This window comes from Euleptes europaea, chromosome 11 (genome assembly GCF_029931775.1).
Source record: "Euleptes europaea isolate rEulEur1 chromosome 11, rEulEur1.hap1, whole genome shotgun sequence".
Taxonomy (NCBI): Eukaryota; Metazoa; Chordata; class Lepidosauria; order Squamata; family Sphaerodactylidae; genus Euleptes; species Euleptes europaea.
This window is the reverse complement of record NC_079322.1, coordinates 62,339,362-62,411,300: the sequence shown is the minus strand read 5'-3', so window position 1 is coordinate 62,411,300 and position 71,939 is coordinate 62,339,362. Positions and strand designations below refer to the sequence as shown.

The 71,939-nt window shown below is 44.3% G+C and overlaps 1 protein-coding gene across 1 annotated transcript; it reads left to right on the top strand.

Moving 5' to 3' along the window:
- Positions 1-19,180: 19,180 nt before the first annotated feature.
- On the top strand, positions 19,181-66,762 carry ITGB1 (integrin subunit beta 1). Its single transcript, XM_056857233.1, has 16 exons — positions 19,181-19,186; positions 35,040-35,109; positions 36,181-36,266; positions 42,561-42,783; positions 46,000-46,170; positions 47,643-47,881; positions 49,723-49,881; positions 50,370-50,465; positions 52,413-52,502; positions 53,399-53,539; positions 54,230-54,426; positions 55,282-55,520; positions 59,853-60,075; positions 60,997-61,226; positions 62,768-62,934; positions 66,555-66,762. The coding sequence occupies exons 4-16, from the start codon at positions 42,672-42,674 to the stop codon at positions 66,618-66,620; spliced, it is 2,130 nt and encodes a 709-aa protein (XP_056713211.1). The 5' UTR covers positions 19,181-19,186; positions 35,040-35,109; positions 36,181-36,266; positions 42,561-42,671; the 3' UTR covers positions 66,621-66,762.
- The last annotated feature ends 5,177 nt before the right edge of the window (positions 66,763-71,939 follow it).

Sequence of the window (71,939 nt, the reverse complement as noted above, 5' to 3'; positions counted from 1 at the left end):
CCCCCCTTAGGATTGCTTGGTTAAGCAAGACATCTCTTATTATGAAACCACCTCACAAAGGGCATGGCATTTTATGCCTTCAGGAAAGGAAATGGTGTGTATAGCAGTACTTGCAGGGTTTCCTTCCATTTAAAAATCCACGGAAGAGCTGTGACAATACTTCACAGCTAAGAGTGGGTTAAATGAAAGGGGGAAATGTGCTATTTTAAACTCTAAGGTAAACAGTTTATGATCTTTTCCAGATGCTGCCAAACAACAGGCAGAATCTACCCCCAAAAGTGACTCAATATGAATCAGCATCTGATATATCACATATTAGGACAAATGCAACACAGAACTCTGGAACAGAAATGTAGAAAGCATGGAACGTACTCACTGGAAGTCTGCTTATTCAACTTCTTTCATGAAGATTGGCACTAACTGTTTTGCCAGCTTTATAGTTTATACTATATTGCTATGAAAAGGCATTCACAAACTGTGGCTGGGCTTTGAAGTCAAACTTTTATTTTCTATTAGCCAGCTGCAAAATCCAATCTCACCACAATATAATAAGATAAATGGACCTAATATTAACAGCACCATGCTAAACAGAGTTATACTCTTCTAAGACCATTGACTAAAGTGGAGTTAGAGGGGGGTAAATTAGTTTAGGATGGCACTCCATGTAAATAAAAGAAAAACAGGTCATTAATTTAAAAGAATTATACCTGTTATTTTCAAGGCCTGCAGTCTTCAATTGTATCTAAATTAAGGAACACATGGTATCTAACGTTAAGCTCTGACACTAACTTTAAACTGTAATTAATTTTGTAATTTTGACCAGTTTGCCGGTTTCAAATTGTAACTACCTTTATGTCAGCAAATGCATAACTTTTACACAACCAAGACAGCAAAACAGCATCAATATGTTACAACCACCAGAGAAGGAAATTAGGATTATGCTAATATTTTTCTTAGCTTAACAGCTAATGGGGCTTTTTAAATGGCATTAATATCTATCAGATGCTTCTTTAATGCATATCAATAACTGGTGACAACTAGCTACAGACATTTGTGAAATTTCCCAGCTGGGGGGAGAAGCTGTGGCTCAGTGGTAGAGCATCTGCTTGGCATGCAGAAGGTCCCAGGTTCAATCTCTGGCATCTCCAATTAAAGGGACTACGCAGGTAGGTGTAAGCATAGGGGTTGCCAATCTCCTGGACTGGTCATGGCAACCCCGGCAGATGCATGCAGCAGCCTTTCCAGACCAAGTGGCAAACCTGTGCCGCTGCGGAAAGGACTCCTCTTCATCCCGCAAAACCGGCAGTCAAAGAGCAGCAGCCAAGGCAGTCCCTCCAGCGAACCAGAGGGCATCCATGTTCCTGTGTATCCTGCTCCAGTGGAAGCCATATTGCAGGGAATACGTCCAGGCATGTAGCCTGCACCAACACCAACACCCCCTTGCATCATCGGACTTCTTAAGCAAAGCCATTCAGAGGCATTGAGATAACGATCCTCGGATGTTAGCAAGATCGCACCTATTGTTTCTGACCATTAAGCTCATCAGCAAGACTCCTGGTTTCTTCCTGGTTGCACAAGTCACTGGCATTAGAATAGATTTCCAAATTCCAACCTCCCCACCCAGGAAGCCGGCCATTAAGGGCTCTGCCACATTTTGTTTTAATCCAGACAGCCCCCACCCCCTGAAAGAGTATAACTGACTCGTGAAAATCCATACGATCCCTACCTTAAGACTGGCCATTTCATACAGACTGCCACTCTCTGCCAGAGTGAGCAGCCATGCTGGAGTACGCAGCGGGCTACCCCTGCCCTCTTTTTATCCCAGACCTCCCCGGCCCCCATTTTATTCATTTTTTGATCTTATGGAACTCTGGACTACAGGAAAGGTATCGTATATCCCGTGAAAATATTCCTGCCACCTGGCAAAAGTCTCTTCCTACTACCTTTTATTCCTAGATTCTCTGTATGTTTGTGTTACATCATTTGAATGAAAGAAAACATAAACACTATTTAATTTGGAATCCTTTTGCCTCTGTCTTGATTTCAAAGGTCACAGTTAATGGGCTCTGGTATACATAGGTTGATCTCACTACATAAAATATTAAAGTTACCGATCTGCTCAGCTAATTCCCCATTCAAAGAGCATTTTGGCTAACATAGGTGATGTGAAAGACCTCTACCTGAGACCCTGGAGAGCCACTGCTGGTCTGAGTAGACAATACTGACTTTGATGGAACAAGGGTCTGATTCAGTATAAGGCAGTTTCTTGTGTTCATGTGTGTGTTATGTGGGAGTTGGAGGGGGGAAGCGAGTATAAAGGTAAAACTGGCCTTATCCAGTGCTCACGAGCCCATATTTCTCACTTCAGAGGGAATATTAACGACACTGCAGTTTCTATCAATTTTTAAAATAATATTCTGGCCAACAAAGGACACTTCCATGGATCAGAAGTCCTGGAATTCATATTGCAGTTTCTTTGTGACTTGGTACCCAGCACAAAGGGAACATTTTTAGGGTATGGCAGAGAAGAGCTAACCCTATATTAAGCAGAGAAAAGAGCTTATTAAAGAGGCGGTTAACTGCTGAATCATCGTTCGGTATAGTTTGTGAAGTGTGTGTGGCGCTGCTTTCTCCTTGGAAGATGAAGCTGTAGAAGAACCCTAAATCCTATTAAAAAGGCTAGCTGTTTGCCTGGAGAAAACAGGTTTTGTTCTAAAGACTCCTCGTTTCTCAGCCTAAATACATGCAAATAAACAGATTGTAAAGACATATTCTTTGCAGAAGAGAATGGACTCTCTACCTGACATGTCTTCTTGGAAAAATTGAAAGCCTTCACATTTTAACACAAACTAGATAATTTTTCAGGGTCTCTGAACATGATTTCTGGTTATGTCATCAAAGGAGCATCCCCCTCTTGAAATCTGTGTAAAACCACTGCAAGTAGGGTTGCCAACCTCCAGGACCTGCTTTTACAACTGATTTCCAGCCAATAGAAATCAGTTCACCAGGAGAAAATGGCTGCTTTGGCAATTGGACTCTGTGGCATTGAAGTCCCTCCCCTCTCCAAACCCTGCCCTCCTCAGGATCCGCCCTCAAAGTCTCCAGGTATTTTCCAACCTGGAGCTGGCAACCCTAACCGCAAGTGAGACATACCATTCTGAAACCCTTGTTAAAGATTTTACATATCTTTAAAATAACAAGTTTTTTTTTCCAAAATAGCATGCAAAGCAGCAAGCTACAATTCCTACTATAAGGAATGCTTCCAGACATTCCCTTTACTCCCTCCCCTGCAGAGTGTATAACATTGTGGTGGAGATAGGCAGCATGTTTATACTAAAAACAAGATAAGAAGTAACAGTATCTCAGAGGTATTACTAATTAATCAACAGGAACATTACTAAGGAACAGTCTGGTGTTGCCTGACTAAGAATCTGATAATGCTTACTCATTGTAGTAAAAAGTGACATCATAAAACACTCCCTGAAACATCTTGAATCGGACATGCCCATTCTTAGATGGTGGTGAAATATGGACACTTATAAGCACATGTTGAGCACTAACCATAGGTATGCTTGCCTCTTTTATCATTTTTGCCCAAGCTTTAGGTGATTAGTAGTTTTTATCCATAATGAAAGTTTTTATCATGCTGATTGTCTAGTTTACTTCTTGTTACTGTCTCTGGGGTTTATTATTTTAATTGCTTTTCATTGGTTGATAGTTTCTGCTATTGTTTTTATTGGTGAGGTTGTTTGTGGTTTTGTATGCTGCCTTGACAGTTGTGTTTGGTAGAATAGACATTTTGGAAGGATAGACATTCCCCCCCCCCCCCCAATAACTAACTCAGATATTAAAAGTAAGACTTTTTTTAAAAGCAAGAGCTATACCGCATTAGAAAGACAAAAGGGGAGTAATAAAAATAAAATACTTTTTTTGAAACCTCATTGTCCCCTGGGGGAGAGGGAACAACTTTTTGCAAAACAGGGGGCACAAAAACATCAGGACAAACAACAAAAGGAAGATACAACTGCATATTTCCATAGAGCAATCCTACCCATTTTGCGAAAGCTCAATGGGGTGAAACAAGGGTTGCCAACCACCAGGTACTAGCTGGAGATCTCCTGCTATTACAACTGATCTCCAGCCGATCAGTTCACCTGGAGAAAATGGCCGCTTTGGCGATTGGACTCTATGGCACTCTAAGTCAGAGGCGGTTCTACTGTGAAACTAATGAAGCTTGAGTTTCAGGGCCCCTAATCCCAGAGGGGCCCCCTGAAGCAACTTTTTTTTAATGATTGAATTTCTCAACAAAATCGATGGAGTTTTTTAGTGATAGAAACATAAGCCAATGGGTTGAAGTACTTAATATTGACTTTAGAATATGCTCTAATACCCATTTTGTATGGTCTCAAAATGTCCCTGTAATTGGTCAAATTTCAAAATTTTCTTGGGGGCTTGCGGAGCCCGAACCCCCAGCTGTAAGGGCTCTCTGAGCTCGCCAGAAACTATTCGTAGCCTACATTTTGGCAGCTGGATCCTCAAATCCTTCGTTGGTGCACGGCTTAACAATCCTATAGTTTTATTTCATCACTGTATGGCCCATTTTCAAGGACTCCACCCCACCACCCTGTTCTCCACCATTTGGGCCTCAAGTTCCTTGCAATGGCAGCAAGTTCCTTTGGACCTTGTTAGATGTTGCCCTATTGTTGCTGGTTGCGAAGGGGCCCCATAACAGATCAAGGTTCAGGGCCCCAAAAATGTAGGTCCTCCACTGCTCTAAGTCCCTCCCCAAACCCCGCCCTCCTCAGGCTCCGCCCCAAAAACCTCTTGCTGGTGGCGAAGAGGGACCTGGCAACCCTAGGTGAAACACAGAGATAGGAAACCAGGGTAGCAGGAGGATGAGTTCTACCCTGGACAAAGGAAAAAATAAAACAAAACTTACCCCTTGGGTGCACTACGTTGGCCAGCAACGATCATGTCAGCTTTGAAACAGGAGATGAAGGCAAAATTAGAACCTGCACCTCACAGAGTAACTCTCTAACCACACAGCGATGGGGCCACATAGAACAAAGACTCATTATTTGGATTCTTCAGCGGCCCTGGTAATGAAACCAGCTATATGAATCTTCAGAAGTAATCACTCTGCAGACATAAAACAATAATCTGGCATATAGTGTTTCATTCATTGTCATGTTAGATAAAAAGACCTCTGAACAGATAGAGAAATGACAATGATGCATGTATTACCAATGGTTCGGTAAAGAAATGATTCCAACAGACAAGTGTTGGGGAAAACAAAGTATGCAGTTTTATTAAACAAAAAATACACCCTTTTACCCAAACTAAGTAATCTTTCAACAAAATTAACCTTTTATCCAGGCTGAGTCTGAAATAAGGATGGGAAGTTGTCTCCTGGGAAGCAAGCAAGCCACTTCTTCTCTGGCAGCCGTCCTGGTTCTCCAGACGCCCTCCTCCTGGCTGGCTCCTTATCTGAAGCCCTCCCCTTCTTTTAACAGAGAGTGAAAACTAACCTTTCCCCCCATACCAGGTGCTCATCATTTACAGTGCTGTGTGAAAGTTAACTCCCTAATGACCTGAGATTGCTCTCACATGGAGAAGGGCTGCATTGATCACCATCTACCTCTTCGTAATACAATGGTCTTCCTCAGTTTCCACTACAATGCAAAAGTTGTAATAGCAGGAGATCCCCAGCTAGTACATGGAGGCTGGCAACCCTACTCTCTATGCCCACCATTCCTGGCGTAGAAAGGCTAGAAAAGACCGCAAGCAAAATAATTATACAGTGGTAATGACAGAACTGAGATGAAGTCAAAAAGTGAAAATGTTAACACTTAACCAGGCTTTAATTATGAAAAACATTAATGAACTCACACGATTTACGCTGATAGGGAAACTTGGTAAGACGTTTAAAGGAGAGGCCAGAGAAGATGACTGTGAATCACTGGAAATCTAACACAATAATCTTTCCCCGTCAACATCAGCAGTTCTACTGGAATATCTTACATGATAATAAGGTGTTTGAAAAATGAGACAGATTAAAAACTTGTTTATAAATGGACATAGTTAATGATTAAAATCATTGAAGGATTGCAGCGTCATCCAGAGCGTAATTAACATAAAGACATCAAATGACAAATTCTGGATAAAGCAATAGCTTCAAAAACATGTTTCTAACCTTAGAAAGAAAGCACTTTTAGCCAGTTTCAGTGCTTGAAGGTATGGCAAGACATGGTTGTCATCGGTAATGAGGCAATCATAAAGTCAGTTATTCTGGATTAAGGTAAAGGTCCCCTGTGCAAGCACCAGGTCATTCCTGACCCACGGGGAGACATCACATCCCGACGTTCTCTAGGCAGACTATGTTTGCGGGGTGATTTGCCAGTGCCTTCCCCAGTCATCTTCCCTTTACCCCCAGCAAGCTGGGTACTTATTTGACCAACCTCGGAAGGATGGAAGGCTGAGTCAACCTCAAGCCGGCTCCCTGAAACCGACTGTCACGACTGGCCGCCCTCTCCAGAGCTCCAGTTGTGTTGTAACGTAACCGAGTCAGGTCAAATAACTCAAACCACCTTTTAAATGAAAAGGTTTATTAAGAGTTTAAAAGAAAATAATTAAAATGCGAGTACAGTAATCTTAAAGACACACTGGCAAAGAAAATAACAAAGTCTTGCTGGTTATACTTACAACTCTACTACATAGCTGAAGTTCCTTACTCTTAAGCTAAGCTGGTTCAGGCCTTAGTTTCTTGCATTGCGGCATTGCTGTATCTGAGCAGAGTAATGTGCCAAAGCAGTTCAGGTGATAATGATAGATAGTAGTTGTATAGCATAAGCATGGCTAAACTTATGGCAATCTGAATCCCAGTCAGATGACCCCTGACTTCCAATCAGGAACAGTAATTCTCCGAAACCTCTAGATGGTTCTGGCCGGTTCAAGCTGGATTGGGTTCAGGAGTGAAGAGTGAAGTCATTCCCCCCTCCCAATTTCTCACAGATGAAAACCATCTCCCAATTAGGCTGGTATGCTGGTTCGGCCTTGCACAGCCTTATCTGCTTGGCAACATCTTGCAGGTGCACCTTGTTTCTCATGGGCTCTGCTAGGCCTCTACAATTATAACAACGGTTTTCTAAGCATTCAAAATGGAAAATAGTGATGCTAAGCAAAAGTTGACACTAAATGGCTTTTCCTGCCTTCACACGCCCCCCTTTAAGAGTTAGGCTCATTAACCAATGTTAATGTGACAACTCCACAAAACAACATCATTGATACATTGCCATCCTGTAAAGCTACTACTGCAACTAGCAATCATACATGCTTGAGGTAGATACTGATAGCAGCACTTTGAAACAAATTAATAAGCAATGCAATAATACACAGAAAAAGCATCAGAAACTGGAGAACTGACAATTTACTCTCCACAACGACTTAGAGCATCTGCCACCACATTATTCTTCCCCTTAATGTGTGAGATGTCAAACTGAAAATCTTGTAGGCTTAAAGCCCATCTCAGGATTCTAGCATTGTTACCTTTCATCTTATTCAAAAAAGCAAGCAGATTATGATCTGTTTGAATGAAAAATTTGTTACCCATTAAGTATGGACGCAACTTACTGACTGCCCACACCACTGCAAGAGCTTCTTTTTCAGGAACTGAATAAGCCCGTTCCTGCTCTAGAAGTTTTCTGCTTAAATAGGCCACTGGGTGTAACTCATGGTTTTCATCCATCTGCGCCAAAATTGCACCCAGGCCTCTGTCACACGCATCTGTCTGCAGATAAAATGATTGACTGTAATCTGGTGCCCTGAGCACAGGAGCTTGCACCAGCTTCTGCTTGATTTGATCAAAAGCTAACTGACACTCAGGTGTCCATTGAACCTTAATAGGCGCTTTCTTTTTACACAGGTCAGTGAGAGGTGCAGCGAGTTCAGAGAACCCCTGGACAAATTTTCTGTAAAAATTAACCATGCCTAAGAACCTTTGAACACCCTTCTTAGTAATGGGTACAGGCCGTTCTGCAATACTGGCCACCTTAGCCTCCAAAGGTTTGATTTTATTTTCTCCCACACTATGCCTGAGAAAAGTAACCTCATTTTTTCCAAACTGACATTTTTCTGCTCTAACTGTTAGACCTGCATCATGCATTCTTTGCAAAACCTCCCTCAAATGCTGAAGGTGCTCTTCCCAAGTGGAAGACATGATAGAAATGTCATCTTGGTATGCACAGGCAAACGGCAGGCCCTCCAGGACTCGATCCATCAGTCTCTGGAAAGTCTTACTGGCTCCATTTAATCCAAACGGCATGCGTGTAAACTGGAAATGTCCTGCATGACAAACAAATGCGGTTTTCTCTGAAGCTTCAGGTGTCAAGGGAACTTGATAATAGCCACGCAAACAATCAAGGGTAGAGATGTACTTTGAATTGGCCAAACGTTGCACTAATTCATCAACTCTTGGAGTAGGATAAGGATCCAATTCAGTAATGTCATTGAGCTTTCTAAAATCAATGCACAGTCTATATTCAGGTGGATCATCCTCTGCCAATTTTTTCTTTTGCACAAGCACAATAGGAGCTCCCCATCTACTGGTAGATTTCTTTATAATTCCCCATTCTAACATTTGTTGAACTTCAGTCTCTATGACTTCTTTCATGGCTCCATTGACAGAATGAGGTCTGGTTTGAATTGGCTTACTATTGCCGGTGTCAATGTGATGAGAAATGACATGAGTCTTGCCTGGTACTTCAGAAAACAAAGGCTGAAAACACTCCAAAACTTCCTGCAACTCTTGCTGCTGTTTAACTGTCAGGTTTTCAGAAAATTGCACTTCCTGCAAGCTGTTTTGACCTTCTGGAGCAGTCTCAGGAATTTCACAATTCTCTTCTTGAACTGCTGTAAGGGGGAACACCACACTAGCTCTTTCTTTGTACAATTTCAAACGGTTCGCATGAAGCACAGTAGGTTTTTTATCAGAGTCCACTTCTTTGATAAGATAATTATCATGAGACATCACTTGTAAAACTTCAAAAGGACCTGACCAAGCCACTGCCAGCTTAGTAACATGCTCTGGGTTCAAAACAAGAACTTTATCTCCGACCACAAAAGATCTATGTCTAGCATGCTCATCATGATACACCTTTTGCTTTCTCTGAGCCTCCTCCAAGTTCAGACTAGCAGCTTCTCTGACTTTGTCCAAAGTGCTCCTTAAGTTGCTCAAGTACTCCACAACATTCTTTGGACACTTTTCAGACAGCACTCCTTCCCAATCTGCCTTGAGGATCTCCAAAGGCCCTCTGATATTTTTACCGAACAGGAGTTCATTTGGGCTGTATTGTAAAGACTCTTGGGGAACATCTCTGTATGCACACATCAAATAAGGAACAGCCACGTCCCAATCTTTGTGCTCCTGAGCAAAACATTTTAGCATCTTGCCCAAAGTCTGGATCATTCTTTCAGTTAGTCCATTAGCTGACTGATGGTAAGCTATCACAGGGACATGCTTTATATCTGCCATTTCACACACTTTTGCCATTAGCTTAGACATCAGGTTAGAACCACGGTCTGTAATTATAGTCTTAGGAAAACCAAATACTGAAGCAAAGTCCAGAATGCTTTTAGCCACTGACTGCGCAGTGATATTACTGAGTGGGTATGCGACAGGAAACCTTGTTGCATGATCTACAATGACAACAATATATTGTTTACCTGACCTTGACTTTGGAAGTGGTCCCAGCAAATCCAATCCGACAGTATGGAAAGCTTCTTTGATGACTGGGTAAGGATGTAACTCAGCCTTGGTCTTGTCTTGAGGAAAACCCACACGTTGACAAGTATCACACGTGCTCACATAGTCCTTCACTGATTTTGTAAGTCCATGCCAGTAGAAATTACGCTGAACCTTGGCTGTCGTCCTTTTAATTCCCAAGTGCCCTGCAAGTGGAATATCGTGTGCCACTCTCAGGATTTCTTCTCTGTACTTTCTGGGCACGACTAGAAGTTTCTCGGTGTCCCAGTCTTGAGAGCATCCTTTTGGAATTGTTTCTTTGTATAACAGTCCATTAAGCCACACAAAACGACTTGGGTTGTCAACTGACAAAGGTTGAGAAGTATTAGCTTGCTCTCTGCAACTCTGCAAAGTTTCACAGACCAATTGGGCCTCTCTAAAATCAGAAGCTGAACTTGAGAGAATAACTTGCTCTTCATTAAACTCAGCAGAAGGAAAGGTTTCAGGCTTTATAGCTGCAGGTTGCTGCTCAGGCTGTTCTAGCCCCCCCTCTGATGGCGAGAGAGAGAGTGCACTCCCCTTGCTACTCTCATCCTCCCCATCTCCAGGGCTGGAGATTGCATCTGCAGTTTCACTCTCCTGGATCCCCTCTAACTGTTTCTTTTGCTGCCTGGTTTGCACAGCGTTCATTTGGGCACATTGATAGAGCAAGTCAGACCCAATTATAAATGGTTGGTCTCCCTTACTATGGACAAGGCATAACTTTTCTCCAGACCAGCCTCCAAACTGTAAGTGAACTTTCACTAGAGGCATTTGCTTTACAGCACTCTCAAAAGCTTCAACCTTCAAAATACCACATGGAATAGAATCACAGTCATTGAGTAACTTACAATGCACGCTGGAGACATCAGCGCCCGTGTCCCGTGTTCCTTTTACTATGTGGCGGTGATTTATGACGACCTCCTCCTCTCTCATCTGTTTAACCCAGGCTCGCTGATGAGGTGAAATTAACTCCTTAGAGTCCAGAATCCTCAGCTTCCCCATAGTAGCTGTGAAGCCCATCTTAGCTGCTGTGTATTCACCTTCTTGAGTGTTAGCTGGTTGCTTTTGGGTTTCTTTTCGATTAGCCACAGCCCCTCTCGGCCAATCTTGTGGAACAGGGTGCCTTTGAACGATCTGCTCTGGATTTATTTCCGGAACATATTCAGCCTCCCAGTTCTCTGTAGTCTGTGGTTGTGCTTCAGTGTTAGAGACTTCTCCTCCAATACATTGGACTTTAGCTGAAGAAGCTTGCTTGTTCTTCCAAATAACACAGTCCTTTTTAATATGTCCTTGTTTTCCACAATGAAAGCATCCAGATGTAGCTGCTGGTGTAGAAGTGGCTTTGGGCTTGTCTATCCGCTGGGCAGGATCTTTGACTGGGGTGGCCCGGTTGCCAGAATTCGACTCCCGGTTCACCTCTGGTCTTCTTGTCCCTGCTTCTTTCCCACGGAATGGTGTAGCCCCATGCCTCTCATGTCCAAGCCGAAGGAGAGATTTATGAGCCTCCTTCCGCCCCGCAAGTATCTGGTCAGCAAAAGCAGCCATCTCCACAACATTTTTAGGATTCCTTGCTTGAATCAAAGCATGCAGCTCTTCAGTTATAGACTGCCCAAATTGCTCTCTTACCAAAAGGGCGATGACATCATCCACAGAACGAATATCAGCTGCTACAAACCACTGCTCAATATTCTGGAACAGCCGGTATATAAAGTCAGTAAGAGTCTCTTTACCTTTGGGTGCTGCCTTCCTCAGCCGCACTCGAAGTTGCTCTGCTGTCAGGGAGAAACGCTGGATTGCCCTTTCTTTAAAGAGTTCATAGTCTTGAACTTCATCAGGACTTAACTGGGTGAGTAACTTTGCCAACTCTCCCGAGGTGTTAGTCCACAAAACTTGCATGTAACATTCCTTTGGCACTTTGAGACTTGCACAGGCTCTCTCAAACAGTGTTAAATAAGTCACAACACAGTCATTTTCCTTGTAGCTCGGTAAATCCTTACACGACCACTTAGGTGCCTGCTGCTGGACCCTTTGAGAATTTGCACTCTGCGCTTGTAAATATCCAAACATGTTCTTCTGGTAATCCATAAAGCCTTTGATGAATTCAGAGAAACCTGCGGGCTGACCTTTAGGCTCTTCACCTTTGCTGTTAGGCTTGTCACCTCCGTTGTCCCCTGGGCTGCCTCCTTTGCCGTCTCTGTCCCAATTCCTGGAACTCGGCCCTCCGGCTGCTCCTTGGACATCTGGTAACGACCCCTGCAATGGCCTCTGGTCATCGTCATCCGCATAGTCTCCATCCGTTCCAGCATCGGAACCGCTAGAGGTATCTGCGCAACATTGCTCTGTAGTTGCCCGGTGCCTTGAGCGAAGCTTTCCTCCGACCCGAGGGTTCACGCTGCCCATAAATCCTTCCTCAAACTGCAGGAGATTAGGCTCTGTATCTCCAAGCACAGTCACTTCAATTTCTGCCTGCTGCCTCCGCGGTACGGCTCCAGCTGATTTGTGCCACGGCTTGGTGCCTAACTCAAAACTCGCAGTACTCCTGAACGACATCCTGACTGCACAAAATAACAAACTGCCAGTGTTTTAAGAATTACTTTTGAGTAACTGGACCTGATCCCTTAAAAGCTGCCACCATGTCACGACTGGCCGCCCTCTCCAGAGCTCCAGTTGTGTTGTAACGTAACCGAGTCAGGTCAAATAACTCAAACCACCTTTTAAATGAAAAGGTTTATTAAGAGTTTAAAAGAAAATAATTAAAATGCGAGTACAGTAATCTTAAAGACACACTGGCAAAGAAAATAACAAAGTCTTGCTGGTTATACTTACAACTCTACTACATAGCTGAAGTTCCTTACTCTTAAGCTAAGCTGGTTCAGGCCTTAGTTTCTTGCATTGCGGCATTGCTGTATCTGAGCAGAGTAATGTGCCAAAGCAGTTCAGGTGATAATGATAGATAGTAGTTGTATAGCATAAGCATGGCTAAACTTATGGCAATCTGAATCCCAGTCAGATGACCCCTGACTTCCAATCAGGAACAGTAATTCTCCGAAACCTCTAGATGGTTCTGGCCGGTTCAAGCTGGATTGGGTTCAGGAGTGAAGAGTGAAGTCATTCCCCCCTCCCAATTTCTCACAGATGAAAACCATCTCCCAATTAGGCTGGTATGCTGGTTCGGCCTTGCACAGCCTTATCTGCTTGGCAACATCTTGCAGGTGCACCTTGTTTCTCATGGGCTCTGCTAGGCCTCTACAATTATAACAACGGTTTTCTAAGCATTCAAAATGGAAAATAGTGATGCTAAGCAAAAGTTGACACTAAATGGCTTTTCCTGCCTTCACACCGACTTCCGTCAGGATTGAACTCAGGTCGTGAGCAGAGCTTTTGACTGCAGTACTGCAGCTTAACACTCTGCGCCACGGGGTTATTCTGGATTACTACAGTTTTAATAAAGTTTGGTTGGAGTAATTAAGAAATGGTAAAAAAATGGACTTTTTTCTATTGATTACCATTAAAAGTACAAAGCGGCAACTCTAATCCACAGTAAGGATTATTAAAGTAGTCTTTCTCTGCTTCCGACTCTACCGAAAAATACATTTTGCCTATTTATTTATTTTTTTACTTCAATAGCAAGTTTCCCTCTTCTGTATCTGTTTTGCAGCACTGGCTGTGTAATTATTGGTATGGATGTATAGTGTTCTTTCTTAGCATCTTTCAGCTTCTACCTGATTTACAATAGTCACTGCTAAAAAGGGAAATGTTATGGGCTTTCGGGAAACACATGAATGAACTGAATAAGGCCTGTCAGAAGAGTACTTCTTTTTCTGGAACTTAATTTTTCAAAAGTATGTGTTTTCATTCCTTTCTTGGAAATAGAACAGAAGGTTTGGCATTGGTGCATACTAAAATACCAAAGATATGAAATCACCATGCCTAAATAAACACAGAATAAATCTGCTATCATAATATAATTGACCAAAGAGGTTGAAAGCCTATCACCCTCAGTATTCATGACAAGTCAACTTTTCTCTTTTTGATTTTCCTAGTATTTGTAGCATTTGCTCAGCTCTGGTTGTTTGGAATTATCTTTTCCACCACAATATTTCAAAAATTTAACAGCTTTGAAGATCAATTGTAAATCAAATTCACAGTCTCCATTCACTCAAGAATCTTGGCGACAGGGGTTTTTAAAACAATGTTTTCGTTACAAAGTAAGGCTCTATCAGTATATGAAGAATTTTTGAAAAATGACTGTTTCCAATACAGCTAAAGTAACAAGAACTTCTGAATTCCAGCATTGGTCTTCCATTCCCTGCAGCCTCCCCAAACTTTCCACATTAAATAGTATAACTATGATTAGGTTCTGTCCTGTTTTTCAAAGGTATTAATGATGACTGGACTGGGAAGCAGCAAAAAATAGTACAGAGCTTCAACAATGCCAAGAGGCACTTGATGGTGATCCTTTATGCTATATTTTCTGAACTCTAGAAATTGTCAAGAGCCAGCATGGTGTTGTGGTTAAGAGCGGCAGACTCTAATCTTGAGAACCGGGTTCAATTCCCCACTCCTCCACATGCAGCCTGCTGGTTGACCTTGGGCCAGTAACAGTTCTCTCAGCCCACGCGGAGACAGGCAATGGCAAATCACCTCCGAACGTCTCTTGCCTTGAAAACCCTACAGGGTTGCCATAAGTCAACTTTCCTCCGCCACCAGAAATTGTCACATTTTCACTATGTTAGAGACCTTCCTACTCAATTACTGTGAGAAAGTCTTGAATTTGGAAGGAAGTAGTAGCAAACTCAATGTTTTAATCAGAACATCACAACAGGGAATTCCAGGCAGAAGGTTGGGTCCAAAAGTATGAGCTCATTTGACCTGGAAGCCCTGCCTCCCTATGATCATATTAGTGCGACTGTGCACACATTGAAGGCACAATCTTCTTTGAGCTTAATAGGCTTCATGTGTAGGAGTGGTGAAACCAACCCGGTTCTCCAGATTAGCATCTGCTGCTCTTAACCACGACACCCTGCTGGCTCTGGAACACCCATGTCCTGTCTACTAAGGGATAGTGTTCAGTCATGGGTTTACTGAGTGGCTTGGAAATGCACTGTATTTCAACTTAGCTATATCACAGGATAGTTGTGAGCACAAAATGATACCAGGATTTATTTTTTAAAAAAAGATTAGAGCTCTTGTAAGGGAAAAATGAAAAAAAAAGTAAAAATGAAGTGTGCTGGTGATCTTAGAATTGTAGATTATTCTTAATTTTTTAAAAAGTTGATAAATATTAAAGTTTCATAGAAAAAGTTTGCTGTTTCCAGTTCTTCTAGAACATGGGATCACTTTCACGACTTTTTCAGAAACAAATTCAGAATGTTCTCTAATCTAAAGCATGGTGTGAGGAATTGATCTCTGGAAACCATTTATTGTGGCTATTACTGTTCTGCAGGTTAATTGTCATAATGCACATCAGTCTTTTACAAAGCAGTCTCTAGAGCCCAAAGGCAACACCACACATTGTGACCACATTTGACACATGGCAAAACCTCTTTGCCACTTGGCAGGATGAGAAAGATGGCCAAGCTTCCTTGGAGTTAGATACTTCACCCTGTAGAATTTGGCATACCTATGGGCAGTATATGTGTTTTTCATCAGAAAAGTCCTGCACCAGGAAAGTACGCTGATCTCTACAGTAGGGAAGTAGGACACATTCAATAATATGAAGAAGAGTTGGTTTTTATATGCAGACTTTCTCTACCACTTAAGGGAGACTCAAACTGGCTTACAATAACCTTCCCTTCTCCTCCACACAACACCCTGTGAGGAAGGTGGGGCAGAGAGAGTGACTTGCCCAAGGTCACCCAGCTGGCTTCATGTGTAGGAGTGGGGAAACAAATCCAGTTCACCAGATTAGCCTCTGCTGCTCATGTGGAGGAGTGGGGAATCAAATCCGATTCTCCAAATCAGAGTCCATCGCTCCAAATCACTGCTCTTAACCACTACACCACACTGGCTCTCTAATATGGGTTACATACTATTCTGTGCCTTTTCTTTATGAAAGGAACATGTTTTTAAAAGACCTACCGGTATGTACATGGTTTCAGCTATTGTACTGGTGGGTAATTTTCTTCCGCCCCTGCTTTTGCCTGTGAATGGATTATTCAATCACTCTCTGTACAGAAATGAGCAAAAATGTTACCTCCTTCAGAGGAGGGGCTGTGGCTCAGTGATAGAGCATCTGCTTGGCATGCAGAAGGTCCCAGGTTCAATCCCCGGCATCTCTAGTAAAAGGGACCAGGCAGTTGGTGATGGGAAAGACCCTGGAGAGCCGCTGCTGGTCTGACTAGACAATACTGACTTTGATGGACCAAGGATCTGATTCAGTATACGGCAGCTTCATGTGTTCATGTGAAGCTGTTTATTGTATCTCATCCATGAGTCACTGTTCTGAGTTTTCTTGTGGGATGTACTAAAATGGAATGGCAGCCCCAAGGAGAAGCAGAAATGCTCTGGAATTGGAATGAAAGCCCCCAGAGTGGAATGATAGCCCCTGGGAGTAGCAGAAGAGTTCTGGGACTGGAATATCAGGTCAGAGAGTGGAATGACAGCCCCTAGGAGTAGGAGAAATGTTCTGGAACTGGAATGACAACCCCCAGCCCCGTCATTCCAGTCCCAGAGCACAGATTCTATTCCTAGGGACCATCATTCCATTCTGGAGGCTCGCATTCCAGTCTCAGAGTAGTCTATCTGGGCCCAGAGACCTCAATGGAAAATCCATTCAATTTTCTTTGGAACTTTTTTTGTGCTGTAATGTATTTCAATGGAGCCCATGCAAGTCAATTGGCATTCATGGCTCCCATTATCTCCAATGAGCCTTCCAAACTCTCCCATTGTTTCCAATGTCATTCCTTTTAGTACATCCCTTTGCTGGTTACTTTATGATGATAGAAGACTTATACAAACAAACAAGACAAAAAGCACGAGTAGGGAAGCTCCACCACAGTTTCTAACTCTTACACGGTTCAAAAGGAACTCTTTTTGGGGTAGAAAAGAGCAAGAGTCCAGTAGCACCTTAAAGACTTACAAAACTTCTGGCAGGGTATGAACTTTCGTGAGCCACAGCTCAGTTCTTCAGATACAGCTAGAATATGATTCCATCTATCCTTAAGAATAAGATGGACTCGCATACTAGCTGTATCTGAAGAACTGAGCTGTGGCTCACAAAAGCCAGAAGTTTTGTTAGTCTTAAAGGTGCTACTGCACTCTTGCTCTTTTCTACTGCTACTCCTCCTGATTTATCTTTTTGGGGCATAAGAGCCAAGCAACCCTCCAATTTTAATTCTGGAAAGGTGGGGAGGGGAGAACCCAGTGTTCCTCAGTTACTAGAAGTACGGTAGAGGAGTGCTGCTTTCTAAGACAGAGTTTCTACATGAACACACAAAGCTGCCTTATACTGAATCAGACCAGTGGTCCATTGAAGTCAGTATTGTCTATTCAGACTGGCAGAGGCTCTCCAGGGTATCAGGCTGAGGTCTTTCACATCACCTACTTGCCTGGTCCCTTTAACTGGAGATGCCGGGGATTGAACCTGGGACCTTCAGCATGCCAAGCAGATGTGTCCAGAGGAGGGCGACCAGAATGGTCAGAGGTCTGGAATCCATGCCCTATGAAGAGAGACTTAGGGAGCTGGGTTTGTTTAGTTTGGAGAAGAGAAGGTTGAGGGGAGACACGATAGCCATGTTTAAATATTTGAAGGGATGTCATGTTGATGAGGGAACTAGCTTGTTCTCTGTTGCTCCACAGACTAGGACACAGAGTAATGGATTTAAACTAAGAGAAAAGAGATTCCACCTAAATATTAGGAATAACTTTCTGACGGTGAGGGCTGTTCAACGGTGGAATGTGCTGCCTCGGAAGGTGGTAGAGTCCCCGTCTTTGGAGGTCTTTAAGCAGAGGCTAGATGGCCATCTGTCGGGAGTGCTTTGATTGTGGGATCCTGCATGGCAGGGGGAGGGTTGGGGTCACTGGGGATGTGGGGGGAGGTAGTTGTTAATTTCCTGCATTGAGCAGGGGGTTGGACTAGATGACCCTGGTGGTCCCTTCCAACTCTAAGATTCTACGCTAGATGGCCATCTGTCAGCAATGCTGATTCTATGACCTTAAGCAGATCATGAGAGGGAGGGCATCTTGGCCATCTTCTGGGCATGGAGTAGGGGGTCACTGGGGGTGTGTGGGGGTGAGGTAGTTGTGAATTTCCTGCGTTGTGCAGGGGGTTGGACTAGATGACCCTGGTGGTCCCTTCCAACTCTAAGATTCTAGGCTAGATGGCCATCTGTCAGCAATGCTGATTCTATGACCTTAAGCAGATGAGAGGGAGGGTATCTTGGCCATCTTCTGGGCATGGAGTGGGGGTCACTGGGGGTGTGTGGGGGTGAGGCCGTTGTGAATTTCCTGCATTGTGCAGGGGGTTGGACTAGATGACCCCGGTGGTCTCTTCCAACTCTTAAGATTCTAGGCTAGATGGCCATCTGTCAGCAATGCTGATTCTATGACCTCTTAGGCAGATCATGAGAGGGAGGACAGGAAGGTTTGCACCAGTGTGTAACTCTCGTGGCCCTTTCTTGCACGCTCAGGGAAATGCTGACTGCCACTTTGGGGTCAGGAAGCAATTTTCCTCCAGACCAGATTGGCCAGGGATCCTGGAGGTTTTGTGTGTGTGTGTGTGTGTTTTGCCATCTTCTGGGCATGGAGTAGGGGTCACTGGGGGGTGTGGGGGGTGTAGGGGGAGGTAGTCGTGAATGTCCTGCATTGTGCAGGGGGTTGGACTAGATGACCCAGGCGGTACCTTCCAACTCTAAGATTCTATTTATCTTTCCAATCCCTTCGTGGCGCGCTAGGTGGTTAGCGGAGCACCCGGTGCTCCAAGGTGCTCCTCGGAGCACCCAGTGCTCCTCGGAGCACCCAGACAAAGAGGGCTCCCCCAGGCAACCTCCGGGCCCCAGCTCGCCCTCACACGGAGAGGAAAGCGAGGCCGCTCCCCTGCGCGCCCCGAGGGCCCGACTCCCCGCCTTCCACGCTCCGCCCAGGCTGACGGCAGCCAAGAGGAATGCGCTTCCGGAGGCGCTGAGGGAGCGGCGGCGGCGCTTGCCGGGCCCGGCCCTTCCCTTGGGCCTGCGGATGGTGCGGCGGGGAGGAGCGGCCCTGCGAGGCGGGGGAGAAGGGGCGGCCCTCCGCTCCGCCGAGGCGTCGACGCCGAGCCAGGCCCGGGCCCAGCCCTCCTCGCCACGAGAGAAGACCGCGCTGAGGAGAGGCCGCGGCCTCCTGAGGAGAACTTCGCCGAGCCCTTGAGGGAGGCGGCGTGGGGCGAGGGGGGGGGGCCTTCGTAACAGAGCCGCGGCCATGGCACAGGTACGGGGGAGGGGTCCGCCCTGGGCTGCCCGTCGGCCCCCCTCCCCACCCGGGTCTCCTACCTCCGCGTCGGGTGTGTAAACGCGGTCCCGGGGTGGGGTGGGAGGCGGAGAAGGGCGCTTTGGGCGACCTTTTCGAAACGCTTAACGGCGGAAGCTTTCCTTATAAGGGTGTGTTCGTGGGGAGAGTTGGGGGGGGGTTGAAGTTGTCCTCGTGGAGGAGAACGGCAGCGGCTGAAAACAACCCACCCCCCCACCACCCAAATTTGAAACAAAACCGTTTTTGCGGGAGATCTTCCCTCCTCCCCTCGGTCTCCTAGCTGGCAAAGGTTTTTTTTAAAATAATATTTTTTTTTAATTTTTCTTCATTTAATATATCCATAAAGACAATATAATAATAATAGTAAAGAGAAAGACCAATAGTATTTCTGATTTAACCATCAAATGACTTCCCCCTCTCCCTCTCCCGTCTAATATTGTGTAATCTTTCGCTAACGGAACTAATCCCGATATTATTTTAATTAATCGATTCTTGTCGTAAATACAAAAATGTGAATAAGGGATTAGATCCACGAGTATCCTTTAAATGGTCCCGTTAAAAAATAATTTTCACAGTACGTTCTCCAAGCCTCCCATTCCCCCCAAAATTGTTCATTATCATTCTGGTGTATCAAAGCTGTAAGCTTCGCCATCTCGGTCAGTTCCAGCATCTTTTTTTAATCCAGCCTTTTTTGTCTGGTATCTCAACTGTCTTCCATTTAGCTGCATATATCAATCGAGCCGCCGTGGTGGCACCTAGCTGGCAAAGTTGACGTGCAGGGATGAAATTGGAATAGGACGCGAGAAGAGCGATGGCCCTTGAGTAATGCGTTTGGGGAGAGTCCAAGGGGTGGCGGAGCTGGGTGAGCACAAGGGCTCCTGCTGCTGCCACGCCTGGCCAGATGAGCCCGGGTGGGCTGGGGGATGGATGTTCAGGCCTACTGGATGGGATGTTTCATGGCTTCCTACTTTCTTGGTGGGAAGGGAGGAAGGCAGGCATCCCCCCCCCCCAACACACACACACACAAAGTCATCTCTAGGAAAGGGCGAAAACGCATGGGAGGTTTTGCCTTGGGTTTGCCGCTCTCTGCCTGCACATTTCCCCCAGCCAAATGCTCAAAACTCAAAAATAAGCCCTGAGACAGAGTTCTGAGAATTCAGGTGGGGAAAATGTGCATCAAGAGAGCGGCAAATCCAAGGCAAAACCTCCCATGCGTTTTCACATGGGACTTTCATTTAAAACACGATATTAATCTGCAGAGATTGATGGTTCATTGTCTGTGATTCTTGAGGTTGTGCTAGTCTGGTGTGGGGGTGACAGAAGGAGTGAGCCGCCCTTCTCTGTTAACATTCCCCTCCAGCAAAAGAAGAATGGGAAAACCAAGTGTACTAGTAAGGAGAAAAGCAGCAGGAAATAGCAGCTGTGTCACTTCTAGAAAGGCTGTTACCATTATTCAGTGTGGGGCTTGTGTGTTTGCAAGGAAGTTTTGTGAACTTCAGTGGAACTTATTTCCAACTGTGTATAGTGACTGTTGTTTAATATCAGGGAGCCTAATCTTAAAAGCTGTTTCCATTGAGTTTCACGGATTTTGCTTCATATGAATATGTTCTGGATCACAAACATAGCCTAATCATATTTATGCTTGCTTGAAGTAAGGTTAGTTGCTTTTTCCTGTTGTTGTAGCGGTAGGAGATGCATTTGTGTTTTCGCTCTTTTACTGGGTTTCATTTCCATGACACCTTCTGTGGTCATGGTTTCTCTTTACTTGCATATGTGTTTTTGATACAATTAATTGCAGTTTGCATTAGTATGAGGGCCATGTATGCTGCCTTTGCATGTACTGTAACATGACCATATAGGGTCTTTGGTTGCATACTATTTTTCTTCTTTCTCACCTTCTGGCTCCCTCTCAATCTGAGCAACACTTAATCATTGTTATGTGATTTCTTTGTCACCTTAAGTTACTCACTGTATCTGTATGTTTATAGCAATAGTACAAAAACCTTTCTTGGATCTCAGGTGTATTTTACCCTCAGAACAACTCTGAAGTAGGTTAGGCTGAGAAATGGTGAGTCAACCATGGCCATGCAAGGAGCTTTGTGACTAAACCAGGATTTGAGCAGGGATTCCCAACACTATGGCTTCTGAATCAGTGGTGGGTCAGAATGGATGGTTGGGCAAGTCCCTATAGACCTGCCATTTTCTGCTGCTTTTTAGATGGGCTTGCTGCTAGTGTGCATGTGTACAAAGCAAGGTTACGATGCCCCCTGGTTATTTTTGCATTCATGCTGAGAGGAAGAGCAGTAGAGCAAGACAAAATCACTGGCGAAGAGAATTCCTTTTTAGAATAGGCAGGTCAAGGGACTTTGGCTCCTCCTTTTTCTGTCACGTGACTAGGTCACATGATCGATGACTTCCATGTGCTGCCACTTGAGGATTAAAGTTGGACCCTGGGTCTGGGTAGATTTGAAAACCACAGAGCTGCACCATTCTGTTATTGTTCCTTGTGAATTAGTGATCCAAACTTCATTCTTGATATATCCAGCTTTCCACCATTTGGTGTTAAACTTATTAATGTCGGAATCCTCTGGTGCTTATCCCCAAGCAAGTATGTGCAGAATTTGGTGATTGACTTCTGAGTAATGCTGAAATTTAGAACAGCAGCTTCTATCCTCTTAGACATAAGTAGTTGACTGTAGTACCCCTTACCCACTGCTGCATCGTTCCTACTCCTTGTCTTGTGAGTGTGTAAAGTGCCGTCAAGTCGCAGCCGATTTATAGCGACCCCTTTTGGGGTTTTCATGGCAAGAGACTAACAGAGGTGGTTTGCCAGTGCCTTCCTCTGCTCAGCAACCCTGGTATTCCTTGGTGGTCTCCCAGGGTCATTTAGTCCAACCCCCTGCACAATGCAGGAAATTAACAACTACCTCCCCCCACATCCCCAGTGACCCCAACCCGCCACCCGCCATGCAGGATCCCACAATCAAAGCACTCCCGACAGATGGCCATCCAGCCTCTGCTTAAAGACCTCCAAAGAAGGGGACTCCACCACCCTCCAGGTGGTGGTTGGAGACTTGGCAATCCTTAGCCTCTCCCCCCCCCCCACCAGGAGATCTACACCTGGTATGGCCCCTGAATGATGTTATAAATGGGCAAATGGCCCTTGGCCGGAAAAAGGTTACTCACCCCTGATGTGGTGGATAGCGGAAAGTGCTGTCAAGTTGCAGCTGATTTATGGCAGCCCTGTAGGTTTTTCAATGCAATAGACGTTCAGAGGTAGTTTGCCATTGCCTGCCTCTGTATTGCAACCCTGAACTCCCTTGGTGGTCTCCCATCCAAATACAAACCAGGGCCGGCCCTGTTTAGCTTCTGAGATCAGGTTAGTCAGGTCAGGGCGTTTGCTCTCAGGTTACCACTTCCTATGAACACAATGTTAAAATACCCATGTAAAAGAGAAGCAAAATAGCCACAGAAAGAGTCCTTTTCAGACATTACAAACACACATACTGGGAATCCACCAATAGAAGCCTGCACTGCTTTCAGTGTTCCCAGTGTGTATGGTGTACCAAAGCAGTTAAGGTAGCCCCTTTGCAAGCACCGGGTCATTACTGACCCATGGGGTGATGTCACATCCTGACATTTACTAGGCAGACTATGTTTACAGGGTGGTTTGCCATTGCCTTCCCCAGCAAGCTGAGTACTCATTTTACCAACCTCGGAAGGATGGAAGACTGAGTCAACCTTGAGCCCGCTACCTGAAACAAACTTCCGTCGGGATCGAACTCAGGTCGTAAGCGGAGTTTTTGACTGCAGTACTGCAGCATACCACTCTGCGCCATGGTATATGCAGTAGGCATATAAAAAATCTCTGTGTTGTCCAGTTCACATGAAAGGTGACCATGTGGATGAGGAGCATCATACGTTGCATGTGTTCCCATTGGTGGACTCCTTGTGCGTGTGTTTCTGTTATAGAAATTGGGTGGGAATTATGGGGGAAATTATTTATTTTATGAAAATAAATTTTTACTTAGGATCTGATAATATTGAATTAGATCCAGTGACGGAACACTTTGACTTGTTCTTTGGTGTAGAAATAGTGTGTATTTTTTTCTTTTTCTGGTGTTTATCTTAGTTTGCACTAACTCTGAATACAGTTGTATGGATTAAAGCTGTAACCTCTGTGTGTAAGGGTGAATAGTTGACTGTTCTTTCATACTGTTTAAGTAAATTCAAAGATGCTTGACCTTGAACATGTTAAAAAAAACCGCTTCCTGATACAGGCGGAAGCCATAAGCATCCACCCTACTTATGATAGACTAGATGACTCATTCTTGCATCTCAAAAAAAAGTAAGGAAATGATTAAGCAGACTTCTCCAAGACAGCATTCAGTGATTAAGAATGAGCAGTCAGCAATAAGATCATTAAAGGACAAGTTAAACATTTTGAATTTTAATATAACAAAATGGACTAAGCCCTGTGAAGCCCTTAATGGTTTGGGACCAATATACCTGAAGGACTGCCTAGGCCAGTCATGTCCAAAGTCCGGCCCGGGGGCCAATTGCGGCCCCTGGGCTGGTTTAATACGGCCCCCCAGTCTGTTTTGCAGAGAGAGAAAAGGGGGTTTCGTGGGGGCTGCTCCTGTGCTTTGCATCCCCAACTGAGGGGGCGACGCTTGGGCGGAGGGTCGCCTCGATTTGCTGTCTCAGCCCCACCTCCCGGAATGAAGGCCAGCGAGTCTGAAACCCTAGAGAGGCCACTTCCTTATTACCCAGATCCCGCGCATGGGGAGGCGGCCTTTGTTGTTCTGACGCGTGGAAAAGCAGCAGCAGCTCCTCCCGAGTGAGTCAAGGGGGATCCTGAGGATGGGTTGGGGGGGACTTGAGGGTGGGAAAGGTGGCGGGGGGGGGAAGGGAAATGCAAAGGAGGTCAGAGGCTGGCCCCAATCTGGGAGAGGAAAGACACCCCCCCACACACAAACACTGAAAAGCCTGGGAGTGGGGGGGCTGCTCCGTCTGGCTCTCCTCTTTCCTCTTTCCTCTCTGCAGAAGGCTGGGGTGGGGGTGATGCAGCCCCTTCCCTGCAATGCAGAGGTCTCGCGAGGGATCCAGAATTGCAGGGTGGGTGGGATGGAGGAGGGGAGAGACTGGATTTGTCTTGGGTGGGGGGATTGTGAGTCAAGGAAAAGCAGGGGGGAGAGGGGGCTGGATTTGGGGGCAGGGAGTGTTTGGAGTTAGACCCCCCAGCAGGTTCTCTCCAAGGCAAGTGGCTGCTTCGAAAGAAGGGATGGGGTGGGGGAAATAAATGACTCCTGGCATGTATCGTGTTTGGAAACGAGGTGTGTTCAAACAGGGCCGAGTCTGCAGAGGACACCAGTAGGTCAAAGCTCCGAGCAGAGAGCAAAGAGGTCAGAAGGAAAGAAGAAGAGAAGAGTTGGTTTTTATATGCCCACTTTCTCTACCACTTAAGGGTGGCTTACAATCGCCCTCCCCTTCCTCTCCCCACAACAGATACCCTGTGAGGTAGGTAAGGCTGAGAGAGCTGTGACTAGCCCAAGGTCACCCAGCTGGCTTCGTGTGTAGGAGCGGGAGAAACAAATCCAGCTCACCAGATTAACCTCCACCACTCGTGTGGAGGAGTGGGGGAATCAGACCCCGTTCTCCAGATCAGACTCCACCGCTCTTAACCACTACACCACGCTGGCTCTCATGGGGAGAAAAACTCCACATTCCTCCCTGCACGGGAGATGTCAGAGTGTTTGAATCTTGGACTCCATGAGAATGAAAACCAGTTTATTTCCTGGCTCAGATGAGGAAAGGACAGAATACCCCCGGCATGGTTAAAGGGAGAGAGTCGACAGTCCCAGAGAGGCACATGGTGGGGGGGAGGAAGAGTTCCTGCTCCCTCCCTACAGAAGGAAGGTTGGAGATTTAGAAGCTGGGGGGTGTCCGGTGAGCTGAAAGGGGCTTTAGGGAAAGTAAGGAATGTAGCCATGGTTTTTGTGGTGCAGTCTGTGGTTATGGGCATAATAAGTATGCCATTTGCAATGAACTTTGCATAAAATAGTTAATTTGCATTTAATTAATTTAAGAATGCCAGGCAAAATGGTCAGCCCTCACGCATGTTCACTTCATCAAATCTGGCTCTCTTTGAAAAAAGTTTGGACACCCCTGGCCTAGGCCTTTGTGAACTTACCCGACAACTGTAATCATCTTCTGAGGCCCAGCTTTGGGTTCCCCTACCTTTGGAGTTCAGGCAGGTGGCATCTTGAGACAGGGCCTTCTCGATCATGATACCAAAACTCTGGAGCTCTCTCCCCAGGCAGACTTATTTGTCTCCTTCAGTGGCCTTCTGCCCACGGGTGAAGACTGTTTTTTGTTTCATTTGGCATTCCCTCAGTGATCCCTCCTTCCTGCCCTATATTTTCATTTTTTTATGTTGTTGTATGTATGTGTTAGACCTGGTTTTAATTGTCTTAATATGTGTGTTTTGCTGGTTTTAATGGTTTGTAAGATGTTATTTTAATATGCATGTTTTTAATTTGATAGCCACTTTGGTGGCCCTTACGAGGACAGAAGCGAATATAAATTTTGTAAAATAAATCAAACATAAAGTAATGAGTCTGAAGTCAGTCTTTTCATGAAAAGTATTTTTTCCCTTTACTTTGCTGCATTTTGAATGGGCACATTGTGACATCTTTGTGCTGATCTGCTCTAGAGAGAGATCTTATCTAAGGGATTTTACCTTTTCCTGTGAAAGTTCCTGAATAGGTTGATTGCTTTACAGTACTACTATAAATCATTTATTTTGTTTAAAGTATATGTACCCAGGCTTAAAGTTTTTTAAAAATATATATTTATTTATTTTATGGAACACAAAAACAAAATAAAAGACATATAGAATACATTATAATACTTATATCTAGATTAATAAAACATAACATTAAACAAAACTAGTTTTTACTGGGAGGGCGTTAAATTTACTACCGTCATTCCGTCTTCTCTATGATCTATTAATATAACAATCTTATCATAAGTCTTATTGCTTTTTACTAATAGATTATTATTTACTATTATTCACTAATAGATTATTATTATTATTTCTTTTGCTCATTCTATCTCATAATATGACATAGTTGCTTTAAACTAACATAAGACTAGTCATTCTTAATTCAAGCTGATTAACATGTAATCGTATATAATTTTTTTATGATTTACGCAACATATGCATATTATAGTTTCCAGTTTTTCTTGAACTCTTCACTGGGTCTTTTGATTGACATAATTAGTCAGCTTCACCATCACTGCATACTCTGCTAGTTTAAAAGCTTAAAGTTTTGTTAATGGTTTCTCTGCAAAAGTTTTCAACCCTTGGACTGCATTTTAAGCCTCGGCAAAGCTACCAGTGCCACAGGAGCTACAGTCCCTTGTGAGGAGAACTGGCCCTGTGTGCCAAGCAAACTGGCCTGACATGGCACTGTTTGGCATGCATGCTTTGCACGCTGTACATCAAGGTACCCCATTGTCTTCTGATGAATGTAACAACCAAGAAGCTTGTAGCACCTTGTCAGATATTTGTTCGAGCATGGTCTGTGATTAGCTAACCATTTCTAAAGATAGGCAGTTCAGTTTCTGTTCTAGAAAGAAAAGCTTTTCTCATTGTATGAATTACTACAAGCAGATAGTCTTGGTGCTTGGCATTCCTATGTGCTTCAAGATTGCAATATGCAATAAGTCTTTATTCAAGTTTTATGTAAAACCTCTCTTGGACCAAATTGAAAAATTAAACTTTTATGTTTAAACTACTGGTTTCTTCTGCTACAAACGAAGCTGGGCATGTGAATTGATATACTTACACTACAGTGCAGTCCTGTCTAAGTCCTCTGGAGTAACTATGTACATGATTGGTTAAGTGGTGTAGTGGTTAAGAGCGTTGGTTTGGAGCAGTGGACTCTGATCTGGAGAACCGGGTTTGATCCCCACTCCTCCACATGAGCGGAGGATGCTAATCTGGTGAACTGGATTTGTTTCCCAACTCCTACACATGAGCTAGCTGGGTGACCATGGGCTAGTCACAGCTCTCTCAGCCCCACCTACCTCACAGGGTGTCTGTTGTGGAAAGGGGAAGGTGATTGTAAGCCGGTCTGATTCTGCCTTAAGTGGTAGAGAAAGTCGGCATATAAAAACCAACTCTTCTTCATTTTCTACTGTGAAGTTGTACAGCAATTCAAAAAGTATGTGATTATGTTAGGTTTGTTATAAGGCTAGCAAAAAACAGCTGGCTGCCATTTGCACCTCTTGTATCTGTCACAGCTCTACCGTTCCTCCTTTGGAAGTGGATTGTGATCAGGGTGGATAAAAATCAATGATTTAAAAAAAATAAATTGGTTTTTTTAAATAAAATGCTTTTTGAAGAAAAATCTATTTAAGATATATTATAGTCCAAAGGTTATTCATCATGAAATAACGATTATTTTGTAATTATGTAGCATGTGGCTGTATATGGATGCAATGTTTACATTTTTTTCTTAAATGAATTCCGTTAATCCATACACAAATGTCATGCTCTTCCAGAGGTTTCTGTAAGATTATTTTGGACAATTTTTCTATATAGATTATCATACATGCTTGGTTTTGCAGTTCTCAAAACTGAATTTGAGTCTGCAGAGATAACATGCCTCTTCTTCACAGCAAAAATGTTATAAAATAAACATACAGAGTTGAGAAAAAGACCTTAATCCTATTGCTCCTTTGCAAACCTATGTACGCAGAATCAACCCCTTACTTCTTAAGTGCAAAGTTTCAAGAAGTTCAATGAATAGAAGTTGATTGGAGTGAAATAGATCTGCACAAGGAGCTAGGTGTGAGAAGGCAGGGGCAAGCCATTAAAATCATGAAACCTTTTGAGCAGAATTCTCCACAAATCTTGGGATCTTTGTATGTATAGCCTGAGGCTTATCATATTATTCTCTCTCTGGAGGAGAAAACCTATAATGGCAGCAGGCTGTAAAAGGGATCCAGTTTGGGAATATGTTAATGAAGTTCCTCTATGTATGGGTAAGGCAGGTATGTACCGTATATACTCGCGTATAAGCCGAGTTTTTCAGCCCCAAAAATGGGCTGAAAAAGCCGGCCTCGGCTTATACGCGGGTCAATACGGGAGGGAGGAGGGAGAGGGGAAACTTACCGCCGCTTCCTGCCGCCTGGAGCGGCCTGGGGCAGCCTCCTGCAGCCGCAGGAAGGCTGCCCAAGGCCCCCCCCGCCCCCGCCGACATTTTTCCCGGGCGGGAGGGGCCTTGGGCAGCCATCCTGCGGCTGCAGGAGGCTGCCCAAGGCCCCACCCCCGCCGCCATTTTTCCTGGGCGGGAGGGGCCTTGGGCAGCCATCCTGCGGCTGCAGGAGGCTGCCCAAGGCCCCCCCCCGCCCCGCCGCCATTTTTCCCGGGCGGGAGGGGCCTTGGGCAGCCATCCTGCGACTGCAGGAGGCTGCCCAAGGCCCCCCCCGCCCCCGCCGCCATTTTTTTTCGGGCGGGAGGGGCCTTGGGCAGCCATCCTGCGGCTGCAGGATGGCTGCCCCGGCCCTTCCCGCCCCCCGCCGCCATTTTTCCCGGGCGGGAGGGGCCTGGGGCAGCCTCCTGGAGCCGCAGGAAGGCTGCTCCGGGTCCCCCTGGGCCTCGCCGCCGCTTCCTCCCGCCGGGTCGGCTTATACATGGGTATATACGGTATGCAAAATGCAACACTACAAGGAATAAATGCAAGGCCTGGTGGCCCAAATGAAACAACATAATGAGAAGTTGCTGTTCATGTAGAAAACCATGATTTAAATCTTGTCTTACTGACTAGTGATTTAAATTGTGAAAATCTAGTCTTACTGACTAGTGATTTAAGTAGTCACTTAAATTGTTTCGATTTAAATCAAATCTACCCTGATTGTGGTGCTGTCTCTGCTATGTCTCTGGTTTCTGCATAGTCCATACAGTGAAAAAAGCAGCACCTTTTGACCTTTAAAAGGACAAAATAAATAGCATCGTGATGATGAGTCAGAGAAAACTCCTTCAACTCTACAGCGTGTTTCTATTAGTTATGAGGTGAAAAACCTGTGCTTGTTCCATGGGGCTTTCTTCTTTTAATTTTTTTAAAATCTCTTGATGGAATTTGTATTAGTTGGAAAGGCAGAGAAGGTAAGCGAGGGTGCCTTGCTTGCCCAGGGACAGTCCCTTGTTATACTCAGCAAACAATTTAAACCAAGGCCGTGTTTACTGTACATTAAGAAAATTATGATTTTGTGCAGAGCTCATCCAAATTCTGCAATGACAGCTGAATTCTGTGCCTTTCATAAATTATACAAACTCGGGCAATATGCCTTGTTTCTTGTTTCTGAGAGCGGTGGTTAAGAGCGGTGGTTTGGAGTAGTGGAGTCTGATCTGGTGAACTGGATTTGTTTCCCCACTCTTCCACATGAAGCCAGCAGGATGACCTTGGGCTAGTCACAGCTCTCTTAGAGCTCTCTCAGCCCCACCTACCTCACAGGGTGTCTGTTGTGGGGAGGGGAAGGGAAGGTGACTGTAAGCCAGTTTGATTCTTCCTTAAGTGGTAGAGAAAGTCGGCATAAAAAAACCCAACTTTTCTTCTATTAAAATGTATTTCTGTTAAGTTGTGGGGAAGGGCAAGAAGTAATAACGGGCTGAAAACATGTCCTCTAGCTACTAGAAATGTTGTTTAGTAAGTTCTTTGGTCTCCCACACTCTTTCAAGTTATTTTTGCAACCGTTAGGGCACTGGTTCCCAACCGGGGGTCCGTGGACCCCCAGGGGTCCGCGAGAACTAAATTAAGGTCCGTGAAACAAAGTTATAAACCCATAAAACATTAATATTTTCAATAAAACATTCTCTGTTATAAAAATATATATTCAAATATTATTCTAAGTTTAATGTTTAACTAACAGTTATGATTAAAGTTTATTTTCAAATTCTCGGAATTTTTATTTTGAACCTTGGGGTCCCTGCACCGAACAAAAAAGTCCTAGTGGTCCCTGGTCAAAAAAAGGTTGGGAACCACTGCGTTAGGGGCTAGAAACTTGATTGTATAATAGCCCTAGGCAAATTTTCTTTTTTTTAGGGGCCACCAGGAAATAAAATCAGCAGGAAATAGTCATCAGGAAATAAAGCAAGGACTTTCAAAATTGGCTAGCAGCTTCAAGATGCCAAAAAAAATAAAAAAAAAATGGAAGGGAATTGGAACATCCTGGCTGAGGTTGTCTCCAGAATATCCCCCGTTTCACTGGTGTTAAATAGTTTTACGATGGTTTGAAAAGGAAGCCTCCATTGGGCTGTGCGTTCAGAAGATGACAGCTATTTAAACGATAAGAATGTGAAAATGGTTTTTAAAATGTGTATTGCTGACATGGCATCTTTGAACTCTTTTGATACTCAGTGGCAGAGAACACCTAGTAATTTAGTGATATATTTGGGTGGGGACATCAGAAGCCAGAGAGCTAAAGGAAATGGCAAACTTCCTTTTTCCGCAGAGAGACATGGCACTGCCTATAATGGGCAAATATTTCTTTTTTTCCACCTTTACCTCGAGTGGATATGCTTCTTTAGAACAATTCCATAGTGAGCCATCCCAAGTAAAATCTAGTCTGTCCCTGAAACAATTTACCTATCATTTATATGGCTTAAATTGCACTGTTGTCTTCTATCAATATTACGTTTTCACAGGATAATCTGAGTACTGTTTCCAGATTAGTTTGTAAGAACAAAGTAGCTAAGGTAGTTTGTTTAAATTCCTCTTTATTTTCCCCACAGTAAGAGTGTAATTGATTTTCTCTGTGGTATGGCTTCTTTTCATGATCGCTGGCATGTTTTTTTCCTAAGAAAAAGCACATCCACCTTTCGTGAGGGCTAAACTGTTCTGTAGCAGCAGTGCTGTGTAACAAATACACATAAACTGGAAAAGAAACACTTACATACTAAACAAAATTGATTTTTTTTGTGGCTAAACATGGGTTTAAAATTACACACTCCTGAATACCTCTTCTAGGACGGGATGTTGATAGAAATAGCAGTGGCGCACAGATTACTGTAAGCAACCAAATTTTTTGATAGAAACTGTAATAGCAGTTTTCGCTGCTGAATTAGTGTAATGCAGGGGTCCCCAACATGGTGCCTGTGGGCACCATGGCACCTTCCAACAACTTTCATGGCACCCACCAAATGTTTTTAGAAAGTGCGTGGTTCTGATTGGCTGGGCAGTTAAAAATAACATTCTGTCAGTGGCAGCTGTGAACAGTGTTGGTTTTATTCTCTCTTTCCTAGTTTATTATATAAATTACCCCCATTCTTCCATGCATTTGGGTTTTGTCTGAGTGTGTGGCTGTGCCTCCTGAGGCAGCCATTTAGTGATGGGTACCACCTCCCAAGGTAGCCATTTTGTGATTGTGCCTGCCTCCTTCTGTCAGAATTCGAAAGATTTAAAAGGCTGTAAAAGGTTGGGGACCCCTGCTATAATGTGATTGTTTGAGAGGAGGTGATGCTCATTAGAAGTGGAGAAGTTAGATTCTTGAATAACCCAGATTATCTAAGCAGATAATTATAATAGCCCTATTAGAATTATATAGAAACATGGAGCTGGAAGGGACCTCAAGGGTCATCTATCCCAATCTCCTGCACAACGCAGGAAATTCATAACTACCTCCCCACTTCCCCCAGTGACCCCTGCTCTATGCCCAAAGTAAGGAAAAAACTCGAGGATCCCTAGCCAGACTGGTCTAGAGGAAAATTCTTTCCTGATCCCAGAGTGGCAATCAGCATTAACCCTGTAAGAAAGGGCCACAAGAGCCGAGCACTGACTCATCCCTTCCTGCCCTCCCTCTCATGATCTCCCTAAGTTCACAGAATCATAATTGCTGTCAGATGGCCATCTACCCTTTGCTTAAAACCCTCCAAAGAAGGACAGCCCACTACCTGTAGAGGAAGCCTTCCCACTGAGGAACCACGTTTAGCCAAAAACGCTTTTGATTTAATTTCAACCCGTTGGTTCTGGTCCAACCTTCTGGGGCAACAGAAAACCACTCCACTCCACTCCCTTTATGACAGTCCTTCAGATACTTGCGTATGGCTATCATGTCCCCTCTCAGTCATCTCCAGGCTAAACATACTAAGTTTCTTCAACCTTTCCTCATAGGACTTGGTCTCCAGACCACTCACCATCTTTGTTGGCCTCCTCTGGACACATTCCAGCTTGTCTACATCCTTCTTAAACAGCGATGCCTGAAAATGAACACAGTACTCCAAGTGAGGTCTAACCAGAACAGAGTAAAGTGACACCATCGCTTTTCGTGATCTGGACACTACTGTTGATGCAGCCCAAAATTGCATTTACCTTTTTAGCTACTGCATCACACTGATGACTCATGTTCCGTATATGGTCTACTAAGATTCCTAGATCCTTTTCACATGTACTACTGCCAAGACAAGTCTCCCCCATTCTATAATTATGCATTTGATTTTTTCCTACCTAAGTGCAGAACTTTACATTTATCTCTGTTGAAATTCGTTTTGTTAGTTTTAGCCCAGTTTTCTAGCCTGTATCTTGACTCCACCTTCTACTGTATTTGCTACCCCTCCCAATTTAGTTTCATCTGCAAATTTAATGAGCATCCCCTCTATTCCTTCATCCAAGTTCATTCACTCATTCATATCACCATCCAATGCTGCAGTAAGCGTTTGTGAACCTACTTGGAAAAGAAGCAGAACTAAGTGAGCTGGTCATAAATTCAGGCGTAATACTTCGAGAATCAGGGGAAAGCCTGCATCAATCCAAGGTGATTGTACATATGTTGTTAAAACTTTGATAATGGCTTTGTTTCTTGGTTTGTTTGTTTTTCAAGGGAGAGGGAGAAGTGTGTATGCCTTTCTGTGATTTTGAAAGGTCAGGATAAAAACATATTAGATGTATAAGGTTGGTACTCATGACCTTGGTTGTGATTTGATTTATTTTTCTGGCTCCACCTATGCATATAGAATGGAAGCCCTCGTAGTTCATCAAATAGTGATTGCTTTCTGTTGTCAGTGACCCTGCATTAGTCCAAAACCCAAGGGACATGGTGGGGCATATTATCTTTGCTCGAGTCGACCTCTATAAGAAAGGTGAGGAACTATTCAAGTACAGTAACACTCTTTTTTTCTTTAAAAAAAAAACAACTCTTTCCACAAGTGGCTTGTGAATGTGATCTAGGGAGCCGTGCTTGTATGGGAATCGATGTTCATATGGCTGGTGGTATGAAGCTTTATAGAGGTCTTTCAGATGCCACAGTAATCCTGCAAGGCAGATGAGTGTTATCCCTGTACTTCAGTGAGTGTGAGAAAGGAGAATAGCTTGTCTGCTAGGCCACCTGGTGAGTTCCTAGAAGTGGTGAGATTCAATCTGTGGCTGTTGTGATTGTACTTCTAGATTGTACCACTTCCCTAGATCACGTGCATACGCAGTTAGTATGGAAGTAGTGAGTCAGAATTATGTGGTACAGGTGTGCTGTAGTGATTAGAGTGTTATGGCACTCTATGGCTTTCGTTTCTGAGGAGTTCTGCATGCCATGGACAGACAGACATCTCACTTTATTGTTCTAGATCAAAGTTTCTTAAACTGTTGTCAGTGACCCTGCATTAGTCCAAAACCCAAGGGACATGGTGGGGCATATTATCTTTGCTCGAGTCGACCTCTATAAGAAACGTGAGGAAAGGTGACTGAATATGGGGGTTGCGAAAAATTTGGCAATAGTAAAAGGTTCTTAACGCGCAACAACCAGTAAATGTTTGATTTGTATACCTATTTTCTATACCTATATACCTGGGGCCGCATAAAAATTTCTCGGTCGAAAAGGGGTCATGAGTGGAAAAAGTTTAAGAAGTCCTGTTCTAGATTACAGCTGCCAAAATTGGTTTGCAAGTGCCATACGCTGGATTAAAGCATCATTCCAGTTTGACACAGGCTCAGGTTTTCTGCCATTTCCCTCCCACACACACACACACATACACTGTATAATCTCATCTTGAAGGTGAGAGCATGAAGAAGTAATTGCAAAAATGGCTGTTTCAAATAAGCAACAGAAGGAAGAGCCTGGCTTGCTGTTCTCTTTATGCTTCTGGCTCTTGTCTGAAGGGAGGGTAAAGATTTATCCTCGGAGAGATGCATGTTTCTCCAAGTATGAACAGAACACTTGTAGGGAGTGTGAATTTCCCTGTTCTGGATGAGAGCTATGGAACTGTGAGGAGAAACGTAAATTGCTCATGTTTTTCCTCTCCCTCTTTACAGTATTCCAAGTGTGTCTCTGTTTTCTAAAAGCATGCTTGACTGAGAGAAAGTGAGATCTCTTGAGTCAAGTGGAAGCCCACCCTGGTATCAGCTCAGTGTACATCATTCAAAATACATTCAAAGTTGTATTCATATACACAGTCATCCAAATCAAGCTGCTAGACACATTGTGTAAACAGGTCACTGTGTGTGTATACGATGTCATGCCCTGTTTCCTATGTCAATTACAGATTTTGCTTTCAAGAGAATCCTAAAAACAAACAAACAGAATGAGCACTGAGTTTATAAGGTACTCCAAAAGTTGTTCTGTTCATACTGTCAGTTTTTAAAAGTCCATTATAAAAACAATCACATGATTTTTACAGCACATTTGGGAGAGCTGTGTGGTCAGAGTGTTGTCTGAAGTGCATCTGGGAGCCCATATTGACTATATCACTGGTACTTATGAGAAAACAAGAGGTGGTATAACCAACTGGTTCAATTAATTTTGCCTTTTTTTCCCCCAGGCAAAGTTCAAGTTGTTCATCTGGGCTGGATTATTACATTGCTTGATAGTCTGTGGATTTGCCCAACAAGGTAAATTGAAGAGTTCTTGTTGCTATGGGTTTGTGGAGTGTTGGTACTGTGCAGTGCTGGTACAGATAATATCTGTATGAACACATGAAGCTGCCTTATACTGAATCAGACCCTTGGTCCATCAAAGTCCGTATTGTCTAATCAGACCGGCAGCGGCTCTCCAGGGTCACAGGTAGAGGTCTTTCACATCACCTACTTGCCTAGTCCCTTTAACTAGAGATGCCAGGGATTGAACCTGGGACCTTCTGCATGCCAAGCAGATGCTCTACTGTTGAGCCACAGCCCCTCCCCTAGGGTTGCTGTGCTGGTGTTGAATGACTCATGAACAAAGATGGGGGGGCTACGCTGATCTGCATTGTTCTTGAAGCCAGCATGGTGTAGTCGTTAAGAGCGGTGGTTTGGAGCTGTAGACTCTGATCTGGAGAACCAGATTTGATTCCCCACTCCTCCACTTGAGAAAGTCAGCTTATAAAAACCAACTCTTCTAGGGGAGTGGACATGTTCATGGAGAAGAGGGGTATTCATGGCTACTAGTTAAAATGGATACTAGTCATGATGCATACCTATTCTCTCCATGGAGCATGCCAAATATATTAGGTGCTGTGGAACACAGGCAGGATGGTGCTGCTGCAGTTGTCTTGTTTGTGGGCTTCCTAGAGGCATGTGATTGGCCACTGTGTGAACAGACTGCTGGACTTGATGGACCTTGGTCTGATCCAGCATGGCTTTTCTTATGTTCTTCTTGTTGTTGCCCTTCCCTGCCCTAGCACTGACATTGGTGCGGGAGCCTTTTAAACAGAAGAGGGTAAGAGGAGGAGTTAGTGCCCAGAAGGGTTTGAGCTGAACCGTGTGCGATAACGCTAGTTTTCCTAACATGGTAGCCAGCTTGAACCTGTAGTTCTCTTCTGTGTGGAGTGACCTTAGCTCAGTTGTGAATTTGCAACTGAACTGGATTTTGCAAGCACTCCCAGTGATTAGTTTACCTAGACAGGATGTTTACTAAACTCAAATAAGCTATGCATTACTATGTATTGTTGCTATTAAAGTTAACTTTTATGTACTGTCTTACAGGTGGCAACAATTGTATAAAAGTTAATGCAAAATCATGTGCTGACTGCATACAAGCTGGACCAAATTGTGGATGGTGCAAAAATATAGTATGTATTTACTTCTAAATGTTTTATGTTGCTATTTTCTGTTACATTATGTATGTACCCATGCTTATGTAGGCAAAATGTACCGTATTTTCCGGCGTATAAGACGACTGGGCGTATAAGATGACCCCCAACTTTTCAAGCTAAAATATAGAGTTTGGGATATACTCGCCGTATAAGACTACCCTCTCCCATAATACTAGAAGGCGGGGACATCTACTCAAGCTGGAGGGGGAAGAGATTCAAAACAGAAGTTTTTTTTTTTCACACAACGCACAGTTAAATGGTGGCCGGGTTCTGAGCCGAGAGCAAGGCGAGTGGGTAGAAGTGCCCGAAGAGAAACTGAGGCACGCTGGGAAGTGTAGTTCGCACTCTGCCCCGGCCGGGTTCTGAGCCCAGAGCGAGGCGAGTGGGTAGAAGCGCCCGTAGAGAAACCGCCTCTAACAGTCGCAGCCGGGCAGATGATCACCCGTGCAAATCTCCTGCCCCAAAGAGTTTCTCTGACCCCATAGGGGAGGGGCCATGGCTCAATGGCAGAGCACCCGCTCAGCGAGCAGAAGGTCCCACCCCTATGGTGTCAGAGAAACTCTTTGCGGCAGGAGATTTGCACGGGTGATCATCCGCCCGGCTGCGACTGCTAGAGGCGGTTTCTCTACGGCAGGGGTGGGGAACCTTTTTTCTGCCAAGGGCCATTTGCATATTTATCACATCATTCGGGGGCCATACCAATGCCATACCGGTTGTAGATCTCCCAGCGGGGGGTGGGGGGTCGGGGGGGGGTCGACACTAGGGAGGTTTTTGGGAAGAAAGAAAGAAAGAAAGAAAGAAAGAAAGAAAGAAAGAAAGAAAGAAAGAAAGAAAGAAAGAAAGGCCATTTATGCATGGGAGGTTTTGCCTTGGATTTGCTGCTCTCTAGATGCACATTTTTCCCATTTGAATTCTCAAAACTCTGCATGGGATTTATTGTTGAGTTTTGAGAATTCAGATCGGGAAAATGTGCATCTAGTCTATAGAGTGGCAAATCCAAGGCAAAACCTCCCATGCATAAATGGCAGAAGGAAGGAAGGAGAGAGGGAGGGAGAAAGAGAGGGAAAGAAAGAAAGAGAGAGAGAGAGAGAGAGAGAGAGAGAGAGATGGATGGGGGAGAAAGAAAAGGACAGAGTGTGACAGACCAAGAAAAAGAGGGAGAAAGAAAGGGAGAGAAAGGAGTGACAGAAAAAGGAAGAAAAGAGAGAAAAGCCTTCACACACACACACACACACACACACCTGGCGGCGCGCGCAACCCCGCGCAACTGAACTTCAACTTTCCCGCCTCCCCACCCCACCCCCAGAGTGATTAATCAGCTCCCGGGAGCGGCTGGCTTCTTCTTCTACCCCCCCCTCGCCGCCTGTCAGCTGTTGAGTGGCAAAAGGGAGGGGGGAAGAAGGGAAGAAGCCAAGCAGCTCCCGGCGGCGGAGCATCCGCACGGGAGGCGATTAGTCAACTCTGGGGGCGGGGTAGGGAGGCGGGAAGGGTGAAGCCCGGTTGCGCACGCCGCCACGGCGTGCAGGAACAGCTGAGGCAGTGAAAGGGTTTTTTGAAGTGTGCCGCGATGTTCCTGCACACTGCGGCTGTAGGGGCAGCCTTGGGGGAAGCGTCTTTCTCCCTCCCCCCACCACTCGGAAGGAACCTGGGACCTTCTGCAAGCGGGTGCGTGCATGTGTGTGTGCGCGTGCAGGGGAGGAGCCGAGAAGGAACATGGAATCCTTCCCGGTTCCCCCCCTCCCCTGCGCGCGCGCGCACACACACACACACACAGACACGCACCTGCTTGCAAAAGGTCCTAGGTTCCTTCCCGGTCCCCCCTCCCCGCAAACACAGAGGCACGCACCGGCTTACAAAAGGTCCCAGGTTAGTTCCCGGTTCATGCCCCTCCCCCGTACACACACAAAGGCACCCACCCGCTTGCAGAAGGTCCCAGGTTCCTTCCTGCATGAACCCGGCCACGCACACAGGGGCCCACTAAGCCGGCGGCGCAGCCAGCATGCAGGCTGGCGAGGCCCCGGAGGCCCGAGTCTCAACCCCGCCTCAGCATTCTCCAGTCCGGCTCGGAATTCAGCACCCGCCCTCATACATCCGGCGTATAAGACGACCCCCGACTTTTGAGAGGATTTTCCGGGGTTAAAAAGTCGTCTTATACGCCGGAAAATACGGTAGTTTAGCACCTTTCCTTACGCTGATAAATTAGCTGTAACTGAAAAATGGAAGCTGTAGGGGCTGTTTGACATGAAGTGTTGAGGTGGATCTGAGCTGTGATTTTGACAAGGTGGTTTAAAATCAGTCAAGGTGGATTTCAAATCCAATTTTTACTACAGTCTTTTCTGTTGCCAGACTGTGGAAGATCCCCCACCCTGTGGGTTAGAACCTAAATTAATTTATTAGGGAGTTTGCGTAGGGAAAGAAAGAAGCTAAAGCTCATAGGCAGCCCTTTTGCTAGGTTGCTCCTTGGTGCCTGTGGTGGTATGTTTTGTATTGCTATTGAAATAGTCCTTCCCTCATGTCCCCAGACTGCAATTAAGATTAAAAGTAGTGGTGAGCAAGATCAAAATCTAAAAGCAGTTTCCCATCTGCTGCTTGCCAGTGTGGTATAGTGGTTAGGAGCAATGGACTCTAATCCGGTGAACTGGGTTTGTTTCCCCACTCCTACACATGAAGCCTGCTGGGTGACCTTGGGATAGTCACACACTCTCAGCCCCACCTACCTCACAGGGTGTCTGTTGTGGGGAGGGAAGGTGATTGTAAGCTGTAAGCTGGTTTGATACTTCCTGAAGTGGTAGAGAAAGTTGGCATATAAAAACCAACTCTTCTTGCATTGCAAACAAGATCAGCTGTGAAAAAAAGCTCATGGAGCAGAAATGAGATAAGAATAAGAACCAGGATGGTGGTGGTGTTGTTTTTGTACAGTAACTGGGGATTGGTTAGGGGGATCTGATAAGCGAGAAGGGATCCTTAAATTTCACCTGACCATTATTTGTGCGATCCACCTGTTCTCTCACAGTAAGCAGAGAAGTGGCTTCATGTGCAGGAGTAGGGAAACAAATCCAGTTCACCAGGTTAGCCTCCGCCACTCATGTGGAGAAGTGGGGAATCAAACCTGGTTCTCCAGATCATAGTCCAAACCACCGCTCTTAACCACTACACCATGCTGGCTCTCCAAGTGAGTTGAGGTACAGTCTGGGACTTTTTCTTTTGCCCAGGCCAATGAGAGCCCTCTCCTCAGAATTTGAGGAGGACAATCTCTTGGTTTAGTTCTCATCTACGAAAGGAGGTTGCTAACCTCCTCAGCCTAGAAGACTAGAGAGCAAACTTGTGAATAAGGCATTTTAAAGAATGGTGCAAGCCACCTTGATTGTACACGGCCCACTTGGGAGCTACTTAAGTCTCTGATATATGTATAAATGGCTACTAAGACCTACATTCACCAAGCAAGTTTAACTTGAGAGGTGAAACGTTCCCTCACCCTCTGGTTGTTAAGCTCATTTGCAAACGGAAATTCATGTCTTCCTTCCATGGAGTCCGCCATCATTTCTTTCCTCTAACTCATCTGAAGAAGCGCTCTCTACATTCTCGCTAGGCTATTAAAGAGTGTGCTGGCACGGTGCTTCAGTTACTCTCTTGCTTCCCCTCCCTTTTACTTTTTCCAGCTGGAAACAATTGGAAGTGTCTGTTGGCTGTTGCAGGCTGTATCCATATATAGCCTGATTCACACTGTGGTTCTTCATGCGATTCCATATTTGGGGGGACACACACATGTTAATGCAACAAGTAGCCAGTTTGCACGTGTAAAATGGCCCACAGTCACTGCGAGTGACATACATGGGCTATGAGGATAATTCACAGTGGGTAGCCGTGTTAGTCTGTCTGCATATGGGCTATGAGGACTGTTCTCTCTATGACATTATAAGAATCATGAGCCAGATATTAGAAGCAGCTACCCCAAGCTACCCAGAAGCAACTGTTAGCCGTAATCAGTAAAGTAGATCAATAGCTAAATATCATATTAAAAATCAGGGCTTATTTAAGAGGATGATGAATTACCTATACAATTAAATTCTTTAGAATTAGCTCACTTCCTCTGCCAATTATCAAGGCTATTAGGATTGTGTGTCTCTTATTCTCTCTCACCCTATATTCTGTCATAGTTATTTAAAAACCATTCCACTCTGGAGTCTGTCTGGATTTAATTATATTCTCCGGTGACATTAGTAACTTTAGATGCAGACAGAGCAGGTGGGCGGGGAAGCAGTGGAGTTTATGTGCATTTTAAATCCAATTTAAAAGTCTTAATTTCAGTGTTTAGTTCTTGGGTCTAGTTTTCACTAAGGTGGTTAACCGGCATCTAGGCTGTACCATTTCAAGCTGCAGGTGGGGTCGCACATGACTGAATATTCTTTCAAAAAAAAAAAAAAAAACCCCAAGTAAAACACTAGAATTTTGAGTGGTAGCTTCAAAACTTGTTCCTGACAATTAGACTTCTATATGGAGGAGAATTCGACCATGTAAACACCACCAGGCATGGGTTTACACCTCATCAAGAGCTAGATCATAGACTGAGATCATAAGAACATAAGAAAGGCCATGCTGGATCAGACCAAGGCCCTTCAAGTCCAGCAGTCTGTCACACAGTGGCCAACCACATGCCTCTAGGAAGCCTACAAACAAGACAACTGCAGCACCATTGTCCTGCCTGTGTTCCAAAGCACCTAATATAATAGGCATGCTCCTCTGATTCTGGAGAGAATAGGTATGCATCATGACTAGTAGCCATGAATACCCCTCTCCTCCATGAACATGTCCACTCCCCTCTTGAAGCCTTCCAAGTTGGCAATCATCACCACATCCTAGGGCAGGGATTTCCACAATGTAACTATGCATTGTGTGAAGATCATTCTTACCTTTGCACCAGTAAGACGTCACAGTGGGAGGAGGAGAAACCCAAAGCTTTGCTTTGTCATATAATTGTTGTTTCTTATTAATATCAACTGCTCCTTTCCCCTTGTTGTTGCAAAGAAAGCAAGAGAACTGGTTTGCATGGGGTGTATCCGAACTGACAAACTATGGTTTATTTTCCCTGCAAACATATATATCCATAGTGGAAATAAACTACTTGTTGGAATCTTAGGTTGCAGAGAAGGTGCAAACCATCGTTTGCTTGTCTGGGCATAACGGCAGTTGCATGTGGGTCAGATATAATTGGGGGATGTACAATCCTGAGTATCCCCTGGCCTCATTCACACAGCTGCAAACCGTGGCTTGTTATTTCTGAACCGATGAATGTGTGAACCAGCCCACGAACAGCTCTCATTGTCACTGTTGCATTGTTTTCAGCAATTTACAGCCATCTCTATTAGTATGAAAGAAATTAGGTATGACGGTTTTGACGCTATGGCTGTTTTTTGGACTTTATACACACAGCACCAAATACGGACTATGATACTGTGGTCATTAAAACCAGCCTGACTTCTTGTTCCCTCCAAAATCAAGATTTTAAAAACATTTATTATATTGTTCTTCTCTCCCTGAAATTGTAAATATGTACATTCTTTAGTATCTCCCAAGCCTGACAAATGTTTGTAAAATCTTAAGAACAGAATTCCAAGGTCATGGGCTTAGCCGGTGCTTGTTAGAGAAGACTGTTTTCAACTTACTTTCTGTTTTACAATATTTTTTATTTATTTTTCGCTTATATGCTGCTTTTTAGTTGTGTGTGTGTGTGTGTAAAGTGCCTTCAAGTCGCAGCCGACTTATGGCGACCCCTTTTGAGGTTTTCATGGCAAGAGACTAACAGAGGTGGTTTGCCAGTGCCTTCCTCTGCACAGCAACCCTGGTATTCCTTGGTGGTCTCCCATACAAATACTAACCAGGGCCGACCCTGCTTAGCTTCTGAGATCTGACGAGATCAGGCTAGCCTGGGCCATCCAGGTCAGGGCTTTTTAGTTAGCAGTCATCAAAGTGTTATAGATATTGTAAGGTTGTCATTTCTAATTATTAAACAGTGAAATAGTTCAATGGTCACTAATATACAGCAGGACATTAAAAAATGTTGCTTCACTGGTGAAAATATCAATATACTAAACTAAGTTTTTTTCAATTCAGCATTAAATCCAGCAGTACATGCATTTTAAATGCTAAAATAGTTGTTGTTTTTAAAAATAGGGCAGGTCTGGCTTTTTAGGCTATCATACTGCTTTTTATGGTAAATGATGTCTGCTGTGAGTATACAACCTTGAACCTATCCTTCTTCATTTTTATTAGACCTTCCTTCAAGAAGGGGAATCTACTTCAGCGCGATGTGATGACTTAGACGTTTTAAAAAGTAAGGGCTGCCCTCCAGAGGAAATAGAAAATCCCAGAGGCTCTCAGCAGATGCTCAAAAACAAGGAAGTAACAAATCGTGTCAAAGGAACTGCTGAGACGCTCAAGGTGGAAAACATTACTCAGATACAACCTCAGCAAGTGTCATTAAAGCTACGGATAGGTAAGGATGGAAGTTATAATGGTGGGGGTCATTACCTTGGGGGGTTGTTTTCTCTTTTGCTTCCACTGATAAAAAGTAACTGCTTTCAAGATCTCTTAAAAATAAAGCATAGGCAGGGAAAGTGAAGACTCTGTAAGGCAAGTTAAGTTTCTGTGATTGCTAGGACTTCTCTGCCATTTTGATGCTGTGCCTTGTGGTTTTCAGCTTGCGTTTTGATCTCTTTGGTACATTGCCTTTTAGAAAGGCAACTCAATTGGTTTGTAAATAAATAGGCTTACTGGCATGTGAATACTTAAAACACAAAAGACCCAGCTTCATAAAATATGCTATGAGATAATTCCTGGAATGTTAGGACTTAATTGAAAAAAATAGTATAAGTTTCAAACTAATGGTTAATGAGGGGTGGAAGAGGCTATAAAATTTCTACTGCAAATATTTTGCTACCGCTGAAAAGAAACGAGGGAATGTATCTGCGTTGTGTATTATTAACTTCCATACATCAAAAGTGAGATCTGGTCTGCCCCGTCTTTGGCCATGGAGAAGGGTGAGGGGTTTTCAAACTTTCAGGGAGGCTTTAATGTGGAGCAGTGTTCATAAATCCGATTCATATGCTTTTGTCTATAAGTTGTGTAGAACTTTCCCTTGAGTTTTGGCAGTCTCAGTGCTACAAAATAAAGGGCAACAAAGCAGAGCTGAACCAGGACTTTGCAATTGAAGCTAGTAAAGGGGAAACCGCTTGGGAGTGAGTGTGGAAAGGCAGAAAAGGCACGCTGACTAAAATTAGCCTTTTTGTTGCTTCCGTAGTTTCAACTCTAAGCCAAGAGTTTAAATCCATTTTCCAGTCTGTCTGTGCCGGAGCTTCCTTACAAGAAAAGAAAAGGAGGCAGAAACAGAGGGGTAAAGCCCCAGAAATGTTGTACAATGTTGTTAGGAAGGCAAAATGAGAGTGTGGGAAATTGACTCTCAACAGAATTTAAATATTCTCAGTGAATGATCTGATCCTCTGTACACACATTCTTTTAAAGAAATGTGCTGTTTTCGCAGCATGTTTTGTGGTGGCGGCTTTCTTTTTTTGCCATAATTAACTTGCAAGAGAAAAAGTGAGTGTTCATGAGGCTTCGTTTAGCATTGCATTATCTGCTTGTAGATTTTTCATGTGTGCAGCTGTGCCTTAAGATTACTGGAATTTGAAGCTATGAAAAATTAGCAAGTAAAGGCTATCTCGGATGAAGATAGTGAAATAGGAGATGGAAACAGAGGGTTGTTCAAAAATTGTAGAGCCTGAGGCAGGCTTGGAGTTTAACTACTGAAAGCAATAAGCGCTGAGAGATGTCTGACTCTGACTTAGAATAGTTAAGCAACACTGCTAAATTTTGTTAAGAGTCATGGGTGCTAAAGTCATTTTTCAAATGAAAAGCAGGGAAATGTAACTTTATTCCTCAAGTGATCACTGTTGTTCATTTCAGCGCAGCTTGTGGGTGGTACAGTTTACTGGAATGTGACAGTATAACCACTGCCAGCCTTGAATTCTTTCAGTGTGGTTCTTCACCTGTACTTAACTTGTTGCATCTAACTGTAACTTTTAAAAGTACCGTATATACTCGCGTATAAGCCGAGTTTTTCAGCCCAAAAAAAGGGCTGAAAAAAGCCAACTCGGCTTATACGCGGGTCAATACGGTAGGCAAGGGGAGGGGGGAGGAGGGATAGAGGGAGGGGGAACTTACTGCCGCTGCCGCCGCCATCCCGCACGCCTTCTCTGCGGCCTGGGAGAGGCCTGCAGGACCTGCCTGAGTGCAGGCAGGCCCCGCCGCCCCCCCGCTGCCCCCCCCGCGCCTTCTCTGCGTCCTGGGAGAGGCCTGCAGGGCCTGCCTGCACGCTGGCAGGCCCCCCCGCCCCCCCCGCCGCTCCCCCCCCCGCGCCTTCTCTGCGGCCTGGGAGAGGCCTGCAGGGCCTGCCTGCGTGCAGACAGGCCCCGCCGCCCCCCCCCCGCCGCCTTCCCCGCCGCCCCCCCCCCCCCCGCGCCTTCTCTGCGGCCTGGGAGAGGCCTGCAGGGCCTGCCTGAGTGCAGGCAGGCCCCGCCGCCCCCCCCCCCGCCGCCCCCCCCCCCGCGCCTTCTCTGCGTCCTGGGAGAGGCCTGCAGGGCCTGCCTGCGCTCAGGCAGGGCCCCGCTGCCGCCTCCGGCCTGCATGCCTTCCCTGCCGCCACCTCCAGCTGATCAGCAGGCCTCGTCCTCCCGGTGAGTAAGGGGTTCAGGGGCTCTTCTCCCTCCCCCCTAGGGTGGCACTGGGGTCAGGGTGGGTGTGGAGGGCCCGGGAGGGGGTGGCACTGGGGTCGGGGTGGGTCTGGAGGGCCCGGGAGGCCGGGTGGGAGGGCGACCTGGGGCAGGGGCATTGTGTAAGCCGTCCCTCGGCTTATACACGGGTGCCTAATTTTTCCCCATTTTTGGTGTAAAATTAAGCACCTCGGCTTATACGCGGGTCGGCTTATACGTGAGTATATACGGTATAGATATGGTTGTCTGAAAGCTCATTTTTCTGTTCTGCACAGGCTTTGCCTTTAGGGAGTTTAGATTATGGGATATGGAAGCAAACCCTCAATTAAACAATTTTGCGGGCTACCAAGATAATCAGCATAAGAGCATATACAAGTCTAATCCATGATATGAAACTTGTAAAGAACAAAATTGGAAATGTCAATTACTCATTTGTGCTTTTTGTGCCATTTCTAGGTACTACCGAGAGGATTCAGTCAGGCAAAAAACAGGGGAGGAGAGAAGTCTAAGAAAAGAGCAGAAGGGAGGAGGGAAATCTAAGAAAAGAATGGAAGAGATTTTAAAAAAAATTTTTTAGAGTTTGTCTTATTGTTGAAGTCAAAACAAAGTAACGCTAGTATTGAGTGAATCGGATCAATGAACATCCTACATTCTATATTTGAAGAATATAGTTATGTTTAATTAAAATTTTACCCCAGTTTATCAATAGCTTGAGTTTGTGCGCTTTTGTCTCTGTGACTGATGTCACTGCTGGTCAGCCTTCCAGTAGTACAATTTTAATGGAAATCTGAGACTCATTCTAGTGGCTGTTTGGTTTTTTACTTCACACTGTTGTTTTATTCCTAATTTATGGGTGGAGGAGTCCGTCACATTAAGCCCATGTATAGTTTTAGCTTCTTTACTGTTTACCAAATGAATGTTTAAAATCTTTTTTTTTTAATTAGGGGAACCACAGACCTTTTCATTAAAATTTAAGAGGGCTGAAGATTACCCTATAGATCTGTATTACCTTATGGATCTCTCCTACTCCATGAAAGATGACTTGGAGAACGTAAAAAGTCTTGGAACTGCTCTGATGAGTAAAATGAAGAATATTACTTCAGATTTTCAGATTGGTAAGGATCTTATTTGTGCACATGAGAAAGCGGGAGAACTTGCTTTTCTACCCACGTGGTTCACCTGTTACATCAGTAAAAGAATAAAGAGAATATGCAGTGTGCTCACAAATACAATGTGTGCTTATAAATGGACAGAACAATGTTCTGTATATGAAAGAGAACCCATACTTTTTATGGCAAACATTTGTCCTTAAAATATTCTAGTTGGAAAATAGAATAGGACATTATAAACATTTGATTGTTGAAGCTGTTATATCAGTAAGTGAATTTTGAGCAAGGATTATCATAGGTCTTTGTTGAGAGCCATATATGGGTTCTGCGCAGAAGCATCTGCAGAATGTTCTAGAGCAGGGCTGTCAAGCATAAGGCCCGAGGGCCAGATCCAGCCCCTTGAGAGCTCTTATCCGGCCCGCAAGCCAGCTGAGGCAGCCACCACCCCAGATCTGGGCTGGCGAGGCATGGCCCGGCCAAGTGACATTTCTGTCATGTCCAGCCCTTGTAACAATTGAATTTGACACACCTGTTCTAGAGTCTTAACCAAGGAACTGAAATTCTTTCCATCGAGAGAAAAGTTGCCACTTTTGTGCGTGCCTCAGACAGAGGACCAAACAACTTGCTATGGAATCTTTCAGTTCAGAATTCTAGTGAGTACCTTGTGGGCTGAGATTCTGTATTTATGTTGTGAAGGTGCAGAATTCTGAGGGTCTCATGTTCAGTGCACGAGCCCTGTGGCGCAGAGTGTTAAGCTGCAGTACTGCAGTGAAAAGCTCTGCTCACAACCTGAGTTTGATCCCGATGGAAGTTGGTTTCAGGTAGCCGGCTCAAGGTTGACTCAGCCTTCCATCCTTCCGAGGTCGGTAAAATGAGTACCCAGCTTGCTGGGGGTAAAGGGAAGATGACTGGGGAAGGCACTGGCAAACCACCCCATAAATATAGTCTGCCTAGGAAACGTCGGGATGTGACGTCAACCCATGGGTCAGGAATGACCCGGTGCTTGCACAGGGGACCTTTACCTTTTACCTTGTTCAGTGCAAGGGGGAAAGCAAATGTATAAAGGTGGCAAAACTTGGATAACATTTTTTGAGCAGAACTTTTTTTAAAAAATTTTTTGACTGTGCACTTCTTTGGCTTACAGCATTTCCTTTTCACCTAACATTTCAGTCCTTGCTTAGGGATAAGGAAAACAGACACCTTCACAGTTGCTGAAGTAAAGTGTCTGATCTTTCAAAAAAATAGGTGGCAGAGTTCTGCAGCAGCCCTTTTTTGAGATGGCCTCCTATATTTTATGAAATTTCTCCTTTCTCCCAATGTCCCACTTCTTACCAGTTTGTGAAAATCCTCCTATATTTTCTAGGTAAAGGGAAAAAATATCTCTGGGAAGAATTCCCCAGGAACCATAGGGCTTCCTGGTGCTTTGAGTAACATGTAACACGATAGTTGTCTACACCATTTCCTTTTCTTTCTCTTAGGTTTTGGTTCTTTTGTGGAAAAAACTGTAATGCCTTACATTAGTACCACACCAGCCAAACTCAAGAACCCATGCACGGGTGATCTTAACTGCACAAGTCCTTTTAGCTACAAAAATGTGCTCAACCTTACTGGCAATGGAACCGAATTCAATAAACTTGTAGGCAAACAACACATTTCTGGCAATTTGGATTCTCCTGAAGGTGGATTTGATGCGATAATGCAAGTCGCTGTTTGTGGTGTAAGTACACTTCAATTTCTTTTGCATATTACTGTAAGTATGTCTGGCATGTGTCCCTGTATTTTGTCGTTCAATTTATACGTGTATAACATATCGTATTGCCATAGAAAAAGTATTAATTTGACACCAAGAGGATAAATTCTGAGGGGGGAAATGTCTGGGGAGAGGTGTGTATCTAAGGCATTCCCTATACATCACACTTAAATCTTGACCCTGAAAGGGAAAAGGTTAACTTTTACATCAAAACAAAGATTTGGAAAGTGGGGAAATTCACTACCCTATACATTTGTTTTCATTGTTTTTGCTGATGTGAGCAAGACTTGATTAAATTTACCTTTTTGTAATATACATGTATATAAGTCTGACTCAGCTTTCTTATCCCAAAGAAAAATGTGTAAGGGCTGCCAAGCATCGAGATATACCTTTCTGGGGGGTTTTCTATTTAGTTCCACGTTGCTTTTGGTCTGGGTGCTGATTTTCTGTTTAGTTCTCATTAGCTTTAGAAAAACCCACCTTTTTATGAGTCATTTCAAGTTCTGCTAGCAGTATACTCCCTGAGTATCTGGCTCATGTTTCCTTATGTTCCAGACACAACACATTTTGATAAAGGTAGAGTGTGCAACACTCTAGAGAGCGTCTGATCTTAATATCATGGTGGCTAATGCCAGAATAAAATCTGCAGATAACATTGGACAGTCAAGTAGAAGAGGATCCCTACCTCACCATCTTATTTTAACATATTTTTTGTTGAAATTTCCAACTGCAGAAGTCCAAAAGCCATGTCTGTATGTTCCTTAACCTCATTCAGTCATGCTGGTAACACCTGCCTCCTAGTACAATAAGAAGCCTCAGCACAGAATGCTTGTACACCAGCTTTTGGAACTGCTTCCCACATTAACATTTTAAGCCTTAAAAAATACTGTTTCAAGACTCCACCATCTCTGTATCACCAAGAGGTGGTGATGAGAGAAGAGCATCTGTGTGTGACAGAAAGAAAAATTATATTTAATTCTGAATGTGGCCCTAGAATGCAGATGAAAATATCCACAGTATAGGGCCATGAACAGAGAAGGGACGTCTTGAAAATTTGGGGGGGGGGGGACTTTTAAAAATTCTTAACTTATGGGGGGGAACTGAGATTGTATGCTGCTGTGTTATGACATTGTTGCTTATCAACCACATAAATAGGTGATTGGGTATAGGAAATGGAGGAGGAGGTGTTGCTAGATTAGCAAGCCAGGCAGGCAAGTAAGGAAGGAAATAGATGGCATGGCGAGCAAGAGGGGTGGGGAGGGTGAGAGAAATGTGCTGCTGGGTGAGTGGCTGCCAAGGCAGTGAGGAAGGATGCAGCATAAGCAAATAAGTCAGACAGCAGTGGTGGTAGGCAGAAGGGAAGGGCAGCAGGAGGAGTAGGAGTAGGTGGCAGAACAAGGTTATAGGAGGGAGTAGCGACCAATGAGGAGCCAGTGTGGTGTAGTGGTTAAGAGTGGTGGACTCTAATCTAGAGAACCGGGTTCGATTCCCCACTCTTCCACAAGCAGCCTGCTGGGTGACCTTGGGCCAGTCACAGTTCTCTCAGAACTCTCTCAGCCCACACGGAAGCAGGCAATGGCAAACCACCTCCAAACGTCTCTTGCCTTGAAAACTGTATGGGGTCGCCATAAGTCAGCTGTGACTTAACAGCACACACACACAGGAACCAGTGGGAATTCCCCTCCCTTGCTGGTCCCTGCATGTGTGGGGATATGAACGTTTACTGATCCGGTCATTTTCGATTTGTCTTGCTGCCTTGAGCTTGTCTGTACTGCACCTTTAAAAACTTTACAAAAATTCTTCCTAAGGAAAAAATTGGATGGCGAAAGGACGTCACTCGATTGTTGGTGTTTTCCACGGATGCTGGATTCCATTTTGCTGGAGATGGGAAGCTTGGAGGAATTGTTCTACCCAATGATGGACAATGCCATTTAGATAACAATATGTACACAATGAGCCATTATTATGTAAGCATGTTCAGTGGTGCTTTTGTGAGTTGGCTTATACAAATATAAAGCCTAAAAGTATATAATAAACAAAGATGGGGTTAGGTGAAACCGAAGTAGCTGTTGAGGCCAACTCCAGCATAACTCTTTCCATCTAGGGAAGAATGCTGAGAGAGGAAGAAGCAAACTTACTTAGTATCTTTGAAGGTTTTTAAATGAAGGTTGGTGAATTACAAGACCTAGCTAGTTAGCAAAGCTGGAATTTGATCTGGGGATATTGAAAGTCACTAGTTAGCCATTAAGTTCACTTTTCTTAAGAGTATACTGATCTTAAGTCTAAGGTAGGGGTAGCAGAAGAATAACTGGGGTGCTTATTTTTAAGTCACTTTGGGATTTATTTCTATATAGTAAGTTAAGGGGAAAACATTGCAAGAGATTTTTAGTATGTAATAAAACCTAGCATAATAATACAGTTGTTTGCTTAATATCATCTAATCCTCCTTCTACAGGATTATCCCTCCATTGCTCATCTTGTTCAGAAACTAAGTGACAATAATATACAGATAATTTTTGCTGTAACCCAAGAATTTCAGCCAGTTTACAAGGTAAAGATCAATTTATTTATTTATTTATATAATACACACACACACACACACACACACACACACGTGTTTTCATTTATACCCTGCATTTCTCTGGCATGGGAACTCAAAGTAGCTGACATTGTTTTCCTCACCTCCATTTTATTTATTTACAGAATGTATACCCCACCTTAATGTCCTCATCAGGGCCACCAAGAGGGGTAACATTAAAAAAAACACATTTTAAAGACCATTAAAAGCAAACAAAAATACATCATTAAAACTATTGAAACCAAGACTAAAATACACATACAAAAATATAAAAATAACAATTAAAACATTGGGCGGGGGAATCACTGAGGGAAAGCCAGATGAAACAAAAAAGTCTTCTCCCGCTGGTGGAAGACACCAACAGAAGAGAACAGACAAGTCTACCAGGGGAGAGAGTCCCAGAGTTTTGGCGTCACAACTGAGAAGGCCCTCCCCCAGGTTTCAGTCTGCCTAGTTCGAAGGCAGGGGCACCCAAGCAAGGCCTCAGAAGATGACCGTAGTGGTTGGGTAGGTTTCTAAGGGCATAGGTGGTCCTTCAGGTATGCTGATCCTGAGCCTTATAGGGCCTTAAAGGTCAACCACAGCACCTTGAATTATGCCTGGAAACAAATTCAGAGCCAGTGTAGGTTAGCGAAGATTGCAGTGATGTGGTCCCTACAACCCATTTCAGTCAACTTCCTGGCTGCAGCATTCTGCACCAGCTGAAGTTTCTGTACGCTTTTTGACGGCCCCCAAATTGAATATATTGCAGTAATCGCATCTAGATGTAACCAGGGCATGCACCACCATGGCCTTTTCTGCTCGGGAAAGGCTGCAGCTGGCTAACCAGTCAAAGCTGATAAAAGGCACTCCTGGCCACAGCTGCCACCTGTTTAACCGGTAGTACGTCTGGGTCCAAAATCATCCCCAAACTACAGACCTCTTCCAGAATGGGTGGCGCAACTCCCGGGCCAGACCTTCCACTCACCAGTTGCACGTCCATCTTGTCAGGATTAAGCTTCAGTTTATTAGCCTCCATTCACATGAAAACCGCCTCCAGGCAGAGGTTCAGGAATTCCCCAGCCTCCCTGGAATCAGTCAGAAGCACCAGAGAGAACATCGAATCATAGAGTTGGAAGGGGCCAGACGGGCCATCTAGTCCAACCCCCTGCTTAATGCAGGATCAGCCTAAAGCAACCCTGACAAGTGCTTGTCCAGCCTCTGCTTAAAGACTGCCGATGAGGGGTGGCTCACCACCTCCCTAGGTAGCTGGTTCCACTGTCGAACAACTCTTACTGTAAAAACAAATTTCCTAATATTCAGCCAGTACTTCCCCACCCGCAATTTAAACCCATTGCGAGTCCTGTCCTCTGCTGCCAACAGGAACTCCCTGCCCTCCTCTAAGGGACAGTCCTTCAAATATATAAAGAGAGCTGAGTGTCATCCGCATATTGGTGACAATCTATCCCATATTTTATCCTCGTAACAACCCTTTGAGGGAGGTTAGGCAGAGACTAACCAGCAAGCTTCCATGGCAGAGCGAGGATTCATACCTGGATTTCCCACATCGTAGTCTGACACTAATCACTACACCCTGTTGACTCTCTTTACTACACCCTGTTGACTCTCTTTACATGCCCTTTATATGTAGCCAGTTGTAACCTTGGAACTATTTCATAAGAGAGCTTTTGCAGTACAGTAGAACACCACTTTTTATGCGAAAGTTCTTGCTATCCAGATTCACAGTTTCCCCAATATGGATCCATGTATTTGAAGACCTGTCTAAATTATTTAGCACTCGTTCAGCCAAAACTGGATACGATCGGGATTAACCTGTAGCCACTCAAATAAGATAATCTATCCTTTAACTCTTCAATTGCTCAAATGTGGCTGTTTTAAAATATTACTCAATTTCCATTTTTTTAAAATTCCTATTCAAAGGAGCTGAAGAATTTGATTCCAAAATCCGCGGTGGGAACGCTGTCTTCAAACTCCAGTAACGTGATCCAACTGATTATTGATGCGTACAATGTAAGTCTATTTGAGTAAGTTGCTTTCATTTCCCCCTCAAGCCAACAAGAGTTCACAAAGAGGAAAATCTGTATCTCGTTGTCACTGAATGCTAGTGCCAGTAAAGATCGTAGAGCTAGATTACTCCTGAGGGTATTTACAAGCCTGAGATCATGGGCTGGAAACAGACTATAACCAACCCTGAGAGAAAGTGAGTGCGAGGTGCTTCTTGCCGCGCTCTGTCTGGCAGAGCTAGTGGTGAATCCTGAGGGTCTGGTAAGGAGGAGCTGTGTTCTGAGACAGTGAGCTTGTTGGTTAGACTTGCTGCAGAGCCAAACGAAGGCTCCCGTTGTGCCTCTGCGAAGGTCTCCAGCAGCAAAACGGTGGATCTGTGGCGGTGCCGGAGGTCTCTTCCCAGGCACACAGAGCCTGCGCCTCATCTGGGCTGCTGACTGTTGTGCTATCATCGAGCTGTTTGCGTTTTGTGTACGTTCTGTTGAAACCTTTTGAAAGCATGCTTCATACTTACTCCACGAAGACATTTCACAGCAAATGGATATAGTAACTATTGTGAATTCATCTAATTTAGTAATATAGAAACAATAGCTAAAGTTGACAAGTAAGACTTATTTTTTTTCCAGATGTAACAGCAGTACATAATTTTTTATTAATAGTTGTATTAAATGGATATTGAGGTTGATTAGCTTAATTTTACTATTCTTAGTAATCTGGGGTCGTGATGAATGTGGTGAGCTTGAGCACTGTTAATATATATTTCGTGTTTTGGTTTTTTTTTTTACTATTCCCCTCCCCCTTCTATTTCTGTACCCCTACATTGAAAAAAGAAAAAATATTAAAAGGGGAAAAAAGAAAGCATACTTCATGGTATAACCAGACAACTCAATTTTATTTTTTAGTCATTGTCTTCAGAAGTCATTTTGGAAAACAACAAATTACCAAAAGAAGTCACCATTGAATATAAATCTTTTTGCAAGAATGGAGTGAATGGTACAGGAGATGAAGGGAGAAAGTGTTCAAACATTTCAATTGGAGATGAGGTAATTTCTGGAGCATTGGGGGTGGCTTCGATTTTTTGGATGATTCAGAAGTGTGCTGTGCATGGTGCCACAAGAGCCAGCATGGTGTAGTGGTTAAGAGCGGTGGACTCTGATCTGGAGAACTGGGTTTGATTCCCCACTCCTCCACATGAGCGGCAGAGGCTAATCTAGTGAACTGGATTTTGTTTCCCCACTCCTACACACAAAGCCAGCTGGGTGACCTTGGGCTAGTCACAGCTCTCGTAGAGCTCTCTCAGCCCCACCTACCTCACAGGGTGCCTGTTGTGGGGAGGGGAAGGGAAGGCGATTGTAAGCCGGTTTGAGTCTCCCTTAAGTGGTAGAGAAAGTCGACATATAAAAACCAACTCTTCTTCTTTTATAAAACATTAGCTAATATTCGTCTGTAGAGAGAGCCAGCGTAGTGTAGTGGATAAGAATGGCAGACTCTAATCTGGAGAACTGGGATCGATTCCCCACTCCTCCACATGAAGCCTGCTAGGTGACATTGGGCCAGTCACAGTTCTCTCAGAACTCTCTCAGCCCACACGGAGACAGGCAATGGCAAGCAACCTCCGTACTTCTCTTGCCTTGAAAACCCTACAGGGTCACTGTAAGTCAGCTATGAGTTGGCGGCACTTTCCACCACCATGTTACTCTGTAGTACCAATACTCCATCTACGTTGTTGACAGGTTAAGTTTGAGATTAAAGTAACAGCCACCCAGTGTCCAGAAAAAGGTGTAAGTGACCCCATCAGAATCAAACCGCTGGGTTTCACCGAAGAGGTAGAAATTAAGCTGGAGTTCATCTGTGAGTGCGACTGTCACAAGGAAGGAATTCCAGACAGCTGGCTGTGCCATAATGGAACATTTGAGTGTGGTGCTTGCAGGTACGTAATTATTAGCTTGACTATTTTTCCTCAAAAAAGTTAGTTGCAGAGATAAATTATTTCTGTTGTGAAAAATAACAAAAATCCTTTTGTCTGTGATGGGAAACTAAACGATATCATTGAAGAAGCTTTGTGGACATTGCTATTAAAGAGAAAAGGGATGTATTTGCTGTCTTACCTCCCCATTCCCTTCCTCACGGTAGTTTATTCCCCCTCTTTCCACTGCTGTATCTTTTTTCCCCTTTGTCTTCCCCCTTTTCCTGCTTTCCTTCTTCTGTACCAACCTACTTTTACCCAAACAGAACTTACCGGACCTTTTCCCCCTCACATGGGCAAACCCACCAAAAGAGAGAAAATAAGGATGGGATATCCAAGTGAGCCCCCCAGTTCAAAAGTGAAATTTGTATTAAATGACCATCACTGCTGTGTTGGTGCATTTATATATTTAGGCCCCTAATACTGGCTAATAACAGGACCTTAAATTCCCCTCAAAATGTTTGGCTGGTATTGTGTTGGGGCTTTTCCATAGTGGAGGCCTTGAAAGCCCGTGTGTGTGTGTCACTAAAAAGCAAAGTGTGACTGCAGTGGACTCTCCGCAGTTCCAGATGCCAGTTGCTGTTCTCTACAGTGAGCAAGTTTATGGGTTATTACACAGGTGCAAGCAGAAGAAAGCAAGCTATACATGAATTTTGGAATATCTAGCAATAGGACGAACCCTTTTATCTTTTCCATACAACCTGGTTTTTGCAATTTTGCAATTACAAATTGTTTTGAATATAGGTAAGAAGAAATGCTTACATAAAACTCAGATTTCACAGTTCAGGCATGCGATGGACAGTTTTGTTTTCCTTTCAGGTGTAAATCGGGGCGTATTGGGAAACACTGTGAATGCAGCATGGATGAAGTAAACAGTGAGGATATGTCAGGCACCTGTAGAGCGCCGAACAGTACGGAAATCTGTAGCAACAATGGAGAGTGCATTTGTGGACAGTGTGTGTGCAAGATAAGAGATAACCCAAATGAAATCTACTCTGGCCAGTTTTGCAACTGTGATAACTTCAACTGTGATCGATCCGATGGCTTGATTTGCGGAGGTAAGTAGTTTTCTTTCAGGTGCATTTTCAAAATGCTGAGATTCCAAGTCTGAAACTACTGTGAGGAAGTAGGAGGAGAATCGGGGCTTCCAGTGCTGACGCTGGGCTGAGTGCCACGTCCTCCCAGGGGCTCCTGGGGGGAATCCAAGTTTGCGTGTAATTTGGGGTGTTTTACCGCACCCCAATCCAGCCCTTGCAAGTGGGCTGGGAAGCAGGAATTCCCTGCAGCCATATATGCGGTTTGATCTCCTGAATACTCCGAGGGAGCTTTATTAAGTCCCCCGGAGTTTCAGACGTTTGATCCCGTGGGCACGAAGGGATTGAAATCGCCAGCGCGCAACTTCGGCATTAGACTCTACCCTCCAGCACTTTATAAACATCATAAGGACTACATCAAGATTAAAACCTCACCTCCAGACGCCCAAGTGAGTAGATAAGAATCCTTCGCTTTTCACTGGCGTTATCGAATAACAGGGGGTTGAAGAAAACATTCCTGGTAACCGTTTTCCTCCCTTAATTGAACTGGATGATTTTGCTGCATGAGATCCATCAGACAAAGCAGCAGGAGCCTTATCAAACTGATCAACTTAAACTAAAACAACGAGCTTGAATGATTGACGTAAGATCTGCCAATCCGACGCGTTCTTAAAGGAAGGGGAGGGAGAAACCTTTGAGAATTTGCTCAGGAAAAAAAAGGTCCTCCAGCCACGTTTTACAACAAAGAGGATTTCTTGACCGGAAGACTCTGTGCTTCATTCAATATCCCTCTCTATTGTTCTACAAGCAAATCAACAGGAAGAAGGTCGTAGGACCGGAAATTCGTCTTACTCGTGTTACACCAAAACCATTCCTGAAGGTAACAACCATAAAAGAAAAATACATTTAAAAAAAAAATGAAGCACCCAATACAAATCTATTTCTAAAAATAACAAACATTTATTAGTTAACACTAAAGACATTGATATTCCCTTCTTGGGGAATTTGCATAAATAAGAGGCTTAAAGCACATGAAGCTGCCTTATACTGAACCAGACCCTTGGTCCATCCAAGTCAGAATTGTCTACTCTACTCAGATTGGCAGCGGCTCTCCAGGGTCTCAGGCAGGGGTCTTTCACCTCCTTGCCTAGTCCCTTTAGCCGGAGATGCTGGGATTGAACCTGGGACCTTCTGCATGCCAAGCAGATGCTCTACCACGGCCCCTCCCCAGGCAAGTTGCCAATAACTATAATACGGAGCTCCAATGTAACAAATGGTAAGGCCCCCCCACCCCCAGTGACCCCTGCTCCACGCCCAGAACATGGCTAACCCCCGCAGGACCTCCTGCACTTCTTGCTACTTCCAATACAATTCTCCCTGTACCTTCTGAACCCACCCCTCCCCCTTGCTCTGATATCAGCTCCCTATTTCCAGGACAGCAAGGAGGGGGACCAAAATCCAACCACTTCACCCGACCCCCTGCCCCAGGGGGCAGCTCCCACCCTAGCGACGCCTGCTCCCCACCCCAACCCCTCCTGCTGAAGCAGACCCTTCCCTCTCCCACCTGCAAACTCCACTGGCAAACGACACCTCCCCCAAAAAAATCCAGACTCTGCAAACGGAGGCTGATTCCCCCCCCCCCACAAGCCATTTGAGCTTTACTACTGAAACTTGAGCCGCTGCTCTCCACTTGCCCACCAACCCGGCAGCTCTTGCGTGCGCGGCGGGCGGACGCCCTGGTGGGAGGGCTCGGGGAGACGCATGCACGCTCCACGGGGGCAGGCGACTCACGAGTAGGGAGCCGACTTCATCCTCCTTCCCCCCACCGCTCCTCCGTCCGCTGCCCCCAAGCAGCCAGCATGGTCCCTTTAACTGGAGAGGCTGGGCATTGAACCTGGGGCCTTCTGCATGCCGAGCAAACGCAAACGTTGCAACGGCCCCAGTTCTGCTGACCCAGATTCCCCCCCCCCGCTACCCAATTCTCCCTGTCCTCCCCGGCCTCCCAATCCCAGTTCCGTTGCACCAGCCCATGGAACCGGCCCCATCGCCACTCCTTCTTCTCAGTCCTGGCGCCCTGTTCTCCGCCACCCAGCCTCCGCTTCCTCCACCGGCCTGGCCCCAAACTGGCACCGAGGCTCCCCCACCCCCCCCCCCCCGCGGACCCGGCCTCCCTCGAAGCACTACCGGTTCAGTTGGGCCGGTTCTGCTCGCCGGGGCAGCACTCCACGAAGCTGCAGAAGAAGCCGGGGTTGGAGAGATAGCCGGTGAGCGCCCAGTTGAAAGTTCAGCCGAGCTGCTGCTGCCGGGCGTGGGAGGGCCTCTGGGGGCAGCAGGCAGGCAGGCAGCTCCTGCCTCGGACTGCTGGGAACCACGAGGCACCCGGGAAATGGGCGGGGCAAAGCCGGAAAGGCCAGCGACTTGGAGGAAGCTGAGAGGGAGGGGTGAGGAACAGCTGAGCTGCGGCGAGCCGGGCGTGCCGGCGGAAAGAGCGACGCGTGCCGGAAGTGGCACGCGTGCCATAGGTTCGCCAACACGGCGATAGAAGGTCCGCGATGAGGCAACTCCTGGAATACTTCCTGGTTCTGCCGATCTAGAGCGTCTGGTAAAACTCGTTGGTATTTTCAACTTTAAAAAGTTATTTTAAGCCTAAATATTCATTTCTTCAACCCGAAAAAGATATTAAGCTGGTCAATGAAATATTCTCTGTCAACTACATGTAATGGACTCCTGCTAGATGACCATCAATTTCTTAACTAAGTTACATATGTAAATGTCTGGAACCTCTCCCTGATCTGGCTAAATTCATAGCCCTGCCTTTATGAAATTAAAGGAAACTTTACAGAATTTAACCATGGGAAAAAAAGTACAGGACATGCTTGCTAAACATTCTGAAGCGACAATTAAATAATTAAAACAGATATCAACACAGATGGCTCAACTGATTTCAATGATGATGACTCTTGACCAATCATCACAGGTATGTAATCAGAAGTTGGATCTGGTTACAGAAGACATAAAAGTCATGAAAATTCAAATTATGGCCACAAATACAGACATATAAGTAATGGATTCTTCTGTCCAAAAAGTCATGGAAGAATACAAGGATACAAAGAAGAAGACAGAAGTCCAAGAAGGTAACCAGCTGGTGACAAAGAGATCAGACATACAAGAAATGGACTTTTCATCTTAAAAAGTCATGGAAGGACGTGTGGATATCAGGAAGAAGAGAGCAGGTCAAGGAAAACAGATTGAAGCCATGATGGAGATGAAGCCCAGAAAGAATTATTTTTGGATACGCAGCCTGCCTGAGGAAATGAGAGAGAATGAAGAAATCCTGTTCCCATACCTGACTGACTTATTTCAGTTGCAGAAGGAAGTATTAGACCATGGTTAAAGGACTGATTTAAATATGATTGCTGGATTGGAAGGCTTTGACAGTGTGGATGGGTGGCATGGCTATTAACGATGTAGTGGAATTAAGATTTAGACATCATTTTGGGATTATGTAAACAAGCCCTCCTTATATAGACTATCAATGTGATATAAAGGTATACTGGAATTTTATAAGGGGTGGACTTGTGATATGGATTTGGGATATGATTTACAATGAAATAAGATCGATTAAACAGGAAATATCCCTAAAATATTGGAGAGGATGTTGTTTAGTATGATTAAATTTATGTTATAATGGCTGCAAGATTATTTTATGCAGCCAAATGGAAAGGGACAAAGGTTTCAGAATAAAGGGATTAAATCATTTAAATGTTAGAACTGGTGGAGTTGGAGAGATTAGGGAAAAGGGGAGAATTGAAGGAATTATTGTGATAATGTATAAGATCTGGGAAAAATGGAAGGTCACTTTTTACTCTGATCCAGAATGTAAAATTTTATATAACATGAAACTTTAGAATGAGATTAATACTAGGATCAGAATATGTTAACAAAGGATAATAACATTTCATTAAGAGGTAGATGGAGGCGATGGGGAAGTCGATTTATTTTTTATGTTTAATGGTAATCAAGACAACAATTAATGTAATTGTGATTTTGATATTATTTTTACATTGTTGTTAAAATTATGAAAAATTTATAGTTTTAAAAAACCAATAAAATTTATTTTTTTTAAAAAAAAGGAAGTAGGAGGAGAATCTGGTAGATGATAGAAAGGAATGGTCTATGCCTGAGATTCTCATTCCAGGCTCTTGGACAGCCACATGCGCAGTTACCATCAGAGGATATAAACTGACAAGAGACTCCTAATGCCACAAAATTTGTTTCATACTGCATTGGAGCTTGGTACTACGCAGTCTTTATCTCCCCCCCCTCCTTTTTTTTTTTTTTTTTGTGCTTCTGTAGGACATGGTGAATGTAAATGTCGTGAATGTGACTGCTGGCAAAACTACACAGGCTCTGCGTGCGAGTGTCCCCTGGATACAACCCCATGTGAAGCTGCTAATGGGCAAATCTGCAATGGCAGAGGGACCTGTGAGTGTGGGGTCTGCAACTGCACTGATTCCAAATTCCAGGGACCTACGTGTGAGTTGTGTCAGACCTGTCTTGGAGTCTGCCAAGAGCACAAGTAAGGGCTTTTTAAAAAAAAGACTATCCTGTTCTTATTATTTTTATTTTATCATATAATCCTAAAGGGAGAATCAAACTGGCTCTCAATCACCTTCCCTTCCCCTCCCCACAACAGATACCCTGTGAGGTGGGGGGGGGGCTGAGAGAGCTCTAAGAGAGCTGTGACTAGCCCAAGGTCTTCATGTGAAGAAGTGGGGAAACCAACCCGGTTCACCAGATTAGTGTCCGCCACTCATGTGGAGGAGTGGGGAATCAAACATAGTTCTCCAGATTAGAGTCCACTGCTGTTAACCACTACACCATGCTGACTCTCAAGGGGCAGGGGTGGGGCGGCGAAACTACAAATGCAGAACAAAGATATTGAGGAAAAAATAAAATGCTTGCCATATATTTTGTTCTCAAAGATGTGTACAATTGGGGACTTTGAAGCACTCAATGTTTGTACACATAGCTGGTTGTTGCGTAGACAGACTGTTAAACTGGAGCCCAGATGATTTTGCTTTGATAGATTTCATGTATAATTTGCCTGTCTGTTTCAGTTAGAGCATGAACATTATGTAGAGGTGACCTGGTGGATGCTTCTGTGGAAATTCTAAAAATTACCTAGGAGCGCTCAGAGCATTCTTATGTATTGCCCTGGGATCATTATGAAATGTCTTGTTTTAAGGGTACATCTTGAATTTGAGTGTGATTCATATAAACGTGTTAATGGGAGGTTCATAATATCATAGTGGCTTTCCTTGTAATTAGAAGAGCATCTGAGGTCAGAGACCAAATTGTATGTTTCATGAAAGCTCCAACTTCATTTCAGACTAAGCTTTAGTTTAACTTGGTGTGGTGTTCAAATCTTGCTGAAATGTCATCTTGAAATGAGTAGAATAATGCTTTACTAATATGTGTTGTGTCTGAACATCAACAGGGACTGTGTCCAGTGCAGAGCTTTTGGCAAAGGGGAAAAGAAAGATAAATGTGATGAGGAGTGTTCACATTTTAACCTGACACTGGTAGACCACCGGGACAAGCTGCCACAGCCTGGTGACTTTGATGCCCAGTCTCATTGCAAAGAGAAGGATATCGATGACTGCTGGTTTTACTTCACCTACTCAGTGGAATCGAACAAAGCCCTCGTCCATGTAGTGAAGACACCAGGTACTACTTTCTGTTCATATGGGGAACAGCGCTTTAGGTTTAAAACGTCGTGGAACACAAGTGCTGGTCTGTCATGCCCTAAGGCTTTTCCTTTTCTTCATTTAACCATGTGCTCTTCATAATTGTCATTTAACCCACACGTCACTGCCATGGTTCTTTTTGGGTTGCAACTTAGGAATTATGTAAAGATTAAACACATAACAACGCTCCTGAGTTGAATATTGTATATGTTCATAGTTACGATTCCAGACAAGAAAAGAACCGGAGGTTTGAAGATGCTTTAATTGTAATGATGCTTACTATTCCAAAGAGGCTTTGGCTGTATATGAAAACAGTTGAGTGCAGCAGTGGGCATTGAAATAATGCAAACCAATGGTTAGCACGGTCTGTTTTGGAGACTCAGGTGACTAAAAGCATGCTTTCCAAGCAGTTGATAGACAGGAACTGTCGTTCTGTCAGTGGTTTCTCCATGATCTTGTTCAGCAAGGAACACTCTGCACCAGTAGCTGCTGTTAAATGTAACATGTCCATAATGCAAATCCCACACACAAGCCTGTTTTCAAATACACAGGCACATTGTCCTTGTTAGCTCAGGGATGGTTCTGAAGTGCCCTTCGTTTATTGCATGACCTGTTAAAGTTGAGGAGGTTGGCAGATGTTTCACTGAATTTTCAGCATTTTCTTCACTTCCTGAAAATGGCAAAATTTAGCCCAGTTAAGTGGGCAAGTAGCTTGCTGTTGCCAGTGCTGCCAGTATGACTTCTTTTCACCACCTCTTTTTTCCGTTATCCTTTCTCCATTCTCTTCTGTTGTACACTGCACCAAAATAGTGGCTGAGTTTGGAGGTGGGGGGGAGAGATGTGAAGGTGAGAGACCATTCACAGCAGCTACTGGTCAGCAAATTACATGGGCAGCCTAATCCTGGAGGAGGGGTGATCCTCCGCAGCCAGGAGCGGCACAGCCTCGCCACCTCCTCAGAGGCTTCCAGGCCACCGTGGAGGCAAAAAAAGTTTAAAAATTAAAAACAAAAAAGGGAGAAATCCTCCATTGCCTCCAGCGGGGCTGCGGCACCAGAAAAAGGGGCATTCCTGGGGCGAAAGGGCTGAGGAAGCTTCCTAATGGCAAGTCCTCCCCCAGGAGCCCCCCCCCCCACAGAGACACACACACGGGCGCAGGCTTTCTCTTCTGAGATAGCTTTGCTGGCATGGCTGCGCTGGCGGCAGGGGCCAGTGGCTCCCAGACACCGGTGGGTTTGCCCCCATGCTGGGCGTGATAAGGTGGCACCTACGCCGGCACGGGATCGTGCTGGCTCCTTCAAGAGCTTTGCCCCCCCCTTCAGGAATGGGCTGTAAGCCAGTGTTTTTGTATTATTACGTTTTACAATCAAATGGTTTTCTCTACAAGTTAAGCTCAGAAGAGAAACAAAATTACTCAGACATTTTCTTGGCAGATGTAGAACTCCAGAATCCAGTCTATGTCACGTTCCCATAGCATTTGTTTTACGCTGTGTTGAAACCGTCCTGCAATTATTTGCTTCCTAGAATGCCCAAGTGGCCCTGACATCATTCCCATTGTCGCTGGTGTGGTTGCTGGAATTGTTCTGATTGGTCTTGCTTTATTGCTTATCTGGAAACTGCTTATGATAATTCACGACAGAAGAGAATTTGCAAAATTTGAGAAGGAAAAGATGAATGCCAAGTGGGATGCGGTGAGTAAGGATCTTAATTAACTGAAGTGGCTGTGTATACAGTCCAAGGAGAGTGCAGCAAACTTTATTGTTGCTCTTCAGATGTTTTAAGTATATATTCCCACAGGATAAAGAAAGCAAGTTTGAATTAGATTTTCGCTAGTTATTGCCCAGCAATCCATGCAAAGCCATATGATTTTTAGACTTGATGGTTTAGGCATATAAATATTCCATTTTATGAGTAACTTTAAGCCTGTTTGACCCAAGAATTCAAGATAAACACAGTGCATTTGAGCTAAGTCCAATGGGAAGTATCCTTTATCTTTCAGCCACAGTGCATACAGCTTCCATTAAAAGATGCTTCAGCTACTGCTGAAAATGCAACTACTTGAAAATTCAACATGCAAATAAATTTAGTGTAGATGCCTCTATTCTGTTCATGCTAGAGGTATCTTTAGTAAACTTTGGGGCTTTTAAAAGTTTCTGTTAAAGCACAGAATGGGACTATAGACTAAAGATTACACTAATAATTTTATATAGATCTAGCACAACTACTTTTCTTCCTTTGAGTATGTTCCAGTCTCTTCTGTATCGCACTGACCATTTTTCTACCTTCAGCAAGAAAATCCAATATACAAGAGTCCTATTAATAATTTCAAGAATCCAAACTATGGACGTAAAGCTGGTCTCTAAGTCTCCGTTCGTATTTTCATTTGTTTCTTTCTCTGCATGCCACTTTTTTCAAACTTCCTGTATGCACCATTAACTAACTACCGCTTGAGTCTTGCATACTTTACCAACTGTTACTTCAGATTGTAGAATTACAGAGTAGTATTTGGGTGGAGAACAAGTTAGGGTCCAAACCAAAGTTATGGTTTCAATAAATTGGGTTTTTAGTTAGATTTGAATTATGCAACTCTGTGCACATGCACGCACCCACAATGCTAATACTTTGTTGCCTTCAGTGGGGCCCCTTTAACCTCTTAAGAGGGTGGGCATTATTCAGCCAACCGCCAGTCTTCTCCAATGCCCTGTGCAAAATAAGAAGGGCAGCACCCTTGAGGCACTAGGAAATGCCGTGTTACATAAATAGAGGTGGTAAAAGCAAAGGACAGTATTCTCCAAATAAAGTATAGCCATGGTAAAGCCAAAGCTAAGAACCTTTTAAGTCTCATTTTTTTTCCAGTGGAAGAGTTGAGCATGCTTTTAGAGCTTTCCCCCATTGAACCCAGTGAGCTGAAAGTGCTGAATTCAGCTGGGTTATGCTCTGTATTTTAGGAAAACATGGCATAACTATGGGTTTGGTAGTGTAGGTGTGTAAGAGCGGAATGGGGTTGACTGTTACATATACATCTTTTTCTTTTCCTTCTTTTTTTTTCTTCATCCGTTTGAAACTTCATGTTTTTCCTCCTTTAAAAATACATGAGGGGTAATCATTCAAGCTTCCACTTGTGTGGCCTCCACTCAAGAGGGAGTCACTTAAGCTTCCAGGATATGTGAAGTAGGAACTTACACATTATCTACATGGAGGTATGCATAAGCTGTCCCTATGGTGCGGGTGCCCTGACCTGGATGGCCCAGGTTAGCCCGATCTCATATCTTGCAAGTCTGAGTAGGGTCAGCTCTGGTTAGTACTTGGATGGGAGACCATCAAGGAAGTCCAGGGTTGCTACACAGAGGCAGGCAATATAAACCACCTCTATTTGTCTGTTGCCTTGAAAACCCAACAGAGTTCCATAAGTTGGCTGCGATTTGATAGCACTTGACACACACAGCGTGGGCACTTCCGTCTTCTGTTTGGAGAGATTTCATATTTGCCTGTGAGTCTTGAAGTGCCAAAAGAGCAAGTATAAGTTGTTTAGTGTGTGTTTTTTTAGTTTTTTTTATATATAATATTTCAACACAGTACAAAACACAAAAAGAAACAATACCATACACATAACATAACATAGATACTAAGTTGCTTACTGTCTTTTGAGGCTTTTTTGAGATATGAAGCATTCCCAAAGCTGCTGATTTTGTTCCTTCCCACCTTTGTGGAAGTTGTTGTTTACCACCTGGATATCAGGCGCAGATTGGAAGCATGGTCATGGCTAGGTAAGAGGTCCAGACTCTTTGGAATTCTGTTCCAAAGATCGGCAGTATCTTTTCCTTCCTCACTGCCAGACTCATGTCATTCCTGCACCACCATCAGAGGTGGCATTCACGTTACGCTGTTCCATGCGACTTGAGTATTTCAGGTAGCAAAACGGGATCTTGGCTGTGACTTCCGTTTTGCTCTTTCGAGTGGCTTCTCTTAAAATTCAAACACGATCAGTTAGAAGCAAAGCAAACAGGTCTAGGAGTCGCCTCCTTGTGAAGAAAAATGTTTGGTGAGAGTGTTCAGTGAAAGTACATGTTTTTACATTAACATGCTTTCTCGCTGCCTACCTTAAAGCATTATTAGTGTCTCTTAATGTATGCCTTTCAGCCTTACCATAAGCAAACTCCAGTGATTCTGAGGCACGTGTGTATAAAAGCTTTGCATGCTTTTGACATGTACATGTATGTACAAACCAGTTTGATGGAGACAAACTGCCTATTGCGAAAGTAGAGGGTTTATGCTTTTAACAGGCTTTCTCTAATGTGTGCAGACGGTATCTCTGGCACCTCAGATGCTGAAAACAGCATGCGGGAGTGCTTAATTCTTACGCACAGTCCACACTCAGATTTCTGGAAGTCAGTGGAGCAGTACATTGATGTCGATATGTAGCTCAGTGCAAAATCTGGTAGTATTTGTTGAAGCAAAATTCACAATTTATCCATATAGTCGTGGAGGTAGGTTTTTACAGCATATGTCTGCTCTTGTTGTATACAGCTTGTTCATACAGGATTTCTGAGCAATAAACCCTCAGTTCTGTCTGCTTTGGCATTTGCTAGCTCTGCCCATGAACAGCTAAGGATGGGAATGGCTGTGTTCCCCTTCCGACTAATTTGTGTGTGGCAGAATAAGCTGTATGTATGAATCCTGTAGCAATTATTGGATGTTGACCATAAGTAGAATATGATAAGAACAGATTCTCTGTACTAAATTTTGAAACCTGCACCTTGGCTCTGCACATAAGGCCTTGTGAGTAATTATATTTGCAGTAAATTTGTACTTACGGCTGATATTTCTATAAAGTGCATATTTGCCACTGCAAAATAAATATTGACTTCATACAGTTTGTATCCACCTACATGTATGTTCTTTGAGAGGGGGTAGGGAGAGTCTACAGAGGCAGTAAAGCAGCCTGTCCATAAAATGTGAACTACTAGCGTTTATAATGCTGTTATTTCTTAGTAGATTAAAATGCTGGAATTTAAGAGGCTCAGCTTGTCGATATTAGCAATTTTAAATACCTTAATCGGTTGCATATTTGTAAATCCATAGTAGGCCTGAAGTTGCTTGAGAATCGTAACTGTTTCTTAAAAGATGAACTAGCTTGCTTGAATCCAGAGATCCTGTGCAGGAATGAAGGCTCTGACTTGTACATGAAACCCTGGATATTTGTGTGTGTGCAAGGACTGCCGATGGAGCTTCTTAAATACTTCAGATGTATTTCAGTAATTTGTCACGCTTTTGCAACCTCGAATATTAATAAGTTGTATTTTTCTTCTAGGGTGAAAATCCTATATACAAGAGTGCCGTGACAACTGTGGTCAATCCAAAATATGAGGGAAAATGAAAAGAAAAAAAACCCTGCTTTGTAACTTCACAACACTGTATGCAATGTAGCAATTTTGTAGTCACAGTAACCTAGCTTTAGGGCAATACTGCAATGAATTTACTAATTCATTACATTAGGTTTCTTTCCTATGCAGATTTTTTTTAATGTACAGTATGATTTTTTTTTTTTTAGTGTGAAAGTTTTTTGTTTTCTTTTATTCGTGAAATCAGTGCCAGGGGACTGACAGAAAACTTGAGACTGCATAGCCCGTTCTGCTTAAGGTCACATGGTGCCTTTTTGACCTTTCCTTCCTGTGACAGGAAGGAAGTGGCTGATTCAATCATTATGAGGGGCTCTGCCTAGCCATTAAGTATTAATAGTAGACCGGTTGTAACTTTACAGGTACATCAGGGATGCGGCTTGAACACTTAGTGCAAGCCAGGTAATTCCTCAGAAACTGAAAAGTTTTCTTTAGCTTGTGAATAATGGAGTGTCTGCCTCAAGACTTACCTTATTGGATACAGTAAGCTGAACAAGATGGAAATCATGATGTAAATGACAATTTTATAAGCTCTTAAGCATTTTAAATTGTCAGGAGGTTATGAAGAGTAGAAGGACTAATAGGTCTGAAACAATAGCTTTAATCATGCCATATTTTTATGCCATTGCTGTACAGTAGCCTACACTTTTTACTTTGTACATTCAAGTTGTGGGCTTTGGTACTGTGAAGTACCAGGACATCATCTAAATGCATAAAGGCCTTAATTTCATTAGGTGTTAATTTTTTTAAAAAAAAACATGTCTTAGTTTAAAGCCTGGTGCTTTGTCACCTTTTTTAATCTATTTGGTCACATTTTATATAAGATTATTGTCATGACAACTTGATCCCCCCCACACACAGTTTTAGCTGTAAATTTGCCTTTTACCCTGTAGCTAAGATTGTCTAACGTGACTCAGTCAGAAGATACCATTACTTGATGTGTCATGTATATTTGCCTCTGACCAGTCTGTCCTATCGTATCACATTCTTATTTTAAGTGCCTTTGATTTTAACAAATGTTCACTTTTTACAGTGCTATTATGGAAGTTATTTATTAAATAAAATATTAAATCAGATCTGTTTTTTTCTCTCTACCTTTGGTAGTTTAGTATATTTCAAGCACTCTGTACATAATTATTTATATATCTCAGCAAGAACTAATAATGTACACTTTCTAGCAACTTAAAAGGTCTGAGGAAAAGCAGTGGTTTGGGATAAGATCAAAATACATCATTCCTGCAGGTAACTAAACATCTGTGTACTCAGCGTGTTTATACAGGGTTGGATCCAAAGCTTCTATTCTGCTAACAATGAAGTCTTCCTGCAATGCAAGGAACATTCTGTCTGCTAAATCTGACCCATACTTTCGGGAGTAACACATGAAACAGCCTTTAGCTGACATTACTTAGGTAGATATAAAAAAAACTGGTGTCTGTTCAAAAGCTTTGAAATTTTAATCTCGCAATCCTAGGTGTGTTTACTAAGAAGTATGTCACGTTGGACTCAGCGGGACTTGGAACTAATTCTCACTGAGTGGGAAGCCTATGTCCGGGCAGTTACTCTTCAAATTACAGGAATGCTCCGGCATTGTAAAAAACATTCCTTGCACATAGACTGTTATGCTTAGGGAAGAGGTTCGACAGCGTTGTTTTCTGTGTGGAAAGACACTTGAAAGCCACATCCCATGAGGGGCTACTGCTGTAGTAAAAAAAAAATGGCCATCCCTTCCCCCTGTATAGTGTAGAAAAGCTTTGCATGTGCACATAAGAGTCAGTGGGTCATGGCCTTTAGCTAATAATGTGAATAACTCTGAAAGAACATCATAAGGAAACGGCTAGCTTCCTTTTTCTGGAACTTGAAGTCCAGTACCACTTCTGAGTACTCCTCAAAGCCTAAACAGATAACAGATGTTCCATCTCCATTTAACCAGAACCCAGGCATCATTTCTGTGGCTCCACTACAAACTTGTAGCATGAAGTCCCCCTGTACTGCCATGAGTCATGGATTTTTTTTTTTATTTCTGATACATCATAAAGTTGACCAATTTCTATGGTAAATAATGTTGCAGTTCAGACTAGGACTTGTTCTACCTCCAGTCTTCCTATACTTACTTTAAAAACATTTTCGTACCTATGAAATGTGCTCATAACTATGCATGTCAAATTGAGGACAAGCACGTGTGTGTGTTAAGTGCCGTCAAGTCGCTTCCGACTCATGGCGACCCTATGAATGAAAGTCCTCCAAAATGTCCTGTCTTTGACAGCCTTGCTCAGATCTTGCAAACTGAAGGCTGTGGCTTCCTTTATTGAGTCAATCCATCTCTTGTTGGGTCTTCCTCTTTTCCTGCTGCCCTCAACTTTTCCTAGCATGACTGTCTTTTCCAGTGACTCTTGTCATCTCATGACGTGACCAAAATACAATAGCCTCAGTTTAGTCATTTTAGCTTCTAGGGCCGTGTTGGCGAACCTATGGCACGCGTGCCACTTCCGGCACGCGTAGCCCTCTTTGCCGGCACGCGTGGGTGAGCTCCAAAAGGCCTCCTGGGTCATCTGTGCTCCTCCCTCTCTCAGCTGAGCCCCCCCCCCACCGTGCGTGCGTCAGCGGGTCAGCTTCCTGCCTCGCACGCAGGCAGCTGGCTTCTTCCTCTTCCCCCCCTCTTGCCCCGCAACAGCTGATAGGCGGCGGGGAGGCCAGCAGCAACGAGGCGGGGCCTCCTCCTCTAGGCTCCAGAAGCAGCTCGTCCACACCGCCTTCCTCCTCCTTGTCCCCCTCAGGCGGCTCCCAGCAGTCCAGCTCTAGGCTGCCGCCGCCATCGTCGTCCTCCTCAGGCGCCTCTCCCCCGGCAGTTTTCGCCCGCCTCCTCCGGGCGCTTGTGGAGGGCCAGGCGGCCCCTCAACAGCCGCGCGTCCGCCGGAGAAAGGCCTGCCATCTCCCGCCGTCCTCCCCCTCTCCCCCGTTCGCACTCGTCCCTGACTCCTTAAGCTTGTGGGGTAGCCGGAGCCACCCTCGAGTCCTCCGGCTTGGGCGTGGCTGCGTGGCCTTTGCCTTCTCCCTCCCCGCCCCCTAAGGTCGCCCGCAGGCTGGCGGGGTCGCAAGTGTTGGCGCGCTCGCCCTCGCTCTCGCCGCCCCCTCCTCCCCTGCCCCCGACAGCAGGTGCCCAATGCCGCCGCGCCGGGGCCCAACATCTCCGCTGTCCCGCGCCGTCGCCTTTCCGCCTCCCCAGAGCTGCCGGTAAGGGGGGGGAGAACTTTGGGTGTGCATCCTGGAGCAAGTCCTGGGTGGGGCTTGAGGCCCGACCCAGGACACTTCCTTCCTTCCTTACATCCTTTCTTCCCCAATTCCTTCCTTCTCTTTCCTTTTCCAGTTCCTTCCTTCCTTCCTACCTTCCTTCCTCTTTCTTTCTTTCTTTCTTTCTTTCTTTCTTTCTTTCTTTCTCTCTTTCTCTTTCTTTCTTTCTTTCTTTCTTTCTCTTTCTTTCTTTCTCTTTCTTTCTTTCTTTCTCTGTCCCTCCCCCTTTCTTTCTTCCTTCCATCCCCAGTTCCTTCCTTTCTCCATCCCTCCCCCTTCCCCTACTAGGGCTGCCAACCTCCAGGTGGTGGCTGGAGACCTGGCAACCCTAGCAATAATGTCCAGTATTCAGGTTAAATTGCTGTATTGGCACTTGGCGATAAATAAGTGGGTTTTGGGTTGCAGTTTGGGCACTCGGTCTCTAAAAGGTTCGCCATCACTGTTCTAGGGTCAGTTCAGGCTTGATTTGATCTAGAACCCACTGATTTGTTTTTTTGGCAGTCCACAGAATCCGTAACACTCTCCTCCAACACCCCATTTCAAAGGAATCTATTTTCTTCCTATCAGCTTTCTTCACTGTCCAGTTTCACACCCATACATAGTAATAGGGAAGACGATGGCATGAATTAATCTAGTCTTGGTGGCCAGTACAAGCATAGTACTGATTTTATTCTTACAAGGAAAAAAGAAATGATTTGGTAAAAACATGAATTCACAGCTACTCGATTCTGTCTGTGTGTACTAAGTGACCTTTACCATGAGGATGGGTTTCATGATTAGAACGCTATGCACCAAAGGTTTGGGTTATCTCAGACATCTGATCATACGGCTGAAATTGTCATAGCTAAAAGAAAAAATGTAATTGTGCATCAGAACAAATACAGCTGTGCTCTGTTCAACCATTAAATGTTTACTACTTGCATGTTGGTGTTTCAAGTTTCATATATTTTTAACCATTCGGATGCAATTTACTACTTCCACGGCTGTTGGAACAGATTCTTCCAATAATGTATGCTTCCCTCAGACAATTCAGTGATTAATTTTGTAAGACAAATACATCACTGAATTAATAAAAAATAGAATAAGATCAGTCATTTCTTAAACTGTGATGTGACGGGGAAAGCTTGTGATGTGATGAAACAACATGTCTTGATCCGGTGTATCCCTTTCCACAAATAAGTATTGAGTCCTAAAAACGAAACATAGTTATTCTAACATACAATTTTAGTTAAAGTACATAAAATACACTTAAGATTATCAGCTGCCCCTGCAAATGCTTCAGCAGCAGCACAACCCACTTTCTCATCCCCAAGCGACTGTTCTAACCATACATTAATATTTTTACTTATTTTGAAGGGTAGGGGTGTCAAACATAAGACCAGCAGGCCAGATCCGACCCCTTGAGAGCTCTTATCTGGCCCGCAAGCCAGGTGAGGCAGCCACACCCCGCATTCTCAATCGGCTGGCGAGACATGGCCCAGCCTGACCAAGTGACATTTATGTCATATCCAGTCCTCATAACTAGTGAATTCGACACCCCTGCTGTAGGACATGGGGAATGAAGGTTTCAGTTTTTGCCAATCACTTCAGTAACCAGGCTTGGGCCTACTTAAAGCAGATTACCAAAGAAGAAGCTTAATTGGGTTCTTTCTGGATGGTTTACCTTTCTGTGAAACACAGAATCCTGGGAATACTGAGTAATGAAGGGGTGAGCTGGCTTACATGGCTAGTGGGTGTGGCTAGACCATAGCCTGTTGTGCTGTACAGTAGGCTATGTGAAGAAAAAAATAGCCTAGTATGATTTGAGTTGTGGAAGCACCCGAGGTAAGTACTTGTCTGCATATATAGTGCTTTGGTGCAGCAACGCTGAAATAAGCAGCTGTTGATTAAAAAGGTAAATGTCCCCTGTGCAAGCACCGGGTCATTCCTGACCCATGGGGTGACGTCGCATCCTGACATTTACTAGGCAGACTTTTGTTTACAGGGTGGTTTGCAAGTTCCTTCCCCAG

Excerpts from the sequence above, each read along its gene's own strand:
- ITGB1 (XM_056857233.1), top strand. The coding sequence starts at position 42,672 with ATGCTCAAAAACAAGGAAGTAACAAATCGTGTCAAAGGAACTGCTGAG. Across the intron at positions 61,227-62,767 it reads CCATGTAGTGAAGACACCAG|AATGCCCAAGTGGCCCTGAC; the intron begins GTACTACTTTCT and ends TTTGCTTCCTAG. Across the intron at positions 62,935-66,554 it reads TGAATGCCAAGTGGGATGCG|GGTGAAAATCCTATATACAA; the intron begins GTGAGTAAGGAT and ends TTTTTCTTCTAG.